The sequence below is a fragment of the Triticum aestivum genome, chromosome 6B, assembly GCF_018294505.1.
Source record: "Triticum aestivum cultivar Chinese Spring chromosome 6B, IWGSC CS RefSeq v2.1, whole genome shotgun sequence".
Classification (NCBI taxonomy): Eukaryota; Viridiplantae; Streptophyta; class Magnoliopsida; order Poales; family Poaceae; genus Triticum; species Triticum aestivum.
The window spans coordinates 230,829,350-230,901,438 of NC_057810.1; positions in this window are offsets into that span (position 1 = coordinate 230,829,350).

Genomic DNA, 72,089 nt, shown 5'->3' on the forward strand with positions numbered 1-72,089 from the left:
AGACCCCTCTGGCATACTCCTCCATGGCCACCGGTGGTGATGGCCCCCTCCGGCAGGGTGCCGGAGAGGGCCCCGATTGGTTTTTTGTGGCTACAGAGGCTTGCGGCGGCGGAACTCCCGATCTATCTTCTGTTCTGGAAGTTTTAGGGTACGAGAGTATATATGGGTGCAGGGGGTACGTCGGAGGAGCTACGGGGGCCCCACGAGGCAGGGGGGCGCACCCTAGGGGGTTGAGCGTGCCCCCCACCCTCGTGAGCACCTCCTGTATCTCCAGACGTGCACTCCAAGTCCATCGGGTGGCTTTCCTTCCAAAAATAACTTCTCCAGTTGATTTCGTTCCGTTTTGACTTCGTCTGATATTCCTTTTCCTCAAAACACTGAAATAGGCATAAAACAGCAAATCTGGGCTGGGCCTCCGGTTAATAGGTTAGTCCCAAAAAATAATATAAAAGTGGATAATAAAGCCCAATATTGCCCAAAACAATAGATAAAGTAGCATGGAGCAATCAAAAATTATAGATACGTTGGAGATGTATCACTATGATGCACGCCTTGCTAAACATTTTGAGATACCTATTAGACATGATGAGAAAGAGGAGACACTGATGCCTCTTACCTTTTTAGATTACGGGAGCATGGTAGCGCATAAGTTTATTTTTGACAACGACGATAAGATCCTTATGTATAACCTGAGATTTAATAAGAAACACAATGAGATTATTACCCTGCCTGCACCTTCTTTGTTTGATTTAACTGCAGGTCATTACCTCGTTTTGCCGAAGGCCGTGTACACGCATCGAGGCCAGACATCCGCTCTAGAGCCTGAGCCGGAACCGCCACTGGACCTTTATCCTCCATCCTATTATCAATGGGATCCGGAGGAGATCGCCAGCCAATGGTATCCAGATGACACTCCTCAGTACGACCCCGGTTATAACTTCGGATATCAGCCAAGCTATCATTGGCATTAAACCAACTTAGGCCAAAAGCCTAAGCTTGGGGGAGCGTGTATTTCTCACCGGCTTTACATTCATGTTCACGCACTATTCTAGTTGTCGGTGCTCATACTCTTTCATTGTATTATCCATGCTAGTTTAAATTTCTTTTTCTAGCTTTCTTCTTGTGTGTTTGATAAACCAAAAAATAGTTAGTTTAATTTCCATGCTTGTAGTAGTAATTAAAATGAAAACCCAAAAAGTTTTCTCGTTCTTCTTTTGCTTGTTGGGAGCTTTCCCATGTAAATAGTTTTATTTCTTTTCTTTCTTTTGGAGGTCAAGAGTAGAAGACCATAATGAAAATGATTAGTGGCTCTCATATGCATGATTGTTGATTTAACTTAGAGCCCATATTACATTGTCTTCTCTCTTGAATTGAATGCTTGCAGATTCCAGCTTAGTCCAATGCATGTGCACTATTATTATTATTATACACACCGTTCGGTCGTGCAAATGAAAGGCAATAATGACGATATATGATGGACTGATTGAGATGAGAGAAGCTGGTATGAACTCGGCCTCTCTTGTTTTTGTAAATATGATGAGTTCATCGTTCCTGATTCAGCTTATTATGAATAAACATGTTTGCAATGACAATTAGAGATCATATTTACTTATGCCATGCTTAATTAGCTAGGAGCTTATAATGGTTTACCTTGCGTGCCAACATGCTATTAAAATGGTTATGATTGGTATGATGGGATGGTATCCTCCTTTGAATGATTCGAGTGACTTAACTTGGCACATGGTCACGCATGTAGTTGAAACAAATCAACATAGACTTCATGATATTTATGTTCACGGTGGATTATATCCTACTCATGCTTGCACCCAGTGTTGATTAATTTTAATGCATGTTCATGACTGTTGTCACTCTCTCAGTTGGTCGCTTTCCAGTCTTTTGCTAGCCTTCACCTGTACTAAGCGGGAATACTGCTGGTGCATCCAAACTCCATAAACCCCCAAGTTATTCCATATGAGTCCACTATACCCTCCTATATGCGGTATTTACCTACCGTTCCAAGTAAATTTGTATGTGCCAAACTCCAAACCTTCAAATGAAATTCTGTTTTGTATGCTCGAGCAGCTCATGTTTCAACTAGGGTTGTCTGTATCTTCCATGCTAGGTGGGTTATTCTCAAGGGGAGTGGACTCCGCTCCTCATTCACGAGAAAATGGCTGGTAACCGGGATGCCCAGTCCCATGATCAAAAAGATCAAAGAAAAACAATATAATTAAAACAAAACTCCCCCAGGACTGTTGTTGGTATGGACGGTACCCCATTGTTTTGGATGGCCGTGGAGTGTGCTTGTTGGTGGTGGGGGAGTATAAAATTACCATTCTGTTTGGGAACCTCCTATAATGTGTGTAGCATGGAATATATCGCCATCTCATAGTTATTGCATTGATAGTGAAAGTATACCGCTCAAAATGTTATTCATCTCTATTTTAAAATTGAGCTCTGGCACCTCTACAAATCCCTGCTTCCCTCTGCGAAGGGCCTATCTATTTACTTTTATGTTGAGTCATCACCCTCTTATTAAAAAGCACCCGCTGGAGAGCACACTGTCATTTGTATTCATTACTATTAATTTATATTGGGTATGACTTGACTGGATCTCTTTTACCATGAATTACAATGTTTAGTCAGTCCTTGATCTTTAAAGGTGCTCAGCATTTATGTTTTGCGGTCTCAGAAAGGGCTAGCAAGATACCATCTTGTTATATCATATTATGATTGTTTTGAGAAAGTGTTGTCATCCAAGATTTATCATTATTGTTCGCTAGTTGATTATGCCATTGATATGAGTAAACATGAGACATAAGTGTTATTGTGAATATGATTAGTTCATAATCTTTGCTGAAAACTTGAATGTTGGCTTTACATATTTACAACAACAAGAGCAAACAGAGTTTGTAAAAGTTTTTCTTTATCACTTTCAGTTTATCAACTGAATTGCTTGAGGACAAGCAAAGGTTTAAGCTTGGGGGAGTTGATACGTCTCCAACGTATCTACTTTTCCAACACTTTTGCCCTTGTTTTGGACTCTAACTTCCATGATTTGAATGAAACTAACCCGGACTGAAGCTGTTTTCAGCAGAACTGCCATGGTGTTGTTTATTCTGCAGAAAACAAAAGTTCTCGGAATGACCTGAAAATCCACGGAGATAACTTTTGGAAAATATAAAAAATACTGGCGAAAGAATCAAGGCCAGGGGGCCAACACCCTATCCACGAGGGTGGGGGCGCGCCCCCTCCCCCTGGACGTGCCCCCTGTCTCGTGGGCCCCCTGATGCTCCATGGACCTCAACTCCAACTCTATATATTCCGTTTCATGGAGAGAAAAAATCAGATAGAAAGTTTCATCGCGGTTTACGATACGGAGCCGCCGCCAAGCCCTAATCTTTCTCGGGAGGGCTTATCTGGAGTCCATTCGGGGCTCCGGAGAGGGGGAATTCGTCGCCGTTGTCATCATCAACCATCCTCCATCACCAATTTCATGATGCTCACCGCCGTGCGTGAGTAATTCCATCGTAGGCTTGCTGGACGATGATGGGTTGGATGATATTTACCATGTAATTAAGTTAGTTTTGTTAGGTTTGATCCCTAGTATCCACTATGTTCTGAGATTGATGTTGCTATGACTTTGCTATGCTTAATGCTTGTCACTAGGGCCCAAGTGCCATGATTTCAGATCTGAACCTATTATGTTTTCATGAATATATGTGAGTTCTTGATCCTATCTTGCAAGTCTATAGTCACCTATTATGTGTTATGATCCGACAACCCCGAAGCGACAATAATCGGGATACTTCTCGGTGATGACCGTAGTTTGAGGAGTTCATGTATTCACTATGTGTTAATGCTTTGGTCCGGTACTCTATTAAAAGGAGGCCTTAATATCCCTTAGTTTCCACTAGGACCCCGCTGCCACGGGAGGGTAGGACAAAAGATGTCATGCAAGTTCTTTTCCATAAGCACGTATGACTATATTAGGAATACATGCCTACATTACATTGATGAACTGGAGCTAGTTCTGTGTCACCCTATGTTATAGCTATTACATGAGGAATCGCATCCGACATAATTATCCATCACCGATCCATTGCCTACGAGCTTTTCACATATTGTGCTTTTCTTATTTACTTTTCCGTTGCTACTGTTACAATCACTACAAAACTGCTACCGTTACTTTTACCACTGTTACCATTACTAACATACTACTTTGCTACTAAATACCTTGTTGCAGATACTAAGTTATCCAGGTGTGGTTGAATTGACAACTCAACTGCTAATACTTGAGAATATTCTTTGGCTCCCATTGTGTCGAATCAATAAATTTGGGTTGCATACTCTACCCTCGAAAACTGTTGCGATCCCCTATACTTGTGGATTATCACGCCTCTACTACGACACGTACGCGCCTCTACATCCACCAGTATGTACGTACACGCTCGCGACCATAATGACAACACTACATATGCTTCGACCAGGTGGGTCCCGACTGTCAGGCACTTCCTTGCGTGCGAAGATGTAGCTGGTGGGTCCCAACAGTCAGGGGGCGAGTTGTTTTTTTTTGTTGCCCGGGCGCACTTCCTTGTGTGCGAAGATGTAGCTGGTGGGTCCCAGCAGTCAGGGGGCGAATCATTTTTTTGCGAAATACGGTGGCCCGTCCGGTGGGTCCCTGCTGTCAGGTGGAGGAATAATTATTTTGCGCGTAATAAGGAGGCACTTCCTTGTGGCCACCGTGGACCCAGCTGTCAGCCTCTCCACGTACAGTACTCCGATGGAAGTCGTTCCTTGACCACGTTGACCACGCCGTGCGGAGAGCACCAGGGCAGTGGACGGCGGTGAGGCCTAGGAAGGGGACGATGCGGAGACCGGGAAGACGCGGTAGTGGAAGCCCGCGAGGAGAGGAGTACGAGGTTCCACTGGTTAGGCTGCGGTGTGAGGCTGCCATCGCTGCAGAATAACATTGGGTGTGGGTGAGTAGAGGGATGGCCTGGCCAGCGGTGGGAGTAGTAGGGGGCGGTGAGGCCTCCGCGGCATCACATCCGGCCATGGGAGGCAGGAGCACGCGGCACGACCGGCGCTGGTTTGGGCGACTGGAGCAAGAAGACCAGAGGTTGAAGAAGCACTAGCGGCCGTTGGATGAACATCGTACGGTAACAGGAGCTAGAATCGTTCATATTGACTAAGCTGACAAAGCCCTCCGTCCCCGTCAACTTGGTAGGCCCACAAGTCAGCCTCCCACTATGCTGGGTTCCAGCTGGTAGGGGGAGTATTCATTTTTTGTGCATAATAAGGAGGCACTTCCTTGCGTGCGAAGATAGCTGGTGGGTCCGACCTATCAGCGGGAGGCACGTTTTTTCACGAAATACAGAGGCCTTCCGGTGGGTCCCAGATGTCAAGTGGAGGAATCATTATTTTGCGCGCAATAAGGAGGCATTTCCTTGTGTCCGGCCGTGGACCCAACCGTCGGCCTCTCCATGCACAGTCTACTTCCGATGGTGTCGTTCGTTGACCACGCCGCGCCGAGGGCATCCAAGGTGGTGGATGACGGCGAGGCCCCAGACAGCAACGAGCCGGAGATGGGAAGACGCGGGAGTAGAATCGCAGATGGAGAGGTGTACGAGGGTTAACTGGTTCTAGTGCGGTGTGGTTCGGCAGTCGGTGGAGAAGAACAGGAGGTGTGGATGGGTGGAGGGATGGCCTGGCCAATGGTGTAGTAGCGCTCCATAGCGAAGCGTGCTAAGCAGAGCTGCTAGCAACAGGAGGCGGGAGGTGGTCCCGGTGGCGCTGGAGGAAGAAGACGAGAGATTGAAGATGGATGTCGGTCGTTGGATGTAAATCCAACGGGTAACATGTCACAATCATTTGTTGACTAAATTGACAATGACTTGCGTTGGCTTCGACCTATTGGCCCACATTTCAGCCTCCAAAAATGTGGCACGTATTCAACCCATTTTTTCAGAATTTACAGTCTTTTTTTGCGTGGTAGAATTTACAGTCAATTTGATCTTTTTTTTGAATTACAGTCCATTAGCTGGGCTAGGTGAACAAATAATGTCGCGTCCATGTGGCGCATTTATTTTATTTCCTAAAAAATTACAGGCCATTTGCACTTTCTCGAAATACACAATTTTGCTGGGCTGATTCTAATTATAATGTTGGGTTGGGCCAGCAATGTTATCAAAAAATAAAAAGGCTGAGCATTTTGTTATAAATATATTTAAATAATAAGTGATATTATTACATTCGTCCTTAAATCTTAATAAGCTTTTGTACACAATCACTAGGATTTTCGTGCCAAAACAATCCAGGATTTTATTGTTAAAAAATTATTTTTATAAGTTAATAAGATGTGGGATATTGTTTTCTTACATATGTAAGTATCTGTTAAATATATGATGACAATAAAAATAATATATAATAACATATAAAATAATTTAAATATATATAATATAGTTAGAAGGGAAACATAAGTTGGACCTGGCGTTCCTATTCTTATATAGAAAAATAGAACAGACCTCTGCGTTTTCTTCAAAAAAATACATAAATTGGGCTGCCGATCAGGAAAAATAAAACCTCGGATGGGAGGTCCATAGGCCGGTCGATACATGACGGCCCTAGAGAAAATACAAACAGGCCTATGGACCTCCCATCCGAGGTCCTGGGCTGCGCATGTTAAAAATGAAAGCCTAGATGGGGCAGCCCAAAACCCAGCTGATACTTGCTGCCCCAGTGATAATAAATGATACCTGCCAGCTCCCCGGCTTCGTTGTGAATTTATCTCCTATAGTAACTATGTTGAAGCACCTAAAAAAATGTAACTATGTTGACAAACCCGTGGGCCCCAATGTCAGTATAGCATTAGGAGGAAGTATTTTTCGATGAGGCACTTGCTTGGGTACGGCCATAGACCTGGTGGGTCCTGACTGTCCGCCTCTCCACGTGCAGTCCTCTCCAGATTCCTCTCGTCTGTTCAGCATGTTCACAACGGCAGACAGCGGCGTCGCGGCGAGCGCACAAAGGCGCAGGAGGGGATCCGACCACCTGAGGAAGTGCCTTATTATTAACGAAACTACTGAACTAGCCTAGTGGCCAAGTGACACTACACGACAGCTGTTCCGCCCGGGTTCGATTCCACCTGTGTAGGGAAAATATCTCCAATTTTTTTGCCTCTGCCTTTATTGACATGTGGGTCCCCATTGTCATCTACGCACACCACATCCAACACTTGCCAAAACTTCATCCCTCCTTTTCTCTATGTTTCGCACACTCGACATTGTGTGGGCATTTTGACTGTGCATCATATGAAGATGTGCTATGCATGAATGTTGATCAGCATGATGTTAACTGGCTGGCAGTTCCATTTTCGACCATGAATAAAACTTCCAACATGATGTTAACCCTGTTTGAAAAGGCCGTGTTAATATAAATGCTCTGCCTCTGAAAGTTGCAGTTTCTTATCTGAAACTAAACTTGCAGTTTCTTATCTGAAACTGAAACTTGCAGTTTCTTCTCTGAGAATCACATTGTCTGCACTTTTATACTCCTTTCAAACTACGTTTTTTAAGTGCTAAAAATACTGCAAATCTGAAATTCATAAAATACTTCATATGCAATACTGCAAATCTGAAATTCAAAAGACATTCATATCTGAAAGTACTCTCAAAATACACAACACAAAACACAATTCACAACCTGCAAATACTGACAACCCTAAGCTCCTCCTGACAATTCACAACCTGCCCGACTATTGGGCTGGGGGGAAGTCCCCTCCTATTCCTCGGCGGCAGACAGTCGCCCCTTGAGACGATGTGAACGGCGAGGGAGAGGATGGTGGGGAAGCGTCGTCGGGCCAACTGCTTTTCTCCTCTTGCAGTTGGGTTCAGTCGACGAAGACTCCACCGGCTCGCTCTGGCAGGACACCCTCATAAACGACACCCTGTAGATGCTCGATCCTTCAATCTCTGGTGGATGCTCCATCTGGGATCGATACTCCCACCACCGCTCCCTCACGATCGGATTCGCTTAATCTGTTTGCTCCATGGCCCATAGGAGCAGCTCTATGTACTCCCACGCAACTCCCTCCAGGAGTATCGCCGCCTTTTCGCTCTGTTGAAGATATTTGGCCATGGATGTCACCGTCGCCGCTAGTTGGTCCTTGTTGACGAACTAAGACTGTATCTCCAACATCCTAGCTAGCTTCACAGGGTCTTCGTCTGCGATCCTCAAGTATCAGTTGTACTCCTCCATCGACATACTTTTCTACAGCACCTTCACTCGCCGGCGGTGGTTTTTGAATGGAAGAGGAGATGAGCAGCGTTGGTTTTGGATTAGAACGGGAGAGGAGAGACGTTGGTTTTGGACTAGAACAGGAGAGGAGGGGCGGTGGTTTTGAAATGGAAGAGGAGAGGAGCGGCGCTGGATTTAGATTGGAACAGGAGAGGAGTAGCGGTGGTTTAAGAGGAGAAGAGCGGAAGAGCGGCGCTGGTCTTGGAAGTATTTTTTTTGTTTTGCATATTTTGGGTCAAAGTTTGACCACGTACTGTATTTGACAAGCAAAATGTGAATGCATGTCACCAAAAATTGTATCGTTTGGTTCATATCTGAATGTACTTTCAAATTATATTATTTTTGCAACATATAACAAATATTTTATGTGAGAAAATCATGGTCAATTATGACCCAGAATAAAAGGGAGACTAGTTAATGTGGGGTTGCTTTCTTAATTGAAGGGTAAATTGATTTTGATTTTGATCCAGTCACAGTGCGTCGGCCCTCTCGTCCAATCCTAAATCACTGTTGCACGCTCCTCTCCCTCTTATCCATTGTAAAACCACCTCCTCTCCTCTCCATCTCCATTCCAAAACCACCGTCTCGCCTCTCCCTCTTCTTATCTTCTCCATTGCAAAACCACCTCCTCTCCTCTCCATCATCTCCATTCCAAAACCACCATCTCGCCTCTCCCTCTTCTCTATTGCAAGACCACCGTCTCTCCTCCCATCTTCCAAAGCTAGCACTGGACCACTCAGAAGGACATCTATGGAGAGGATGTAGCAGTGAATTAGGCAGATCGCCCGCGGCGACCAGGCAAAGTTAGCCAGGTTGAAGGAGATCCTTACTTGGTTTGACAATGAGTGGGAGATTTTTAGGATGGTGCGGGCCATGTGGCAATGTATGCGAAAGAGCGAGACGGCGGTGATGGGGGCAGTGATGTACATGTACTCCTCGGTGGCAGTCACGCCGCAGTCCTCCGAGTTCATCGAGTATCTCCTCTGGGCGATGGAGCAGACAAATTCGCCCGAGGCGACAGTCAGATGGAGGTGGTGGGCGTACAGGTCAAAGGTCGAGCACCCAGAGGATAACGAATCGATCGAGTATGGTGTGCCGTTCATGAGGGTGCAGAGCCAGCCGGAGCCATAGGAGTATTCGTTCTCCCACCACAAGAGGAGGCCGGATGGCACGACGTCGCTTCCCCGCCGTTCTCCATGGTTCCCTCGATGCTCGCCTCGTTTCAACTGCGGTGGTAGGGTTTAAGGTAAGCTTCACGCTAACCTAATCTTCCACCTACTCATGCTTACAATCAGTGCGACAGCTAATGAAAATCATGCTTACAATCAGTCTCCGAGTACTACGCCAATCACCCTAAAATAGCTCTGGACCTTTGGGTCAAAGTTGTGACACAACATACAAATAAACAAAAATAGATTGGTGCTTCTTTCCGAAAAGAGTACTCCCTAGAAAACTGCCAATATAAGCTACTAGTATTTGGTTAGAGGATTTGCTTTCGAGAAAGATCCGTCCACAGAGGGTGCCACACATCCCACTGGTGGTGGTGGATGCCAATGCATGCATGCGGCATGGTTGGTGTCGGTAATTTTTACTTGGCACACCTCGCACTGTGCATATATGCCGGTTCCATACGTAAATTTGTGCAGTTCCACCAAAATGCATCTGAATAACCCTATTTGCACAAATAATGAAAAATCGTGATTACATTATAGTGGCACTAGTTGATGAAACACACAAAATAAATAGAAGAAAATATTGCGATTGTATCATAGTATGCCATGCTGCGAGGGCGAGATGGGCCCTGCAACGCCTCATACGGTACGCCTCATACTAGAAATCGTCCCAAGTCTCCCAAATACACCTTCTGCCAGTGATGAACATCAGTGTACATCGGTAGTACAAGGAGGCGCCTTGAGACATTCAAATCTCTATTTTTGTACAGATCAACTAAAATTAAGCACCTCAGTTTGCAGAAACGCTTAAACATTAACAATGGTTCTAGTTGATGAAACATACATTAACAAAGAGAAGCACTTTATTTATCTACATTGGAAATGAAATGATAGAGAGGACACTCGCTCTATTTTAACTGTATTAGTACTTCATTTTATCAGTAACACTAGGGTCGAGCAGGTGGCAAATGAGGTGTGACGTGCGTCGCAAGGATGGAGGCCGGGGGTTCTTAGACTGGGATGCTGAAGCTGGCTCTTTCAGTCACCAACATGGATGATTCAATTCATGGGACCTTTTGGTGCAGTTCACCTAAAATGAAGCAATGTCCCGTGAGCTAGCAGCTTCTTCTTCAATTTTTTTAGGAAAAGGGCTCCAGCCCCGGTTCCATTTTTAGGAATAGAGCTTCTTATTCATTAGTTGCAATAAAATTGAGCAACATCAAGGTTGGTTGTGAAGCTCCTGGAATGTTCAACTATAATTTGGATATCATTTGTGCAGTTCAACTAAGATCGAGCGTGAAATGTATATCTCTGTTTGCACAAAAAAGGTGGAAAGGAGGGTGACTAACAAGTGATGAAACATGCATCAAATGAAAAGAAGCATGTTCCTTATCTGAATGGCAACCTACAGGGACAATAGCAATTTCTAAAGCAGTGGCATTGCTAGATATTAGTGTGGGCATTAGGATTAACTATGACAACCGTTAAATATGACATTACTTTGGGCACGGGAGAGTAGGCGGACCAGGACAGTTGCATTTCTAACGAAAAGAACCAACTTATCTTAATGGGAAATTTAGCAGGACATGTAAAAAAGTGCCATTGATTCATATTACTGGAGGCATTACATTGAAAACAACATTGGTTTAACGTGTCCTTACTTTTAACAATGCGACTACTACATTTTACCAGTGGCATTACATAAGAGTGGCTCGGGGCAACAAACATCAGAACAGGATATCTGGGTTGGTCCCATTTTACCAGTGGCATTACATAAGAGTGGCTCGGGGCAACCAACATCAGAACATGATATCAGGATATTGTGTGAGGCTAGCAAATCTAGTGCTAGACTTACTCTGTTGACTTGTCCCCCAGTCCCCACTTTCTTTCCTTTTTCAACCAATAGATCGGGTTTATATTGAGTTTGTACTGTGTTTCCCTTTATTTCCCTATTAGACCTAGAGACCAGTTGGATAGCTAGTCTCTGCTACTTTTCGCCCCCATTATTTCCTCTTTCGACCAAGTCCTAGATTCAGGTAACAAATCCTCCCCCGCCCCACCCCTTTCTTCCTTGTTTGAACCAAGTAGTACTAGATTCGAGTGCATGAAGTAGTTTTACCTCTTAAACGTAAAAAATTAGGTGGTTTTCAAACAGTCGATCGATCCTATCTACGAGGGGGCCTGAGAAATAGTAAAAGATATAAATGCAGCAACGTCAGGAGCTCGGGAAGTAGAGCAAGGCCGGTTTCGAAGGAAGTTATACCTGATGGTCGCCGGGATGTCGTTAGGTGGGCGGCGGGAGGCCGGATCTACCCACACTACGGCAGCGAGGAAGAATGGGTCGGAGGCCCTCCCTCGCCAGCGGTGCTTGGGAGAGAACGACAAGGCAGGCTGATTGGGACGCGCCAGCAGTGGGTAAGAGCCATTGTCGAGGACAACCACGTGAACGTTGCACCTTCTCACCTTCCCCGGAGAGAGAGTGTGGCCACCACTGTCGTGTTTAGATCTGGAGAGGACGAGACAGTGTGAAGAGAGCAACACTAGCAAGCAAGCGCAGAGGCTCCTGCCTATATAGTGGAGTACTAGTTTTCTTTTGTCTACCAGAGACGGCTTGACCTCATCAATGACTGTCGAGAAGTCTTCATGCACGTGGCCCGGAGGCGCAGTTGTCATCATTTTGATCTGAAGCGCCGGATTATAACATATAGCACGAAAAAATGCCACATGACAAGAAATCATAACCTCACTGCCCAAAGGAGACAACATGAATCCCGACGGACAAACTAGACGAGGAACAAAGCTCAAATTAAAAATAAACTCGTAGAAAAGGGGTCCGTCGATAGATGTCCTAATTAACATAGCTAGCTTGACCTAGATGGCAGCCGAGTAGTCTTCGTGCATGTGCCCCAAATGACTAGCCCAACTCAGTTGTCGCTGTTTAACCCTCATAGTGATCCGAAGCACATGATACCTAATTTTGCAAGATGACAAGAAACCTTTTTTTAGATTTCTCACCACAACTACAGCCATGTACAACACAGCCTACACGATATGTAGACGATAGCCAATCCAGGCGTGTCTGCTGGAGTCTGGTCACATGCATGGACGAACTGATCTTTCGTGTCTTGCAGGGATCGTCCAAGCACCAACGTAGCACAACACTTCTCTAGTACTATCGCTCGTCTCCCTCTTCTATTAAGTCACCCGACTTGCGAGGCCAGGGAGTGTGCCTATGGTCGGTTCTCAATTGTGGTCCCACATGTGTGTGCAAACGCAATATGACGCGCGTTCCATTCGGAGAGCAGCGTGCCAGACCGACCGACCGTCTGGGGTGCGACGCAAATGCGACGGGCGTGCTGTATACTCCGTACATGTGTACCACCGTTTTCTAGAGGCTTTGCTCCATGGCGCAATCCATGGATACAAAATTAATAGTATACTATACTACTATTTAAAGTCGAGGGGCGGGGCTTTTCCTGTGCGGTAGGCGGGGCAGTTCCACCTAGTCGGTTCGACAGAGACGCGAGAAGATGAGGGAGTAGGCTGCTGCAAACGTAGGGCTGTGTGATTTGACAGCGAGTTACTGCTGGACAGGTGGGGGCCCGTGATTTGACTTGCCATTATCATTTTAACTGCGGCGCTACGACCGGCGTGAGTCTCCTGATTCCTGACCACCTCCATACAGGTGCCTCTCCCAATGCTCCACCATGTAGTAGAGGCTGGCTCTTGCATGAGAGCCCACTTCTCCACTTTTTCCTTGCCTCTCTTTCCTCCACATATGCAAAAATGCCATGTAAAGCGCACTATTGTACTTACTTGCTCCTACAGGTGCTAAGCTTGCCACATAGGCATAAAGTCTGATGTGGCAAGTTAATCAAGAAGAGAGAGACTAGTTTGGTGACCCAAGGAAGAAACGGTGCTAAGCACGTGTACCTAGGTGAAAAGACAATTTTGAGTCTATAGCTAATTAAATGAAGCAAACTTAGCAACAAAAAACTAATAAGCACACCATTTCATTGGAAGAGGTCACTCCTTGGCAAATGCAATAAATACTACTCCCTCTGTCCCATAATATAAGAACGTTTTTGGCACTACACTAGTGTCAAAAACGTTCTTATATTATGGGACGGAGGGAGTACGAAGAAAGAGATAGAGAGAAGTAAAAAAATACACTTATAGCCAACCTTATAGCTAACCTTGTTGTAGTATGAGTGACTAAGTGATGACTATGTATGACATGCCAACATTAGATAGCCTAACGCACCGTGTTAAATCTCCAAGGGCGCGACCGCGCGAGCGACGCGACGGTCGTGGTAGGCGCGACCATGATACGGGCTGCTGGCAGCCCTTGGATCTGAGATCAAACGGTCGCATGCTAAGTTGCTGAAAATTTGCAGAATAACCCTCCAGGATAGGATATTCACCCATAGGTCTAGAATCACGCCATGCAACCGTTCGATCTCAGATCCAAGGGCTCTCGGAAGCCCGTATCATGGGAGAATGGAAAGCCACTACCCTGCCGTTCGCACGCTGGCAGTTCGCTCCTACTCGTCCCCACACGTCCTTTAATATTACGGCGGTTCGCTCCTAGTCGTCCCGTCCTTTCACATTACGGCAGTTCCACTAATCCTAACCCTCCTCCCAAATCCATGGCGTCCCAAATCTCCATGATCGGCGGTGAGTACAAGGTTAGAACCATCACCGGCGATGAGTTCGACGTCATCTACACCCGTTCTTCCGCGACGGTGAAAGGATGCCTTTCTCGCTTCAGACGCATGTTCGAAAACTCAGATGATGAGTGGGTCGCTGGGCTAGATGTTGAGTACACCACAGTCCTGGGACGAGAGAAGGATCTAAAGGACGAAGAGAGGAAGAAGCCCGCCGTGATCCAGGTTTGCGTGCATGACTTATGCTTGGTCTACCACATATGCCATGCCGACGTTGAATGCCTGGATTTTAAGAACTTCCTCGAGAGCAACCTAGTCAAATTCGTTACTGTAGACTTTACGAACGACAAAGAAGTCCTGGGTCGGATAGGCCTCGTTGTAGGCAACCCCTTCGACCTCCAGAAGAATCGGCTGCTGCCCTCCGGTGGCCAGCCTTCAATGCTGACCCTGGCAGGAGCCATGGTTCATCCTTCGTACGGTAAACTGGAGAAACCTCAATACACGTTTCATCGTTATGCATGGCAGCGGAATGTACTAGATATAGACCACATCCACTACGCTGCAATGGATGGCTACCTTTGTTTCAATATCTACAAGGGTTGGATGAAGAGCAAGAGCCAAGTGTGCGGTTCAAGCAAAGAAGTATCGGCCAAGAGGAAGAGGGACAAGGACGAAGTCGAGGACGTGGACGAGGACTCCGAGTAAGGTGGCAGTGTCGTTGCTCATGGTGGTTCTAATGCAGTGTCTACCGGAATAGTTGCAAAGTTTAATTTCAGGTGTGCTTAGTTTAATTTGAGGGGTGTGTTGTGCTGAGCCCCCAGCAGAACTATGTTATGTTTCTTCTCGTTACTTTAACTCTTCAGTACGTACATACTAGTATTTCTTACATTTCATCTTTTAGTTGGTATAGTACTACCACTCGTTTCTTCACATTATATACGTACAATATATATGGCCAACATCATATAGCCAGCAGTTTAGTTGTCAAAGAATTTCAGGGTGCTTAGTTTTGTCAAAGAATTCTAGGATGCTTAGTTTTATTTGAGGGGTGGGTTGTGCTGGACACCATTATTGTGACTAGCCTTTTTAATAGTACTATATGCATAATTTGGCGACGAGCGCTCTCTATATGTACCACCTTTTTTTAATTTCAAGTTTTGCTCCATGGCGCAATCCATCGATACTACTACTGTACAAAAGTATACATTTTTTAAAAGGCTAGAGGGCGGGGCAGTCTAGCTTGGTCGGTTTCACGAGAGGCGAGGGCCTTTGTGATTTGACGGCTCATTACTGCTGGAAGGCGGGGCCTTGTGATTTGACTGCTCGTATAAATGCGCCGACGACCTGAGGAGGAGCAAAGAACCGTGCGGTATACTCAAGTTTTCCACTGGAGTAGTACTACGACGGAGGAGCACGAAACATGGCAGCCCAGTGCCATATGGCGATAAAAAATGATCTAATTTGCTAGTCATCTCATTGTTAGCATTGTTCTTTTCATTCCCTAAGAAAAGCATTGTTCTATTCATGCCTCGCAGATAACGTGACACGTTCGGTGAAACACTCGAAGCAAAAGATGAAACACAGGAGCAAAAGAAGAAGGAAGATTATCACCCCAAATGATCTAATTCGCCGCGGAGTCATAATTGCTTCTTCATCGCCTCCACGACCTCCATCTCCTTGCGCGTCTCCTCCGCCATCTTCTTCATTCTATCCATGACGCGGGATTTCTCGACGTGAGCCTTCATCATCTGTTCCACAGCCGCATTACTTACCTTGATAGCAGCCGGGTGCTCGATGCGGAGCTTCGCCAACTCCTTCTGTTCCATGACGAGGGCCTGCAGCATCTTCATCGAGGAACTACTATTCTCATGCAGCTTCTTCCAGCCGGCGATCTTCTCCTTCAACAGGTCGAGATCGTGGCAGAGCTTCGCCTTGTCCTCCTGAAGTTGCAGGATTTCGTCGGTCGCCTTCTTCTTCGAGGCAATGCTCTTCTTTAGCAGCATCACCAAGACGGCGGTCAACTCCACCTGCTTATTGAGCTCAGCGGGCATGTCGTCGAGGCTCTCCTTCAGCAGCTCCACCAAGCCTTGGATGAACTCCTTCTACTTATTGAGGTGCTTAGAGCTGATCGGGCATGCCGTCGAGGGATAATGACTCCAGCGCTACAGGCTCGGCATGTTCGCCACCGCGGCTAGGGTGCTCCTGGGAGCCATCGCATGCCCGTGAGAGATCTTTCGAGGTCTCTGCGTGGCGGCGAGCCCTCTCTTTTTTTCTGTAGCCTTGGCTGACGCTCCCTTGTTACGAGTAGTTCTCGACCTAGAGCTCTGCTCACCGGCCATGGCAAGGATGGACGAAGAAGAAGCACTTATGAGGAGGAAAGGTAGAGTAATTTTCGGTTAGGTAGTTCCCCTTTTTATAACCTAAGTACTAGCAATAGTACTAATACCTGCATAGTGGGAACATGTTCAGGTTTGGTACGTACTAGTAGGTGTGAGCAGGCTTTCGAATGGGATGGGAACAAGGTAAAGATTAATTGATGGTTTTGGTTTCGAGGCCCGAAATGGCGCCCGATGAGTTTAGTGGAACATAAATTTCAAGTAGACTACACTGCTCAAATGCGTAAATATTATGTTACTGTCAAAAATTGGCACAAAATACGAAGGAGACCAATGGAAGTACTACTAGCAACCCATGATTTAACTACTCGCATGCGCGCAGTGGAGTAGTAATGTCTTTCTTCCGCCCTCACGTCCACTCAATTTGCATGCGCTGTATTAATTGACCATCAATGAAGTGAACGACTTTACACGCGTCAAATTATCACATGGGGTGGATCTTGGTACAAAATTGCGTCCGCCCGTGTACCCGCGTGTGCGTGCGAGGGAATGAGTGCGTGCGTGGCGTGCGTGCACATCTTTGCTTCGTGCATGTACCGACAGTATGGCTCAGGGAGGACGAGTACATTCTTCTGGAACCAGCAGCACGTCACTGTGATCAATCCACACAAGGAGGTCGCGACAACGCCTCCACATGTGCCACGTGGCTTCATGAATGTAGCGTGCCATTGGAATTCTAATTTACGTGTTTTGCACATACTCGAAGTACTAGTAAGGTACACGTGCATTGCACGCATCAGATTTTGCAACCAAATTATGAATAAATACCACACTATAGCATGTAAGCTCTGAGTCATATATGCCTGATGTAGACCTTCGTTTAATTCTTATAGTTCATCTCATTCAAAATCAATTAGTTTTTATAAAAAAGCTAGGGCCTCTTGGATTCGTAGGATTTCCAAAAGGCGGGAATAGGAAAAACATGGGATTATAGTGGAATGTCGTCTTGAATCCTACAGGATTGTACGAGTGTTTGATTGTGCATAGAAAAAATGCAGAATTCTTTCAAAGAGGTTTGAGTGGATGGGATGTTTCCTATGAAATCTAGTGCAAATGAATCATATGGAAAAATTCCTATGGTTTACAATCCTACGAATCAAACAACCAAGATAGGAAAAATTCCTAAGGATTAGAATCCTCCAAAATTCCTTTGAGAATCCTTTGAATCAAAGAAGCCCTTAATCTATTTTATGATTCATGGAATTGTGCGTTGTAAAGCATGAAGTAAAAACAAATAATGGCAATTCAACTAGAAAAAAAGTTTGGGCAGTTATGATACGGAAGATTCTAGAACAAAAGAGAACCACTGTTGTTTTGAGGTTTGTGCATTATGCTTAAGTTCAACCATGGAGTCTGCTAGATTGTACATGTGGCAAAATCCGGTGGGGGGCTAGAAGATGGTGCGAGGGGCCGAGTGGAGGGAGACTATGAAGGAGTGCACAAGTGCGAGATCGATATTTAGAGAGAGGGGGCGAGAACGTGCGCTGTTGCGCGCAGTGGCGGAGCCATGAAAAATAAATGAGCTAGGGGGCCAAGCATTGCTAATCCTTTACGAGGAGGGTCAATTCATGAACTTAAACCATTTTTAGCAGCAATTGTCTAATGATCACATTCATATTAGCCTCGATATATAGTGATGTTAGGGGGGGCAGGGCCCTTGCTGCCCCCTGTCTTCGCCATTGTGCGCGCGTCTGAGAGATGAAGCGGAAGGCATGGATGATGAGAGGGGGACGTTGGATATATAATTAATGTGGGTGTATTAGCTATATATGTTAATCCTATATAGAGAGGTATAGATTGATCGATGTGGACGTGGGAAAGAGGGTGAGACCTCACTGGATATATCGATTGATCGGTTTGTGTGGAAAACTATGAAAGACCTAGCTATATACACACATACATAGAGGAACATCGATCGTTGCGCATGCACGCGTGAGAGATAAAGAATGCCCGATATGATGGAGAGGGGGATGTGTGTGGGTGTGTGCCTTCATGGGAGACCGACCTGAAGAAAAAGATTGCATGTGTGCGATGGATAATGCCGACTGGTAGTGTGTGTGCATGCATGCACGAGAGAAAGTTAGTGGTACAATTATAAAGAGAAGACGACTGTGTGGGTGTAAAAGACTAGGTGAGGTCATAATCAATGTAAAGTTGAATTCAAATATTTGAATAAGAGATCCTGATGTTTGAAACCCATGCATGCATGAATATAACGGAGATCTGCGCGGTGTGGTTTGGAAACGAGCATGTTGTAATGTATACACATTGAACAAGGTCAGACTGATTTGAATTTGAGATACCGATGGCAGACATCATTTGGCCACGTCGCATCCGTGCATGGACACACTATTCTAATTGGAGATGATGGGTGGCTTTCGCATCACATATCTATATCTATACCCCTATATATATATATTATATTTTATATTTTTTATATTGTGTGCGGGTAACTTTAACTTTGAAAGATGGTCGTTGGATGAGGCGAATCCGATGGTCCAAAGATGGCAAATTTGAGCACTACTGGCCGTTGGATATCATCTAGATTCCACCAGATTTCGCCACATGTATAATCTAGAAGACTCCATGGTTGAACTTAAGCATAATGCACAAACATCAAAACACAAGCACTTCTTCTTTGTTCTAGAATCTTCCGTATCAGAATTGCCCAAATGTTTTTCTACATGATTTTCCATTATTTGTTTTTACTTTATGTCTTACAACGCACAATTCAATGAATCTTAAAATAGATTAGCTTTCTTATAAAAACTAGATGATTTTGAATGAAATGAACTATAAGAATTAAACGAACATCTACATCATGCATATATGACTCAAAGCTTACATGCTATAATGTGGTATTTATTCATAATTTGGTTGCCAAATCTCATGCGTGCAATGCATGTGTACCTTACTCTAGTCTATATGGTGTTTGTGTGTGTGTGTTGTGCGTGTTGAGGTGCAAATTGTCTTTTTTTGGGTACACGTTAAACTTGTTCTCCCAAAATTTCAAGCCGCGCCTTATTATGACGAAAATTCAAGCTAGCGTCTCTATCTATCATGCTGCGAAACTCCCGTCTCTTCAACCCGCGCCTTGTTAGCCCAAAATATTTAAGATATATCTTTGTCTTGTTGTGCTCCGACAACTCCCTCCATCTCAACCCGCGCCTTGCTATTCCAAAATTACAACACGCGTGAAAAATCTCACCTCCTATGAAATCCCGACACGCAAAATGCCCGTGGTACCCCTGAACCGAAAGAACCGCCTCAAATCGGTGGGGGGTACTTTCGTAACTTACCCCACATTTCGGACAAGCGCGTCCCTAAGCCATGGTTCCCCACTGCCATCCCATCCGCCCACCCATTCATACAACGAGGCCGCGAAAACCCGTGGCGAAGCCCCACACCCTGCTCCGTCCGCCACCCAGCCGGAGCCTCTTCCCCGACGACGACGTCCACAGCAACACCTCGACGTCCCTCATCCACCGTACCGGATGTGGATCTGTCGTCGATCTCGTCGTCCCACCAGTTTATCCACCCCATCCTCCACCCCCCAAGGAGTTGCCCCGATGTTCCCCTCGTCTTTCGCGCCACCTCCTTTCCCACACCGCCGTCTTCACCTGCACCACCGGAAGAGCATCATCGCTGCAGTTTCCTCGGATGAAGCTGCGGCCTAATCGGCGCCACCAAAGAGGTTGTACACTAATCGCCGCATTTTCTTCTTGATTGGATCTCACGGTGCTGCCGGCTCTCGGTCCCGAGCTGACACGGCGTGGCTCCATCCACGGCGGTGTCGCTGGCCACTTCCTCCACGACGTCGCTCCCTCGGCGACGACGTCCACATCACTAGGAGCTACTTCTGCTTTAGCCCTCGCTCGCGCTGCTGCTCTGCTCTTGCTCTCGGTCCCCTGCCTGGTCTGCTCTTGCTATTGCTCTTGCTCGCGCTGCTGCTCATGCTCTTGCTCTTGCTTGCGATGCTGCTACACTTCAGTCGACTGAATCGACTTTTGGGTCAGTCGATTTTCAGGGGGTGGGAGGGCTCGCCGGGGTGAAGGAAGAACCAGCCATAGCAGGGAGGGGGGCTCGCCCAAGAGGTACCCCACTATCTATCTTAGGGTTCAGGGTGGGGGCAGTGGTCGTCGGCGGTGGCGGGGGGATCGCCGGATAAAAAGCTCGGCACGGGGGGGGGGGCTAGAGGGATGGCTGGGGCAGCGACGGACCAGTGGTGGGGAGTGTTTTCGGGGCGGGCGGGGCGGCGCACCGCCGGCCGCGGGCGGCGGGGGGCTGCTATTTGGCCAGTGGTGGCTGGCGGCTCAGGGGGGTGGAGGTTGAAGATGAACTGCAGGCCCTTGATTTCGTATCCAACAGCTGCAAAATCGACTGACCAAAGATGAAAAAGTCAGTCGGCTGACGTGTAGCCTCACCTCGCTAGTGCGTTCAGTTTCGACAGCAAAATTCAGTTTCGACAGCAGAATCCAGTTTCGACAGTTAAGTTCAGTTTCGACAGTTAAATTCAGTTTTGAAAGTTAATTTCAAAGATGAGCAGCTGATGTACTTTACATCTAGCACTTTGGGGTTATGTATTTTACGTCATTTATTGGAGATGCTATTAGAATTCCACTCAGGTTAACGTTGTCTCTCTTCTCCTGCTTCAGCCTCGGTGTCGTACAACTCATCGGAGCTGCTCCAACGACGAAACCCTCCATCACAGCGCAGCAGTACCTCGGTCTCCATCTCCAGATGCCTAAGATCTTCTTCCCCTCCTCCTATAGCCAAGTCAGCCGGAGCATCCTCACCGGCCAACCCAATCACGCTGAGATCAACATGGCTTCGCCAAAGAGGTTGTACACTTGTTGCATCTATTTTTTACTCTACATGTTATATATATTGTCCACTGAGCACACGTAGTAACGGGAAATACGATTATTTTATCCTACTATATGACAAGCAGTAAGGTACCAGGCAACTTAGCTATCCGTGATGGACTCTCTTGAACGCCATCATTATTTATCTCTGCGCGTTTGAGTTGTGCATTTGTCGATGGGCTTGGGAGTTGAGCTAGTATGGCAGTGGCCTGGGTCCAAAGTAGTAGAAGTAGAACAAAAACATTTTTTTAGTGTAGGATTTTCCTTGTTCAAGCTTGCCTACTAGAATCGCCAGTGCTTGAAAGGAAAAGTGAACAAAAAACATAGGAATTGGAAAGTTTCCTATGGTACTACTTTTCATGAATTTGGTGCAAAGGAATGGAGCAAAGGAAAACTGTAGGATTTGTTCCTTTAGTGTCTCCTTGAAAGAAAAACCATAGGAATTCTAATTTCCACTTGTCCTCCTTTTCATATTCCTATTCATCAAGAACAAGACTAAGAGATAGTAGCATAATAGCATTATAACCGTACATTTTCTTATGGTTTGACTTAATCTCGCCATGGTTTTTTGCATCCTGTGATCTTCCAATTGTTGTGAATCAAACACCCAGATTGGCAGAAATCCTATGTTTTTAAATTCTCTGTTTTGCACGTGCATTCCTATCCTATTCCTGTCTATTTCCTATCCCTGCATTGTTAGAATCCTCAAATTCAAACAAGCCCTTACTCAATTACTTCTGTTACAGATATGTGTCAAAGAAAACCTTGTGTGGTTTGTCCTGCTCCTGCGGCACTGTGTTCCACCCCAGCTCAGCTGCTCCAACGACGGAAGGGTTCACCACAGCAGGGATCCACTCTCCAGACTGTCTTTCGCCGCCTCAGATCTTCTTCCCCGCCGCCGGCAGCCACGACAACTGCATTACCGTCATCAACTGAGCAGATGACCTTGAGGACTACACGGGTCCGCAAGAGAGGTCGCACTCTTCCGTGTCTGCTCACGTTATGCATCGCTTAATATGATGACATGCTACATTATCGTCGTGTTCACCTATTAGACTCTGAGTCAGGTCCAAACTAATGCTGAAACTTGAGTTTTTAAATGGTTGTGGGGTACATATTGGGGCAGTAATCAGTACTATCTGTCTACTATCTGGTTAATCTCGGGTGTCTACTATGAGTTTCATGTTGGGTGCAAACAAACATTAAAGGAGCCATTATCTGTATTTTTTAACTAAAGCTATTATCTGCCTGCTATCATTGGTTTTGGGTCTATCCACAGTTTGCTACCATCACTCTGGATTTGTGCATGCACTCCTTACATAATCTCACTATGTTTTATTCCTATGCATGCCAGTTATTGTACACAATGGAACTGATCATGTAGATCAAAAGAGATGAGCCTTGCGTGGCAATAAAATTTCATGCAAACGTCGCTCCATGGTGGGCGCAAAGGCAGCCCCCCCCTCCTCCACCCATTTTGGATCGTAATCAAGAGGAAGATAACTGTTTTGAGGGGGATTCAGAAGGAGAAGGCCACTCCTATTTACCCCATGAGGTCTTCGCTCTAACTTGGCATGTTGATGTTGGTAATATCATGCATATGGTGCCTTGCATTGCTTATTGTATACATTAAAGATGTCATCTGCTTAGTTTAGACATGCTTTGTGTCAATGCCATCTGTTTAGTTTCTTTATCGTATATGTAAATCATGCAATTCCATCTTGTTTACCCAGGCATCATATATGTGAATTTTGCAATGCCACCCTGGTTAGCCAGTCATCTTATATGTGAATTATATCATGCCATCATTTTTTTATTATGTGTTAAATTTGTCAACAATTTTAGTACATTCAATTACTCTTCCTGTGCATCAACCATTCGGCATGGTCATGGAAAAATATGGAGTGGAAACAAGGTCTTTAGAGCAGACAATGCTATCTGACGAAGCGCATGTCTTGCTGGTTACTGATAGCTCCTCAGAGGAGGATTCAGAGACAGATGACCAGTCATATTCCCCCCGCCCCCCGAGGTGCATGCTCTAACTTGGCAGGGTTATGTTGCTCATATCGTGCGTATGGTATCTTACATTGCTATGTCATTTGCTTAGTTTAGACATGCTTTGTGTGAATGCCACCTGTTTAGTGTCTAATTACCATACATGTGAATTATGCAATGCCATCTTGTTGCAAGACATTATATATGTGAATTATGCAATGTTATCTTGTTGTAAGGCATTATGTATGTGAATTATGCAATGCCATGTTGTTTAGGCAAGCGTCATATATGTGAATTATATCATGCCATCCTCTTTTTTGTATTTCTCATTGCTTTTGTCGACAATGTTTGTATATTCAACTGCTCTTCCTGTGCATCAGCCATTTGAATTGGTGATGGAGAAATCTGGAGTGAAAACAAGGTCTTCAGAGCAGACAATGCTACCTGCTGAAGCAGATATCTTGCTGGCTACAGATAGCTCTTCAGAGGAGGATTCAGAGGCAGATGACCAGTCCTATTATCCCCCTGGGATGTATGCTCAAACTTGGCAGGGTTATATTACTCAAATCATGCATATGTTGTATTGCAATGCTTAGTTTTTATATCATATACACAATATTGAATGTCATCTCCTTAGTTGACACATCATATATGCGATTGCCCTCTGCTCACTTCCTTAGTATATAAATCATATATTTGAATTATGTCATGCCATGATGTTTACATAGACAGCATGTATCTGAATTATGGCATGCCAACCCATTTTCTAAAGACATAATATAGTTATATCATCTCATCCTGTTTACATAGTCATCATATTTTAAATTATGTCATTATCCGTGAATTATATCATGCCATCGTGTTTCCATCGACGGCATGTTTGTGATTTATGGCATGCCAACCACTTTAATAGACACATCGTATAGTTATATCATGTCATCCTGTTTACATAGTCATCATATTTTGAAGTATGTCATTCTATCCTATTTAGTTAGCCATCATACATGTGAAATTGTGTCATGCTATCCTGTTTAATTAGCCATCATATATGTGAAATTATGTCCTGCTATTCTGTTTGGTTAGACAACATAAATGTGAATTATTTCATGCCCTGTTTTCTTCCCTACTATCCATTGCACTTGTCTATCTTACAATGTCTGTACATTCAATTACTTTTCTTGTTTATCAGCCATTTCAATTGGAGGGAGTAATGGCAGTATCTGTGGGAGTAAAAACACGGTCTTCAGAAAAGATATGCAGATAGAACCACGGTTGTACTTTACCAAGAACCAGCCCCACCACACATAACCCACACTCATGCAGATTGTACCCCTACCCAATTGGACAGAGAACCAGCTACACCACTTCTAACCCCAACCCAGCAGATAGTAACCCAGTTCCCGTTGACACAGCACCGTCTCCACCACAAAGCACCCAAACATGAGCAGTTAGTAAGGCAACTGCAGTGCCCAAAGCACGAGGACCACCACTCCGAACCCCAAGTCAACGCTTAAAGCAGAAGAAGAATTGTTCTCAGGTCAGGTTCCGTAGCTATGGTTCATACTACTTTGCTCTTGCACCATTATATTTACTCATACCAACTAATTTCAAATTTGAAGGATGCAATTGAAACCCCAATGGCACAACAGGTATGTTTTAAACCTGTTTCTTTAACGTGTTTGGCTGTTTGCTGTTGTAACTTGCTCTATGTTGATTTCAGTTTCAATTGAATAAACAGTTATGTTCTCATGTCATGCACATTACAAGTGTTGTTATTGCTGTGTAGTTTCCCACACTTATATTCTATCCATGCTGCTTTGTCTTAAATAGATATGATTCGAACTGTATCTATCTTGATTTGGCAACATAAACTAGAATGATATAGACCATACAGTGACCATACTACGTAGATATATGTTTGTTTCATGTTGTTATCCTGTCCACCTTACTACTGAACTGGTTTAACAAAATGAGTTTCATATACTACATTGTAAACCTGTGATGTGTTTGTTTGTTTATCTTTTAAAACATGGATAAAATATTGGAGAAGAGTACCCCCATTATGCAATGGTAAAGGAAGTAATGCAGATAAGGTTCAAGATAGTGAGACATCCCTGTTGGTCTCCAAGAAAGCTGATAAAGACTATATTGAAGACACTAAGACAACCCCAAAGTCCTGTCTTGATATAGAGTTCGAGTTACTGGCTACTACTGCCGGCACCAGCTCTTCGAACTCGTTGCCTGAATCAGTTCGGCTTCTTGAGTCTCAACTTCAAGTTGAAAGACATCGATCAGATGTTATGCGACAGGAAGCCGAAGGACTGACGAAGTCCCTGCAGAATTCAGATGCATACTTTCTGGTGCAACAGCAAGTGCTGGAGGACTTAAGCGCCAAACAAGAGAAAGTTAATAAGCTTGCTAAGCATCTTGCCAGCATTATGGGTACCCAGGATATTGTTTCTTGAGCTCTTCTGAAGTGGTTTCAGTTCTGGACTTGTTTTGCTGTGACGTTTATATGCTGCTGTATTCCCTATATTTGCACTGGTGGTGAACTTTGATGCCCAGTGGATGTAATATGTGTAATAGCCGTGATAGCCTAGCGTAAGTTGCTTGCTTATTTATTTCCTTATTATCTTGTTTATTTCTTTGCTTGTAGATAGTGCAGTTCTTTTTCCACGGTTTGCTAGTGGCCACAATAACCTATTTTTTAAAACTAGGCCACAATAACCATGGGCTACATATTTACTGTAGTTACCATTTCCCTCCTACGGGCCGTAGAAACAATGGGCATTCTACGTGTCATAGAAACAATGGGCCTTATACGGGTCGTAGACACAATGGGCCTTCTACGGGCCGTATCATCAATGGGCCTTGTACGGGCCGTGTCGTGGAATTGCCACGGCAGATGTCCTAGTGAAAGGACTTAGTCGTGCAGCCATCGCAACTAGGAAGCTTGAAGGGGTTAATCGGGGCAATGGACACGAGGTTTATACTAGTTCGGCCCCTTACGGTGAAGGTAAAAGCCTATGGTCCAGTTTTGAGTGGGATTGCTTATGTCTCGATAACCAGGGAGCAAATCGCTTGACCTAGCTCTCGAGTTGATGTTACTTGCCCTGAACCGCCACTGGGTCGTCCCTTTATATACAAAGACCGACGCCCAGCGGCTCTACAGAGTCCCGGCCGGCTTATAAACAGTGTCTGGATCGGCCTCTTAATATTTCTTGTCTTACAACACAAGTCACGTATACATGGCGGTTTATCACTACGGGCCTTAAGTCGCCTCTGGGCTTTGGGCCCTTACTGAACCACCATCTTCAACCTTGGTCTTGGGCTTTAAAATACTCATAGGTAACCCGGACCCTCCTGGGCAGGTCATACCTAATAGTTATATTCCCAACATTAGGCCCCAGATTGATTTGAACTGGTTCATGTCAATCTTCGATACTTAAGAAAAATCTTCTGCTCCTTGCTTATGAAGCTTTTTGTAAACCGCCATGACGTCATCCCTTGAATTTGTGTTAACCCGCCATGACGTCACCTGCCATAAATACGCTGTTCTTCCAATGTATCTCAACGGATCTTTGTCTTAATGACCGTCCGAAAATCAAGGCGTCCTTATAGTTGGATAACTATGTTTTTTCGGCCTCCTCATTTTTCGCGCCCACTTAACAGTCTTTTCCTTATAAATAGACCCGACTAGGTCTCTTGTCATTCTCCCCGTTTCACATCTTCTTCCTCTCGCCCCCATCTGTTACTGGAGCTCCGCCGCCGTCGCCACCAACACCTCGTCTCCATCGAGCTTGGCTGCTGCATCGACCTGACGTTGACCAGAGAACAGCAGCACTCCTCCTCCGCAGATCCTCTGCAGTAAGTACTTCCCCTTTCCGCGCCATAGATCTACACTAGGGCTAGCGTGTTCCTCTGTACCGGGCACAGTTCATCCAAGTTCTTGTGTTCTTCTTGCCATGGCTTCGTTCGATCCAAAAAACCCCATAGATCTGATGCGGTTTGTGTTCCGCATCCATTTTGGTTATCAGTAGATCTCCTTTCCATGTAAGAAACCCCATTATAGCACATGGACTCCTCTGCGCCCTGTTTTTAGGTCTAGTAAGTTTTCTTTTCTGAACCTTTGTTTGATCCAAAATAATAGCTGCAAATTGTGAAACCTGTTTGTACAACACTTAGGCAAATCCATGCTTTGTTAGATTTATCTAGTCATGGCGACTCTTATCGCCGGCTTTAAGGAAGTAATGCTCAATTAATAATCTGAACCACCCCTGTCGGTTTAAATAGTGCTGACGGCTTATAGAGCCTATGGCGGCTTAACTAACCAGGACATAGTTATCCTTATACCATTAGGCCCCTTCATAAGCCGCCATTTTGAATATGTACAGCAATACTTTTGTCCTGCATGGCATAGATTTGAACTGGTACTTTTACTTTGTCTTAGGCTTTCAATCAGAATGGCACCCAAGGCACCTATCTCTTGCAACTGGGTTAAATCCATTATCACTGACAACACTTTGGATGACTTTGTGAAGATCGGCTATCTGCCGAAAAAAGAAGTCATGCCTTATCATGCTCCTAACCTAGATGGAAAATTTCCTCAACCCAAAGACGGAGAGGTCATTGTTTTCACAGATCATATGAACCGGGGATTTACTCCTCCCGGCTCAAAATTCTTCAGAGATGTGCTAAACTTCTTTGACCTTCACCCACAAGACATCAGACCCAATTCCGTGTCTAATATCTGCAACTTCCAAGTGTTCAGCGAAGTTTACCTTGGTGAAGAACCCAGTTTGCTGCTTTTCAGAGAACTATTCTACTTGAACCGCCAGACGGAATGCGCCAGCGGCCAGAGCTTGGAACTTGGTGGAGTTTCGATCCAGCACCGCAGGGATGTGATCTTTCCCTATGCTAACCCGCCAAGTTGTCCCAAAGACTGGAATATGACATGGTTCTACTACAAGGATACCTCTCCGACTGATGAGAATCCTCTGCCCGACTTTCGTGCCCTTCGTCTGGAAACCAATCATCCTCTGCCTGACAAGATTACCACCATGGAGCGTAAATCACTTGCTCCTACTTTGGCCAAGATCAAGGCTCTGCTGGGGAACGGGTTGACTGGTTTTGACCTGGTCCGGGTTTGGCTCGCCTGGCGAGTTATTCCATTGAGCCGCCGCACCGGCTTGATGTGCGAATACACTGGCGCCAAGAAGGATCCTCTGCATCACAGCCCTGACGACTTACCCGCCCATGTTATTGACGAAATGACCAAGTCTCTTCTTAATGAGTGTCTGGCGGACTTCGGCAAGGTGGGCCTAGCCCCCTTCTGCAAAGATAACCTGGCTCCAAAGGTAAACCGCCCACCTGAAACGATTATCTTAATTTCTTAATGTTTCACCCATACTCATGAATATGCTTAATCTTTGCAGGCGGGTGATAAATTTTGGAAAGTTAAATATGATCATGAAGCTGCCAAGAGAGCCGGAAAAGAAAAGAAAGCCGCCAGGAAAGAAGATGTCAAAAGGAAGGGCAAGAAGGCTATCGCTTCTAACCTGCTTCGACTAGCGGACTCTTCTGAGTCGGAGGTAGCCCTTGACTCCCTTGGCTTATTTTTTAACCATCTTATTGACACAGATCATGAGCAGGAGGACACGGGAGCAAGCCGTAACAAGGCTGATGAGGTAACTATCCTTTTCTCCGACTCTGTGCCGTTGCCAAGACGGAAAATCCGCAGGATGACCCAGAAAGTAAGATTTTCTCATCCTTTAGCTCATCACGATCCTCAGTTTCTTTTGAAGCGGCAAACTCATGAGAGCCGGAGGCAGACCCGGACCAGCAAGGACGCGGAGCTCTCCTCCGGCTTACCAAACACTCCAAGGAAACGCCAGAATGAGGTCACTTCTGTTTTAAATAAATTCTACCCCTTGGCGGGTCTCTTTCGTCAACCACTCAATCCCTTTGACTCGGATTATCAGGATACTTCCCCTTCCTCCGGCGAGTCACTAAAGTCCAATCTGCCAACTTTCAACACTGCACCAGGGTATGATAACCCGCTCATTTTGCACTTATTTTAATCCCTTGCATCTGTATTAATCTTTTATTTTGACACAGTGGTCAAGCCAGGCCCAGCAAAAGGGTTAGGAAAAATAAACCAGCTGAAGACAGAGTTGCTACTGAGGCGGTTCTTGAGACAGTCATGCCGGACTCAACCACTCGTGAGCCGCCATCTGAGCCAGCTCAAGACTTACCACCTCCTGCCACTGATTTGCCCACTAATCAAGCTGCTGATGAGTCAGAGAATCCAGAGGCTCCTAGCCCGGTCCGGACAGATGATCCTTCCAATGCTGATGTAGAGATCACCAGAACCGGCTATGTTGAGCCGGGAAGGCCGACTGTGCTGGCCAAATGCTCCACCAAGGAAGAACTTCTGGACCAGCGCCGAGTCAAGATGGATGTTGCCAACTATGCTCATATGAGCATTGGAGACATCTTTTCTGGCTACATGAGCCAAGTGCACAGCAGCCGGAACCTCGAGATTGACATGGTGAAGCAGATGCACCAAAAATTCGAGGTATAACCCGTTCTCTTTTGTTCATTCACCTTTAGTATGCCAGCCCCCAAGTCTACTGATTATGACGCTTATGTTGTAGACTTTGAAACAAACTTTAGCAACATAAAGAAAAGAGAAAAATTACGGCTTACCATGTAGTCCCCAAGGGGCGGCTTAACCAATATGGTTGAGCCGGTTTTTATATAAAATTCTTATGGGTCCTTGAAGAGCAATACGCATTAGCCCCCAAGTGCCAAGTATTATTGCTTGCAAAGTGCTTGGGACTTACTCTTGTAAATCGCCATCTTATGAACCGCCATGGAAAAGAAAACTCTTTGGGATGTTAGCCCCCAAGTGCCAAGTGTTATTGCTGGCAAAATGCTTGGGACTTTAACATTATATAAACAATTGACTTGACTCTTATTCTGTACTTGTATAGGCCACCACGAGCCAACTTGAATCCGAGGTTACTATTCTGAAGAGCCGCCTTGAAACCCAAGAGTCGGAAATTGAGAAAGCCAACACCAAGTTCAAATTCAGCGTTTCTGAACAAGAAATACTGAAGAAAGAATTTGAGGTTGAAAAGAAAGCCTGGGTTGATGAAAAGACAGCGCTGATTAACCGAGCTGAAAAAGCGGAGGCGGCTCTGGAAGAAGTCACCGGTGAGCTAGCTTGTTTAAAATGCCACGTCTCGCAAATGGTCTCCGCAATCTTTGGTAAGTCGCCTTCCAAGTGTATTTTCATACCTCAGCCTTTCAATTGATCATAAGATTGGGATTAACTCACCTGATCATGTTCATACAGGCCCTAGAAGTTCAAATTTGAACCAAAACATGCTGACCAAACTGAAGGCAGTATACACTTTGGTGGAACAGTTGTACACCGGGTCTCAACATGCATTAGCCACGGTGGCTCTGTCAAATGAAGTGCCAACCCTCCTGGTGGAAGTCTTGAAGAAGCTGTCCGTTCTCCCTCAGCGGTTCAATGAACTGAGGCGATCAGCTGCAAGAGCCGGAGCGGTAAACACTTTAAGCCAGGCCAAGGCTTGGCTACCAGAACTAGAACCGGCTGACAATGCCACCGGCTATCCAAGCCTGAAGGAAGATGGCACTCCTTTCGAAGACCCAGAATTTCTCGCGTGTGTCAAAGAGATACGCCCCGTGGCTACTCTGATAGCAGATGAAGTGGATCTTACCAAGTACCAAGCGGGTTACGATGGAGAAAACCGGATAATTCCAACGCCTCATTATGAAGTGACTAGTCTGATTCCCCCACTCCGTAAGCACACCTTCGCTCCTGAAGTTGACCCGGCCGGCCTTGTTGATGCTGAAGCTGAATTTGAAGCCTTAAACAACATTTACTGGTCATCATCAACCTTCCAGGAAAGGGAGCAGGGTGAAAGAGTGGAGAGGGCTAACCCGAATGCTTCAGGCCAATCGTGAAGGTGAATCTGCCGTGGCGGCTCATACCTGAGATGTACTTAAAACAATGTGGATTATTTGGACTCAAGGAGTCCTGTAATAGGATAGAAATAACTTTATTTTGGCAGTGCTATCGCGCACGTTTTAATGCTTAACGCCATTAACCCGCAATGTTGAATCCATCCGTGTTACTTGTCATCTGCTTACCGTACACTTAATCCGACATGATGAACTGTCCTGTATGTGAAAACAGACTGCAAAATCCATTGACAGTTTAACACGCGGCGGGTCAAAAGGATGTAAAAATAATCATAGATTAGCTTGTTGTAAAAACACAACTATGATCCTATGCTTTATAACTTCTGAAATTTACACCACCGGCTTATATGACCCGGTCGATAAGGGTGATAACCCAGTCATTGGATACCCAAAAAAACAATGATGCTTATGGATCGGCGACACATCAGTCGATATTGAGCCGGGTGAAAGCAATCATACTTAAACTTGTAAACATCAGAAAAAGTCACAAGTCGAAAGGGTGTTTCCAAAGACAACTTAAATCAAAAAGAACAAAACATTGCAAGGCCACTGATTCGAATACGATCAGTAAACCGTTCCAGAGGGGTTTAAGCTAGGATTCGAATACGATCATGTAGCCCCCAATGGCTTTGGCGTTGCGCCGATCAAGAGGGTACCGACAGCTTTGTTCTCTTTGGTTCGAATGCGACCTATGTTTGAACAGGAAGCCCCCTAATGACCTTGAGAGTTTTTTAACAACTCTGATTCGAATACGATCAAAGTCGGTTCCCAAAAGGGGTTAAGCTATGATTCGAATACGATCAAGAAGCCCCCTAATGAGCTCGGCAGTGTGCCAATCAAAAGGGTACCGACAACTGTGTTCTCTTTGGTTCGAATACGACCTATGTTTGAATAGGAAGCCCCCTAGTGATCATGATTTTTAATGGCTAGACTCAAATACGATCATAAGCCGGATCAAATATGATCAGCCCCCAAGTGATCATGTGAGAAAATAATGACAATAACAATGACAAATTTACCTTGAAGGAAGGAAAAAAGGACAGAGGTCCTGCTTTATTATTTATCATAATATATACACTGGCAAAATATGTACATCAGGAGAGCCTATGGCTCAAGTGTAGTAGGGCCGAAAATGAGCTATATTCCACGACCGGCGGGTCTCTTCCTCCGACTTACGTGAGTCTTTGCGCTCTCGAATATCGATAAGGTAATATGACCCGTTGTTCACGTTCTTGCTGACCACAAAGGGCCCTTCCCAAGGTGGGGATAGCTTGTGCGCATCAGTTTCATCCTGGATGAGCCGCAGCACCAAGTCACCTTCCTGAAAGGCTTTGGACTTAACCCGGCGGCTGTGATATCAGCGCAAGTCTTGCTGGTAAATCGCCGAGAGGGCTGCTGCCAAGTCCCGTTGTTCATCTAACAGGTCAAGAGCATCCTGACGTGCTTGCTCATTGTCCGCCTCAACATAAGCCGCTACAAGAGGCGAGTCATGACGGATGTCGCTAGGGAGAACTGCCTCAGATCCATAGACCATGAAGAAAGGTGTATAACCCGTAGATCTGTTAGGAGTAGTATTAATGCTCCATAACACAGAGGGTAACTCCTCAACCCAGCAACCCGGCGTCCTCTACAAGGGGACCAAGAGCCGGGGCATGATACCTTTCAAGATTTCCTAATTGGCTCTCTCAGCTTGACCATTGGATTGGGGTGAGCCACTGATGAAACATCAAGCCAAATATGCTCACGTTGGCAAAACTCCTCCATGGCGCCTTTAGACAGATTAGTGCCATTGTCAGTTATAATGTTGTGTGGAAAGCCAAAGCGAAATATCACCTTTTTCATGAATTGAACCGCCATGGTTGCATCACACTTACTGACTGGCTCTGCCTCAACCCACTTTGTAAATTTATCAACCACCACTAAGAGGTGGGTCTTTTTATCTTTGGACCTTTTAAAAGGCCCGACCATGTCAAGCCCCCAGACTGCAAATGGCCATGTAATTGGGATCATCCTCAATTCTTGAGCCGGCACATGAGCTCGTCTTGAGAACTTTTGACAACCATCACATTTACTGACCAAATCCTCTGCATCAGCATGAGCCGTCAGCCAATAGAATCCATGACTGAAAGCCTTAGCCACAAGGGATTTTGACCCGGCATGATGACCACAATCTCCTTCATGAATTTCATAAAGAATTTCTTGGCCTTCTTCAGGAGAGACGCAACGCTGAAACGCCCCTGTAACAATGCAATGATGCAACTCGCCACTGACAATAGTCATAGACTTAGACCGCCGAGTTATCTACCTGGCCAAGGTTTCATCCTCAGGCAATTCGCCCCGGGTCATATAAGCCAGGTATGGCACCGTCCAATCTGGAATGATAGGAAGAGCCGCCACCAATTGTGCTTCTGGGTCAGGAACAGCTAAGTCTTCCTCTGTGGGTAGCTTGACAGAAGGGTTATGCAGAATATCCAAAAAAGTATTGGGCGGCACCGGCTTACGCTGAGATCCCAGCCGGCTTAAAGCATCAGCCGCCTCATTCTTTCTGCGGTCAATGTGCTCCACCTGATAACCATTGAAGTGTCTCGCAATTGCATCGACTTCCCGGTGATAAGCCACCATGAGAGGATCCTTAGAATCCCACTTTCCTGATACCTGCTGAGCCACCAGATCTGAGTTACTAAAGCACCTTACCCGGCTTAAGCTCATCTCCTTAGCCATCCGGAGACCATGGAGTAAGGCTTCATACTCAGCTGTGTTGTTAGTACAGGGAAACATCAACCGGAGCACATAACAAAAAATTTCACCTCGAGGGGAAGCCAAAACAACTCCAGCCCCCGAGCCCTCCAATTGCCTGGACCCGTCAAAATGAATTGTCCAATACGTGTTGTCCGGCTTTTCTTCAGGCATCTGTAGCTCTGTCCAATCGTTGATGAAATCCACCAGCGCTTGAGACTTGATAGTTGTGCATGGCACATACTTTAAGCCATGAGGCCCAAGCTCAATGGCCCATTTGGTGAATCGTCCTGTGGCATCTCTATTCTGAATGATATCTCCCGCCTTCCGCCTCTCCTCATTAAACCACCGAAGAAACTGCTTGACCGGTTTAAATTTTGGATCAATATTGAGAGTGTGCTTAGCGAGTTCTCTTGGTACACCCGGCATGTCAGAAGGTTTCCATGCGAAGATGTCCCGGTTCTCACGGATGAACTCAATGAGCGCGCTTTCCTATTTGGGATCCAAGTTAGCACTGATACTGAACTGTTTTGATGAGTCGCTCGGAATAAAATCAACGAGCTTAGTATAATCGTCCGACTTAAGCTTCATCTCCGGCTCATGTTCGGTGGTTGGCTTCTTTAAGGATGTCATATCTGCCGGGTCAACATTGTCCTTGTAGAATTTTAACTCCTCTGTTGCACAGACCGACTCAGCATAAGCCGCGTCACCTTCTTCACATTCCAAGGCCACCTTCTGGCTCCCATGCACCGTAATGGTTCCCTTATGACCCGGCATCTTGAGCTGCAAGTACACATAACATGGTCGTGCCATGAATTTGGCATAAGCCGGCCGGCCGAACAGAGCATGATACGGGCTCTTGATCTTGACCACTCCAAACATCAAATTCTCGGCTCTGGAGTCATATTCATCCCCAAAAGCTACCTCTAATTCGATCTTACCGACTGGATACGCCGATTTACCGGGTAAGACTCCATGGAAGACAGTGTTGGACTGCCTAAGGCTCTTATCAGTTAGCCCCATGCGACGGAAGGTCTCATAATAGAGGATGTTGATGTTGCTGCCTCCATCCATGAGTACCTTGGTAAATTTATATCCGACCACCTGAGGGGCCACCACCAGGGCTAAGTGACCCGGATTATTCACCCAAGGAGGGTGATCCTCCCTACTCCATATGATAGGCTGCTCAGACCATCTCAAGTAACGAGATATTGTCACATGATATTGTCCACTATTCAGCTGCTTTGGATTGCTCTGGTATCGGTCAGGGTGTGCATTCGGTTTTTTCGGTTTGATTCGGTTCGGTTTATACGGTTTTTGGTTTATACGATTTTTATACTTCGGTTTATACGGTTTTATACATATATACGGTTCGGTTTCGGTAATAACCATTTTTTTTCGGTTTGGTTTCGGTAATAACCAAAATAACCAAAGTTTACGCGAATTTTTGAATGACACATGATATTTTGGTCAGATGATTCGGTCTATGTATGTATGTTAGATGTTTCTGTGATGTATGAGAACTAAGAACTGTGTATGTAGATTAGATTATTAGAATTTAGATGGCAGAAGACATGATTTGGTCCATGGCATATGTATGTACGTACAGCCGGTGGTGCACTTGCGTAGTTTTTTTTCTTTGAGGGCAAGTACTAAGTACTACTAAGTAGCATTGATTTTAGTTCAAAAAAAAAGTAGCGTTAGTTTGGTTTTTTTTTATTTTAGACAAAAGTAGTGTTGGTTTGGTGGTACAGAAGCAGTACGAACAGCCTTTTTTAGTAGAGCAAAAGGAGCGACCAACCGCACTAAGTGCCCTGGTCAAACAATAGGCCCAACAGAATTGAACAAGCACCAGCGTGGGCTGGAATATTTGAGGCCCAAACACTAAAACAAGCACTGATGCAGTCGGTAGGAGAGAAGGAAGTGTGGTTTAGTCCCACATCGGCGAGCGGAGACAGGAAGTGGTGGGCGGAGAGCTATAAAGGGAAGGGCGGGTGGAGGGTTTCACTCATAGCTTTGGGTATTTTCCGCACACTGAAGCTACTTTCGGTTTTTTTCGGTTTAACCGAAAACCGTTCGGTTTAAACCGAAAAAACCGAAGTTCAAATGGTTTTCAAATTTGGAAACTGAAACTGAAACCAAAACCTGAAAAAACCGAAGTTTCAGTTCGGTTTGGTTTTTTTCGGTTCGGTTTATGGTTTTAGTTCGGTTTTGCACAGGCTGAGGTATCCGCCTTGCTGCTGCTGCTGACCGCCCTGGCCGGATTGCTGATTATACCCACCTTGGTTGCCCTGGGAATTTTGGAAATCGGGATTTGGCCCGCCGCTCGGGCCATGAAAACCGCCGCCACCTGAGCCGCCGCCCTGCCCATTGTTACCATCAAACAAGTTGGAATTTTTGAAGGCCTTCATGATCGTACAGTCCTTCCATAAATGGGTAGTCGGCTTCTGCTGAGTGTCGTGTCTCGGATAGGGCTCGTTCAATAATTGCTCAAGTGTGGGGCCTGACCCGCCGGACCGGGGAGGTGGTCTCCCTTTGCGCCATTGGTTGTTACCCTGCGTACTGGTGCTAGCCACAAAATCCAAACTACCGTCAACCTTATGTTTATTACCTCCTTGATTTGTTGGGTTGTGCTGAGGGCCCTTGCCATTGCCATTCTTCTTTCCCTTCCCTGCCTTGTCATCATCAGACTCGAAATCCTTGGTACTATCAGAGTCGGCGTACTTGACCAGAGCCTCCATCAGCGTGCCCATATCATTACAATCACGCTTGAGCCGCCCCAATTTTTGTTTCAGACGCAAAAAACAACATTTTTTCTCCAACATTAAGACTGCAGAGCCGGCATCCATCTTATCAGATGAATGTATTATGGCTTTAACCCATTGCACCCAGTGGGTTGTAGACTCTCCCTCCTCTTGCTTGCAATTCATCAGATCCACGATCAACATGGGCTGCTTGCACGTGTCTTTGAAATTCTGGATGAACCGGGCCTTTAGCTCCGCCCATGAACTGATTGAATTAGGTGGCAGGCCTTTCAACCAGGTGCGGGCGGTCCCATCCAATCATGGTAAAGTACTTAGCCATTGCAGCATCACTAACCTCCAACAACTCCATAGCCATCTTGTAACTCTCAATCCATGCCCCGGGTTGTAAGTTGGCCGTGTAATACGGCACCTTCCTAGGTCCCTTAAAGTCTTTGGGCAAACGCTCATTACGTAGAGCCGGCACCAGACAGGGGACTCCTCCGGTCCTGGTGGCCACACCTACCTCGATAGAAGTTGTTGGATAAGCCGGATATGGCTGGTAAGACGTCAATTGAGCCGCCTGCTTAGCCGCCGGTTGAACCGCTTGCTCAGCCTCTTGACGTATTCTGTCTTGATCTATCAAGTTAACGGCCTCATGGCACGCCAGGTTAAGCCCACCTGGCTGGTCACGGCGCATGATGTTGCTTGAAACGGCTGCTGAATCCATGTGCCTGCTATAACTCGGGCTTCGGCTGGGATGAGGGATCGAGTGGATCCTGTACCGGCTGTATGAGTACGCCTCCTGCTGTGCCAAGGCCGTCTGAAGAAGTTCTCTGACCCGATGGGTTTCAACCGCCGCCGGAGAGTCACCATCAATTGGGAGAGCTGCCAATCGTGCCGCTGCCGCTATCATGTTCTCCAACAGGTTAGAGTAGTGACCCGGGGGTGTTGGTACATACTAAGGTGGCGCCATGTTTACGCGGGGAGGTCCCATCACCTGCGGTTGAACCGGTGCGCCATCCCCGGGTGTTGCAACATGGTCCGCTCCTGCGCATGGAGAGAGCCATGGCGGGTTGCCTGTATGCGGGGAAAGCCAGGGCAGGTTACTGGGCCCTGCCCCTAGCGTGTGAAAGAGGTTTCGAGCATCATAAACCGAGGGGAGTCGAGATTGAGTCTTATGATGCCTTCTCCTCATGACCTCATTAGACGCGTTCTGGTCTTGCGTGAGCCGGAAAGTTTGTGCCTGGATCTGCTAGGCCCGAACATCCAGAGTTGCCCGCTCTGCAGTTATCCTGACATCTTCCACTGCTAGATCTTCCTTGGCCTGTGCCATATCCAATTTTAACTGTGCCACCTCCTCATCATGACAAGCCTGATCCGCCGGGTTGATCACGGCTGTTAACATAGTGGTCAGTTTATCTGTAAGATCCATCAGCACCTGAGCCGGCGAGCGCACAGGGCCTCCTGCCTCGGCTGCTGCTGCCCCAGAGGTCATGGCTGCCGTAGTTGTGGAGTCTTGGATAGGTTGTGTACCGGCCATAAAGATCCCAACCCGGCTCGGCAGCTCCAAGCAATCCGGAAAACTGCTGCCATTGGAACAGCCCCCGAGCCCGCCGTCTTGCAGTTGATACAACGAATCTGTCTCTCCTGTGGATGCCCACCATCAGAATAGATGGCCGTGTCACCACTAGATGCCAATCCTTCGGAGATCCCTTCAATGATGCATCCCACGAAGTCATGCTTCATAGCAGGCGGAGCCCCGGCGGGTTCCGCGCATTGAGCCGTTTCGACGAGGTCGGTGCAGATGTCCGACTCAGGGCCCAGCTCACCGATCTTGCCGATGAAGACGTGAATTCCGCCGAAGGGGACCCGGTACCCGTACTCAATTGAGCCGGCCTCGGGACCCCAGCCTGCGTCGTCGATGTAGAGCTTGCCGCGACGACTCTTGGTCATCCGGCCCACAGCGTATCCCTTGAGCCCTTCGAAGCTGCCCTTCAAGAACTCGAATCCACCATGCGCTGGCCCTACGGTGGGCGCCAACTGTCGTGGAATTGTCACGGCAGATGTCCTAGTGAAAGGACTTAGTCGTGGAGCCATCGCAACTAGGAAACTGAAACTTGAAGGGGTTAATCGGGACAAAGGACATGAGGTTTATACTGGTTCGGCCCCTTAAGGTGAAGGTAAAAGCCTATGGTCCAGTTTTGAGTGGGATTGCTTATGTCTCGATAAACAAGGAGCAAATTGCTTGACCTAGCTCTCAAGTTGATTTTACTTGCCCTGAACCGCCGCCGGGTTGTCCCTTTATATACAGAGACCGATGCCCAGCGGCTCTACAGAGTCCCGGCCGGCTTATAAACAGTGTCCGGCTCAGTCTCTTAATATTTCTTGTCATACAACACAAGTCACGTATACATGGCGGTTTATCACTATGGGCCTTAAGTCGCCTCTGGGCTTTGGACCCTTACTGAACCGCCATCTTCAACCTTGGTCTTGGGCTTCAAAATACTCATAGGTATAACCCGGCCCCTCCTGGGCGGGTCATACCTAATAGTTATATTCCCAATAGGCCGTATGATCGGTTGGCCAAACATGGGCCAATAACAGACCGCATTATGGTCGTAAACGGGCTAGAGTTGGAATCGTCTGTTCATGGGCCGGCCATAATGGGTCGTCGTTAATCGGCCGTATTTGATGACGCTATGAAAATGGCCCAACGTATTAATGGGCCACAAAACGGGCCGACTGTAACCTCGGGGTGAATTTAGCCCACAAGCAGAAAATGACAGTAATGGGCCGTAAGTAAACGAATGCTGGAAATGAGCCCAAGAATAAATGGGCTCTTAGAAAGCCGAAAGATAACATGGGCTGGAAACGGCCCAACGGAATAACGAGCCGTTAATGGGTATAAAGTGATACACTGTTCATTACGGGCCAGTTTCACCACGGGCCGTTAATGGGTATAAAGTGATACAGTGTTCACTGCGGGCCAGTTTCACCACGGGTCGTTAATGGCCCAAGAGTTACAAAGGGCCTCATATGAGCCGAATGACGTCATGGGCCATACATGGGCCAGAAGTGAAAACGGGCTGGAATCATATTGGATGGCCCAGATGACGCTACTGGGCCTAATTCGGATAGGGCGTAACGGGCCTTGGGTTAGCAGGCTGTAAATGGGCTATATGCGAACAAGCCGTTAACAGGCTTTCCATGGGCCGGCCCGCCATGTTTTGACCAAGTCAAATGGGCCGGCCTTTTCACAAGAATGGGCCTCTATTGGGCCGTGCCATGTGTCGACGTATCATAGGCGCCTTCTGTCCAATGAGTGGATGACATCTGTCCCAACGATGAGCCGACACGTGTTTCCTCCAGCCAATGATGATTTTACACGTAGAAAATCCCCATTGGTCCGGGCTGCTAACGGGTTATGAGATCCAAAACCCGACCCGATAGCTTAATGGCGTTCCATTATGATGGATGCCACATGTCGGACACCCTTGACGAAAGCACTTCTGTGACGCGTGATTTATCGTCATGGAAGTGGACACTTCCGTGATGATAATTTTGGTAATGTCATGGAACACTTCTACGACAGCACAGGTATGACTATCTTGATTCTGTCATAAAATTTTCATGGATGTACATGCATGACAGAAAACACGACCTACTATGACAAACATGTATCATCATGGAAGTGTATTTTTTTGTAGTGCAGAGTATGAACAAACTCGGCATCACCACTTTATGCCTCCTTGTAGGTACATTGTGCTGATGCGTCCACTGTCGCATGTCCTTATACCAACTTTTTGCTATTGTTAATGTAAGGGTGCATGTAAAATGAAGCGACCACACTATTACCTTAAGGACATGTCTAACCAGTGTAATTGTTAATCTAATGCCTCCAGTGATATGATGCAATTAAACTATGTTACAAATGGTACTCCTGTTATTTTCCCTAGTATGATACGTAAGTTGCTTCTTTACACTGCTGAGTGTCCTGGTGTCCCCACGGTCCCATGCCCTTAAACCAACTCTTTAGCTGCTGTTGATCTACTGTATCTGGTAAACAAGCAATGCCACCATTAAAGTAATCCCATATTTGACGAATGTCATTGTTGATCGTAATGCTTCCAGTAACATGAAGCATTGCTGACGTTTTAAATTTTCTATTATCCTTGCGTGATTTCCATGAACATAATCAAGATGCTTCTTTTCATTTTGTGTACCTTTCGTACCTTGTTATTGACCAGCAATTGTTTTTTCTATCTTTTTGTGCAGATAGGGATATCCATTTCACCTTGTTGCTATTGTGACCTTTTGGTGAACTGCACAAAACACTTTTTTTGGAATGACTGTCTTGTGCAGTTCAACTAAAATGTCACGTGGGCAACATCTCTCAATTTGGGTGGAACTGCACAAAATGGTGATCGGAGTTTCCAAAATCTCCGTCAAATTATGCTGGTAATCTCATGCAACATTTTATTAGCCTTTGCAAGATGAGCCGTCACTGTCACCACAATGGCACTTTATTTTAGTGGAACTGCATAAAAAGATGAGCAAATTATAGTTGCACCTTACATGAGCAGGACAGTCAACCGTAATGTTGCTCAATTTTAGTGCAACTACTAAAGAAGAACCTGCCAGCTCACGAGAGCAAGTACTTCTTGCTGGTTGAATGACGCAATCTTTGCTTCATTTCAGGTGAACTATAGAAAAAGTCGCATGAATTGAATCATCGAGTGAAGCTGCATGTTGACTTCAACTAGTGCCACTATTATAGTAATCATGCTCTTTGTTATCAGTGCAAACAGGAATGCTCAACTACAGATGTTGTGATGGTCAAGAGTATTCGCCAAGTTCTTGGGTTGTATGACACGGCTAGCCAAGATGGATTTAATCTCGATATTCACTTTATCAAAAGGCTCTAATGGGATGGTTCTGAATCTTGCAAGCTGGGAATCAATGAGATGTGTAGGCATGTTTGTTGTACTTATTATTTGAATCTTATTTGTTGGTTCGGAATCTTGCAAGGTGGGAATTAATGAGATGTGTAGGCATCTTTGTTGTACTTATTATTTGAATCTTATTTATTGGTTCTGAATATTGCAAGCTGGGAAACACGACATGATGATGCAGAGGACAGCAACCATAACAAATTGTTCAAACTTTGTAGTATTGTCTTTGTGAAAGTGCAGCAAATGTGTTGCTCGTGTGCATCTTGAGAATAATAATTCTAATTGTTCTGCATGTTGATCATGTGGCACTAATAGAACGAGCCAATGCATTGCTTGTTTTAAGAATAAATTTCTTAAAGCTAATTAAATTTAAGTAGAGTGACCACTAACACTTGTTATCATAGTACCAATACAGACCCGCTCGTGAACCGACGTGTGGCCGGAATAGGTTTCTTAGTGGAGGCGTTTAAATGCGCTGAAGGTGCATGTTCTGTCGGGCATGCAACGGGCAAGGGAGGGGTAGTAACTATTTTTGCCTATACACACTCAGTTTACTGTGGAATCCAGTTCCCCAAGAGCTGAAAACGAACTGCTGCCACCGCCTACCCACTCGTTCACTTCAAGAGACTCGAATGGCGATTCGAGGGGTGAGCCTGCTAGATATGGACTTCAGCAAGGAGTCCACCTTTGAATTCGTCATTCAGTCCCTTGGCCACACCAAGTTGAATGTGATGTACACCAATGATCCGGACTCGGTGAAGCTCTGCCTCGCCGAGTTCAAGCAGTACCTACAGGACGAGAAAGCACAAGGTCGTAGGACTAGACCTTGTGCCCATCCATTCGTCTCATGATAGGGACTAGCGGATCGCCGCCGCCAAGGTATGCGTGTGGGATGAGGTTCTCATCTACCACTATTGTAGGGCCATCAGAGGTTCTGGAGCATTCGCTCGTCTCATCAGCAGTGCCGGCTGCACCTTCGCTACGCTTGAGAGAAGGAAGAACACGATGATTCAGCCATCTGGTGCAACAAGCCTGTCGACATCCAGAAGCAATACAAGATCATCGGCAACAGGCAGGAGGACTTCATGGTTGACCTCGCCAAGACCATCATCCCCTTGCTACGCCTACATGAAAGAAGACAATGATACCAAGGACCTGAACATGTGGGAGGTACCTCTGAATCTAGCCTACATAACCTACGTGTCCAAGGACGCATATGCATGCACGACATGTACAGTCGGATCTTGGACATGAGGGTGTGTCTGCTTCCCGTAACCGACGAGTACATGGACAGCCGCAGCATCATAATCACGCGTGCCAGGAAGGTCTAGATGATGTACTTTATCTTTTTAAGCACCTTTATCATCTGAGTGTTTCATGCATTAGCCTAGGTGTCGTAATTATCTATTTTGTCCGAAATATTTCGTCTAAGAACCCATTGACCTGTTTGCTTTTTTTAGTGGCTATTTGCTTATGTATGTAACTAGTTCACTGGGTTGTCGTGCTTTGAATCTCCTTCCTCCCAACATATTCCCCTTCTCAGGTGGACCCAGTAGGTCTTGTACACAGACATCTGGGACCAACCACCTATCTATCTGTATTTCTTTATTTTGTTCAATCTTTTGTCCTCTTCATATACAGCGGCTGGCGGCGCTGACGCACACGCCTCGGTGACCCATCATAGCCTATGTCGTTGGCCAGGCACCTGAACAAGTCAGCCCTTGTACTCAACTCTGCTTGCATCTTCCCCCGATCCAGTTCATTTGGTCTGAGGTCTTGACGTCGTCCCTCGCCTTGGCGCTCTCGCCGCCGTCTATCGTTCCCAACATGGTCAGCAAAACAAGAGGAATCGGGAGACGACTGTTCATTGAGAGGCTGACAGTCTTGGGCCCACCAGGTCCATGGCCTAGGTTTTGTTGTTTAACATGCATAGCCCACGACATGTTTCAACTTTTTTTTGTATCTAGCAGGTATCAAGCGGATTCTGGGCCTCCCAGCCAAGCTTGTCTATGACATCAGCAGCCCAAGTTATGTTTCTTTTTTCTAGACAACGCATAGCTCAGTTCAATTTTTCTATAAGAATGCAAAACTGAATCTATGTTTCCCTTGTATAATAGAAACAACATAAGGTTCTGTTAAACCTGTCGTTCCTCCAACCATTTTATAGACCTTCCCAATTCCTTTATTTTTTTTTGTTTTCATTAATTCTATATCTGAATTTTCTCCCACTTTCTTTTCAATGTAATCTGAGTTTTCTCCTAGTACTTTTCCATAGAACCAATGCAGTTGTCCCACGTCTAGCCTAAAATATAATACCACGTCCTATTAACTCATCAAATTAAAATGATATTTAATCAAAAGTTCTTACAAAATAATAATAATAATAATAATAATAATTGCTTATATATAACTTGGCAAGTTAACTCCTGGTGATTGCGTACATAAGCTTGCAAAGATTTTACTGACCAATGCAGTAATAGACGTGCAATTATCTGTTTATGTCTTTATAACATTTCTCTGTCTAGCCCGACATGATATTTTCACCCAGCCCAGCAAGTCCGTGGATTTCGAGAAAAAAGCAAATGGGCTTTAAATTCTACCATAATATATAAATGGGCTGCATTGGCGCTAGATCATTGTTTCACCCAACCCACCAAATGGACTAAAAAACAAATGGACTGGCTGACATGTGGGCCAATAGGTCTAAGCCTAAGCACTTCCGAAAAAATAAAAATACAAAGGTCGAAGCTAAGCAAGGCCTTGGATTTACATCCAATGGCCGGCATTCTTCTTCAACCTCTCGTCTTCTTCCCCTAGTGCTGCCAGGACCGCCTGCTCCGGCCTCCAGCGTCCAGCGGTGCTGTTTTGCGTGCCTCATAGCAAAACGCTAACCCATCGACGCCCAGGCCATCCCTCCACTCCTCCGCACCTCCTATTATTCTCTGCCAAGTGTAGGCCCACCCCGCACCCGAACCAGTCAAGTTTTCCACTCCTCTACGTCCGCGACTCCACTGTCGCATCTTCCCCATCTCCGGGGAGTTCCAGTCTGGGGCTTCACCGTCGTCCACCGGCTTGGTGCGCTCTGCACGGTGTGGTAAACGTGGTCAACAAATGAGAGTCATCGGAAGATGACTGTACGTAGAGAGGCTGATAGTGGGGACGCACCATGCCCATGGACGCATGCATGCAACTACATCCTTTTTACCCTAAAAATAATGTTTTCTCCCCCTGACAGCTGGAACTCACTAGCTACATCTTCGCACGCAAGGAAGTGTGTCCTTATTACAGGCAAAAAATTGATTCTTCCCCCTAACAGCTGGGACCACCAACTATATCTTTGCACGGAAGGAACTGCGTCCTTATCCTCCCTGACAGCTAGAACCCACCCAGTCGAAGCGTATGTAGAATTGTCTGTGTACATGCCGGTCGATCGATCTGTCTGCCATGATGAACCGTGGCCGAGTAAGGAGCGGTAGCAGTTTAGGCAGTCCAGTCCAAACGTGTACACGTACATACAGCCAGATGCCAAAAAACATGGCCGTGTACGTACGTATGAGCGGGGTCTCGAACACGTACTCACGCATATGTACCGCCAGGGCTCGTGTACATGGAGAGGCCACAGATGGAAGCAACGGCGTCCTGTTCATTGGAAGCCAACCGGCTGGGTTGGAATGGAGAAACTGCGTCGTGTCCATGGGGTGGCAACGAAATGCGTCTTGTTCATCGAGAGGCAATGGAATACGTCATGTTCATCGGGAGCCAACCGGCTTGGACAGAACAGCCGAAACGAGGTCTAGCGTACTGTAGAACGGAGGAAACGGGCCTTCTATTCGACCACGTACGGTCGAAATGGGGTCTTGTTAATCAGGAAGGGTCTGGCGTACTGCAAAACGGAGGAAACGGACTTGTGTTCGACCGCGTTCGGTCGAAACGGGGTGTTGTTGATTGGGAGGGGTGTGGCATACTGCAAAACGGAGGAAACGGACTTGTGTTGGAGCGCCTATGGTCGAAACGGGGTCCTGTTCATCGGGAGGGGTGTGGCGTACCGCAAAACGGGACTCCACAGGCTACTGTTCATCCACCGTCGACTTCCTCCAGCTGCCACCTACTACTGTTCATCTACCGTCGACTTCCTCCAGCCTCCACCAGCTAATGTTCATCCACGGGGTCTTGTTCATCCAGCCTCCATCGGCTACTGTTCATCCAGCCCTAAGCGCGTAGGGGTCTGGGCCCATTGCACACATGCATGCTGCGAGGGCGGTCGGAAGCAGACCTAGCCTCCCTAATACAAGAGCAGGCGTTCCAGTCCAATCCGGCGCGCGCCGCTCAGTCGCTGAAATCAAGAAGGCTTCGGCTGATACCACGATGTCGAGTGCCCATAATTGTTCCCACGTAGTTGGTTAGTGCGTATAGCCCAGCGGCCGGACTCAGATAAAATATCCAGATCTCGTTAAGCATGTTATTTTGAAGTAACCGCATACGCTGAACAGGGATCGGGCCCACCTGTCTCCTAGGTGGTCGCAACCTGCCCTGTCTCTCCGCCACAAAGTCATCATCAGGGGGCTGCCGGGAACCCAGGCCCACCACTACCTGGGTGGAACCACCTGCCCCTTCAGCCCCCATCTCCGAACAGTAACATAATTATGTAAAAGTGTATAGTATATTTACCCATGATCACCTCTCGAAGTGATCACGGCCCATTAGTATAGCATGGCAGACGGACAAGAGTGTAGGTCCACTGATGTAATACTACCAACCTATACTAAGCATTGGGATAGCAGGTAAAGGTAACAACAGAAGTAACAAGGACAGGCTATGAAGCAGAATATGTTCATCTGAAAGCGGTATCAGCTACACTACTCTAATGCAAGCAGTAGAGGGAAAGAGTACGCGATATCGGGATGAAGAAGGGGGGCTTGGCTAGAAGCTTTGTTGCACAGGAAGAGGGGTCGTTGGTGATGTAGTCATACTCGGTGGCATCAGTGCCAGTCTCGGGGTCTACCGAAGAAGAAGATGGGGAAGAAACAGTAAATATGGAGCAAACAAAGCATCATAAAACATAACAAGGCAATACGCGGTGCTAGGTATGCTCTAACGCGGTACTAGGCGATGCCGGTGAAGGGGGGAAACATCCGAGAAATTATTCCCGGTGTTTGACGTTTTTGGACAGACGAACCTGAGGGGGATTGTTGCATGTTCGTTGTGTTAGGGACGTGTGGCAGACGAACAGACTGCATATTCGGGTTTGTCTCATTGTTCTGAGCAACTTTCATGTACAAAGTATTTTCATCTGAGTTACGGACTATTTTATATTACTTTTTAAAGTTTTAATCAATTTTTACAGTTATTATTAATTTGGAAATTAAATAGCTAAAAGCTATGGGTACACATAAGTGTACCCAGAAGTGTACACATGAGGCTGACTGGTGGGGACAGGGGGCTGACCAACAGCCCAGTCAGCAGTCAAGTTTGACTGTTGACTGGTCAACTTGACCAGTGGGTCCCCCCTGTCATAGTCACACTAACCTAATCAACATATTAACTAGTTTAGTTAGATGATTAGGTCAATTAAGTTTAGTTAGTTTAATTAAGAAAAATTAATTAATTATATTTAGTTCCTAATTAATTTTATTTATTTATTTATTTAATTTACATTTCTTCTTTTTTAGGGGGGTGGGCCCCACGTGTCATTTGCGTAGGGGGGCTAGCGGGCACTAACGGGCACTGGGTGCAGGGCGTAGCCTGGGCGAGTGTAGCGGGCTCTCGACCGCTGGCCTCGGGCGTGGTCAGCGGGAAGGCATGGCGAGGCTACCGGCGACCGATGGCGGGGACGGCGACCAGCGGCGAAGCGGGACGGGAGCGCAGGCGACTCGGCGGGGCGCTGTGTGCAGAGGAGGCGAGGCGCGCGTGAGCGATGCACCGATGCGAGTGAGGGAGCAGCGGGATGGCGCGGGGCGTTGCAGAGGTGCGGCCAATCGCGGGCGATGGCGGCTGTGATCGGACATGGCCGACAGCGGCGGGCGCTGGCCGGCAGGGCGGAGTGTGAAGGCCGAGGCGGAGCAGACTAGTGGGAGCGCGCAAGGCTGCCGGTGTAGAGCAGCAGCAGAGAGCGGGAGGAGAGGCCAGGGCGCGAGGCGGTGGCGTGGGCGGTTGCAGCAGTGAGGTGCGGCACGGGAAGGAGCAGCACGGCGGGGCGCGGTCGGCCCGCGACGAGCACGGCACGGATTACGTGTGACAGAGAGAGGGAGGAGGAGATTGGGGTCTTACCCCTGTTGTAGGGGATCGGGGCGGCGAGGCGTGATGTAGTCCCACGGGAAGGCGGTCGGGGAGGTTCGGCGAGGTGCGGAGTTCCGAGCGGCGGCGGCGTGGTGGTGGCGACGAACGTCGGGGGTGATGGGGTCTGGCAACCGGCGAGGGGCGTCGTTGCCCCCTGATCCAGATCGGGGGAGCGAGAGGAGCGAGGGGATGGGTGTCGTGGGGGGAGTGGGTGGTTGGGTTCTAGCGTTTGGTCAGGATGGGGGATAAGGGAGGGCAGCCTGGGCCAGGTGGACTAGCCTGGCTGGGAGTGGCCCGGAGGGGAGGGGAAGGTTTTCTCCTTTTCTTATTTTTTTTTGTTTTGTTTTTACTTTTTATTTATTTTTCTTTTCTGTTTCCTTTTAGTTTTGTTTTAGCAAAATACCAAAATGGCACCTAATTTGATGTTAACAAATATGCCACTACCACATTAACTTGCTACCCAAGCTAAAATAGTATTGTAATTAACTAATATTTAAAAGTGTTTAGATAATAGTTTTTGCTACTGTTTTATTCATCTTATAGTATTTAAATATTTTATAAAGGTGTGGTTCCTCCACCATAATTACCTATGCAATATTTTGTTCACTCCGAACATTTTATCTTTACTATTTGAAAACTCTTATTGTCTTGTAGCAACCACGATCCGAATGGACCGAAGTCTCTGTGCTTAAGTGCCATCCCTGGATCGATATGCTGACACACACAGTACCTGATGAATTATAACAGGGTTCAATCACACACTTATTACATCGAGGTCCTTATAAAGAGTATTTATTACAAAAATAATATGGCTGAAGGCCATCTAACTAGAGTAACTACGGAAGCTTCGAAGATAAATGAGTCCATTAACTTCAACAGCATAGCTGAGTGCATGACAACAACCTAGCGCACCTGATTCTTCGTCGGTAAAGTTTGCAACATGAGACGTTGCAGCCGTGTAGGTCAGCACATGTAATATGTTGGCAGAGTTACACTATAGAGCAAATGAATGAAAGAAACTATATCTACATGCATATTTGGCTGGTGGAGGCTCTAAGTTTAACTTTTGCATAAAGCTAATTTTTTCCTACAACAAAGGAATAAATTTTTATTTACTACAAAGTTTATACCAATATTCGGAAGGTTCCTCCAACTCAATCCCACCATTAAAATCAAGTATCATCATTAAACCCAATACATTAATTAAAGAGTGATGAGATCATCATAAATATCCACTTCTAGATACTCAAAATTGTCCATAACTGGGGACATGGCTAACCACGACTAGTTTATACACTCTGCAGAGGTTGCGCACTTTTCCCCACAAGACTCGACCGCATCCATGATCAGAAGATCGAGACATAGTCTTTCTGAAGCTTAACTCTCTACTCTGGGTAGACTGGTACACCTACTTTCCCCTACATCTGCTAGTCCACCTCTTCAAGAGCTCATGCAACTTACTCAACTATGCCAGAGCCCATAATGGCTTGTGGCTGCACACAGAAGTTTCTAGGCACGAAATATCATATGATCCCTTTGAGCCTGGGTGGCAAGCCAAGGGAAGATCACACAGGTACTCCGGGGTTCCCATGGGCAAGCATTGGTTTCTCCAGGTGCCCCAGATGTGTATTAAAGTTGCCACCTTAAAGTTGTCCAAAATTATTATCTCTCACAACTTTCATGAACCACGAACCAATCCCCGTCTACGAGCATGGCTAAGCAATATATGAACATAACGTATATTCTCGGGGTGATCAAAGGTAATGGGTTCCTACCTCAAGTACTACAACAAAACCACATGTTCCCAATCCTACTGATGCAAATCTTTGAGGGGCAAAACTAACGCATAGTAAAAACTGGGTATTGAAAAGTATGATCAGAGTGTAACTTGCCTTGCTGACGGTCCGAAAACTATAGAGATTCGTAGTAACAAGCTTCACACTCTGAAAATCTATTGTAGACAAACAATAGCATACATAAGCACTCAAGCAAACGATGCAAAGAGAAAACGAAAAAAATCCAAAGAACTCAAAAACAAGCAAAAAACCAATATAAACAGAAAACAAATTTTTAACAGCATTATATTTATGTGGATTAGATCTTAAAATAAGGTACATGAGATTAGCTACGATTTGCAAAAAGAATCAACTCAAATGGAGCTACGAAACTCAAGATACGAACAAAACAAGATCAAATTCAAATCTGAACTACACTCAAATTTTAAGTTGACAAAACATGTTCAAGATTTTTTACTGGATAGATGAGATCGCTCTGAAGATTTTGGCATTGGTTTCGTCGAATTTGGACAAACGAGCAAGAAGTTGTGCTAGTTTGAAACAGAGGGACTAAACTGTAAAAATAAAACTACGGATAGGACCTTGGCAGAAAACTAAAATAAAAATAAAGATCCTATCGAACGAACGTTCGCTACTGAAACTAATCTAATGAATTATGTTCGCTGCAGAACCTAAACGAACAAACGTTCGCTAAAAAGCAAACTAAACAATAAACCAGATTCTAAAAGGAAAACCTAAAAACTAAAAAAACAGATCGGACCGGGTGCGGTTTTACCGGTCCACGGCGGTTCGACGGCGGCGGTGGCAAACTCGTCGGCGGCGGCGGCGGCTAGCGGGTGAGGGTCGCGGTGGGCTCCGGTGTCGGTGGCTGACAACAGGGACGGCTTCGGCAGCGGCGATGTGCGGCTGCGGCGGCGGTGGTCGAGGTGGGGAAGCAACGGGTCGGGGCCTTAGTATTTAAAGGGGGCCGGGGGTGCAGGCGGCTTGGAGGAGGGGGCAAGGGAGGTGGTGGCGAGGTGGAGTCCGGGTCGGACTCCGGCGGGCGGCGGCGGCGCTCGGGACTCCGTCCCTGCGGCGGTCGGGCGAGCGAAGGCAGCTAGGCCGCGGCCTGGTGCTGCCTGGGCCAGGCAGTTCGGCCGCGAACATTTTTTTAAAACAATTTTTTCAGAGAGACAAAACACGCAAAAACAAATAAATAAAATCCTAAAAATACCAGAAAAATTCATGTAGTAATATGGCCTTATTAGTGACCTAGTGAACATTTTTCTGGGCCTAAATGCCTAAACTAAAAACAAACATCATAGTACTAATTACTCCACTAACAAATAAATAAACTAGCAAATAAAATCAAATAAACTCTCCTAAAAAATCAAACATTCCAATATTTCTTTGCTGATTTTGAAGAAGTCCTTTTATCTTCTCTCTTTATTTTAAAATAATTGGAAAACAATTTTGAAAAACAATTTGATCCAATTATCAAATTTTGATAAATCAAAATTGGATTTTTGTGAAACCTTCAACTCTCTCAAATTGGTCCTTGAGTTGCTTAAGGTCTCTTGGATCAAAATGCAACTAAAACAAAACAACAAAATGCATAAATCATGGAAGCATATGAATGATCTTTGAATAACATCCAAATTGAAAATTGGGATGTTACAAACCTACCCCCCTTAAGATGAATCTCGCCCTCGAGATTCAGGTTGGTCAGCAAAAAGGTGTGGGTGGTCCTTGCGGAGGTACTCTTCGCGCTCCCAGGTAGCTTCCTCCTCGGTATGGTGGCTCCACTGAACTTTGCAAAACTTGATGACTCTATTGCGAGTAACTCGGCTGGAAAACTCGAGAATCTTAACGGGTTTCTCTTCATAGGTCAGATCACTATCCAACTGAATCGCTTCCAGTGGCACTGTATCTCTCAGAGGAATATCGGCCATCTCTGCATGGCACTTCTTTAACTGGAAACGTGAAACACATCATGAACTCCTGACAAACCTTTGGGTAATTCCAACTTGTAGGCAACTTCTCCCATACGTTCCAAAACTCTGTAGGGTCCCACAAATCATGGTGCCATCTTTCCTTTGACTCCAAATCGCTTTACTCCTCGAAGTGGGGATACACAAGGATATGCTCTATCTCCGACTTCATAGGCTACCTCCTTGCGTTTAGTATTTGCATAACTCTTCTGCCTGGGCTGAGCTATCTTGAGTCTACCACGAATCAACTTAACCTTCTCCTCAGAATCTCTGATTAAATCTAATCCGAACAACTGTCGATCTCCAACTTCATCCCACGACAATGGTGTCCTGCACCCCCTTCCGTAAAAAGCTTCGAAAGGGGCCATCTTCAAACTGGCTTGATAACTATTGTTATAGGAGAACTCTGCATAGGGTAAATTATCATCTCAACTAGATACATAATCTAGCGCACAAGATCTCAACATGTCCTCCAGAATCTGATTGACTCTCTTGGTCTGTCCATCTGTCTGCGGATGAAAGGCTATACTGAACTCTAGCCTGGTACCCAAATTTTTGTGTAACTGATTCCAAAACTTTGAAGTAGACAGCGTTCCTCTATCTTATACGATAGTCCTCGGAACTCCATGTAGACATATGATCTAGAACATGTATATCTTTGCCAACTTAGCACTCGTATAAGTTGTCTTCACAGGGATGAAATGGGCTACCTTGGTCAAGCGATCATCTACAACCCAGATAGAATCATAGCCTGAACGAGCCCTGGGTAATCCGGTGATGAAATTGATACGTCTCCAACGTATATATAATTTTTGATTGTTCCATGCTATTATATTACCTGTTTTGGATGTTTAATGGGCTTTACTATACACTTTTATATTATTTTTGGGACTAACCTATTAACCGGAGGTCCAGTTCAAATTGTTGTTATTTTGCCTATTTCAATGTTTCGCAGAAAAGGAATATCAAACGGATTCCAAACAGAATGAAACCTTCAGGGGAGTTATTTTTGGAACGAAAGCAATCCAGGAGACTTGGAGTAGACGTCAGGGAAGCAACAAGGTGACCACGAGGGTCCAGGGCATGCCCCCCACCCACGTGGGCCCCTCGTGGCTCCCCTGACCGACTTCTTTCGCCTATATATATCCATATACCACAAAAACATCCGAGAGCACAATAGATCGGGAGTTCCGCCGCCCCAAGCCTCGGTAGCCACAAAAAACCTCTCGGGAGCCCGTTCCGGCACCCTGCCAGAGAGGGAATCCATCACCGGTGGCCATCTTCATCATCCCGGCGCGCTCCATGACGAGGAGGGAGTAGTTCACCCTCGGGGCTGACGGTATGTACCAGTAGCTATGTGTTTGATCTCTCTCTCTCTCTCTCGTGTTCTTGATTTGGCACGATCTTGATGTATCGCGAGCTTTACTATTATAGTTGGATCTTATGATGTTTCTCCCCCTCTACTCTCTTGTAATGGATTGAGTTTTCCCTTTGAAGTTATCTTATCGGATTGAGTCTTTAAGGATTTGAGAACACTTGATGTATGCCTTGCATGTGCTTATCTGTAGTGACAATGGGATATTCATGTGATCTACTTGATGTACGTTTTGGTGATCAACTTGCAGGTTCGGTGACCTTGTGAACTTATGCATAGGGGTTGGCACACGTTTCGTCTTGACTCTCCGGTAGAAACTTTGGGGCACTCTTTGAAGTACTTTGTGTTGGTTGAATAGATGAATCTGAGATTGTGTGATACATATCATATAATCATGCCCACAGATACTTGAGGTGACATTGGAGTATGTAGGTGACATTAGGGTTTTGGTTGATTTGTGTCTTAAGGTGCTATTATAGTACGAACTCTATGATAGATGAAACGGAAAGAATAGCTTCGTGTTATTTTACTACGGACTCTTGAATAGATCGATCAGAAAGGATAACTTTGAGGTGGTTTCGTACCCTACAATAATCTTTTCGTTTGTTCTCTGCTATTAGTGACTTTGGAGTGACTCTTTGTTGCATGTTGAGGGATAGTTATATGATCCAATTATGTTATTACTATTGTGAGAACTTGCACTAGTGAAAGTATGAACCCTAGGCCTTGTTTCCTAGCATTGCAATACCATTTACACTCACTTTTGCTATTAGTTACCTTGCTGTTTTTATAATTTCAGATTACAAAAACCTATATCTATCATCCATATTGTACTTGTATTACCATATCTTCGCCGAACTAGTGCACCTATACAATTTACCATTGTATTGGGTGTGTTGGGGACACAAGAGACTCTTTGTTATTTGGTTGCAGGGTTGTTTGAGAGAGACCATCTTCATCCTACGCCTCCCACGGATTGATAAACCTTAGGTCATCCACTTGAGGGAAATTTGCTACTGTCCTACAAACCTCTGCACTTGTAGGCCCAATAACGTCTACAAGAAGAAGGTTGTGTAGTAGACATCAAGCTCTTTTCTGGCGCCGTTGCCGGGGAGGTGAGTGCTTGAAGGTATATCTTTAGATCTTGCAATCGAATCTTTTAGTTTCTTGTTCTATCACTAGTTTAGTCTATAAAAGAAAACTACTAGCAAAATGGAATGGAGGATGCCTCATATGCTTCATCTTTTTAACATCTTTCGTGAAAATGAAGGGAAGGAAAATTGTGCTCAAGTCCTAGAAGAAGAATTACATAGAATGCTTGGCATAAAATATGTGAATGATGAGCATGATTGCAATGTTGTTAGTATGAATTCTTGATGCTAATGATATGCAAAGCCACAAGCTTGGGGATGCTATGTTTGATGAAGATGATATGTTTAGTCCCCCAAGTTTTGATGAGCAAATTTATTATGATAAAAGCATGCCTCCTATTTATGATGGTTATTGTGATGACACGTATGCTATAAAGAATAAAGATAACCATGAAACTTGTCATCTTGATTTTAATTTTCAATTAAATTATGCTTCACATATTAGTTATTTTGTTGAGTTTGCTCCACTACTATTGATGAGAATAAATTTGCTTATGTGGAGAGTAGTAAAATTTCTATGCAAGTAGATCATGAAAAGAATGCTTTATATGCTGGTTATATTGTTGGATCCATTCATGATGCTACTAAAAATTATTATGAGGGAGGAATATATGCTTGTAGGAGTTGCAATGATATCAAGTTTCCTCTCTACGTGCTTAAAGTTTTAAAGTTATGCTTGTTTTGCCTTCCTATGCTAGTTGATTATTGTTCCCATAAGTTGTTTGCTCACAAAATCCCTATGCATGGGAAGTGGGTTAGACTTAAATGTGTTAGTAATATGCTTCATGATGCTCTATTTATGTTTCAATTCATATCTTTTATGCGAGCATCATTGAAATCATCATGCCTAGCTAAAAGGCATTAAAGAAAAGCGCTTGTTGGGAGACAACCCAATATTTACCTTTACTGTTTTTGTATGTTCACATGATTATGCTACTGTAGTAATCACATTTTATAGCTATTGTTTCAATTAAGTGCCAAGTAAGACCTTTAGGATAGCTTACGGTGATAGTTGTGTTGATCCTGCTGAAAATCAGAAACTTTTGCACCCAGTAAATTAGTTTTTATAATTCACAGAAACGAGATTTTGATCCGATTCTTACTGATATTGATTGGTAAAAAAATTTATCAGGTTTTCCTAATTTGGTAGAATTTTTGGAGTTACATAAGTATTCGAGAGTTACAGATTACTACAGACTGTTCTGTTTTTGACAGATTCTGTTTTCTATGTGTTGTTTGCTTATTTCGATGAATCTATGAGTAGTTTCGGAGGGTATGAACCATATAGAAGTTGGAATACAGTACATATTACACCAATATGAATTTAGAATGAGTTCACAATAGTACCTAAGTGGTGGTTTTATTTTCTTATACTAACGGAGCTTACGAGTTTTCTGTTGAGTTTTGTGTTGTGAAGTTTACAAGTTTTGGGTAAAGATTCAATGGACTATGGAATAAGGAGTGGCAAGAGCCTAAGCTTGGGGACGCCCAAGGCACCCCAATGTAATATTCAAGGACAACCAAGAGCCTAAGCTTGGGGATGCCCCGGATGGCATCCCCTCTTTCGTCTTCGTTCATCGGTAACTTTACTTGGAGCTATATTTTTATTCACCACATGATATGTGTTTTTCTTGGAGCGTCATTTTATTTTGTTAGTATTTACTTGCTGATATTTATAATAATTTTTTGCATCTATATTTTCAATAAAAATGTCAAAGATAGCCTTTACCATGTTTATTTTGCAAGTATACTTGTTGCTGTTTGAAAACAGAAAGCTTATCGATGTTGCAAAAATTCCCTAGAAAAGTCAGAATATGGTAAATTGTTTAAACTTTTTGCAGAAGAAGCTCTGATAAATTTTCTACAGTGTAGTATTTTTCTCATAATTTTTGGAGTTAGGTAAGTATGATGAATCTTGCATTCTTTACATACTATACTGTTTTGGCAGATTGCTGTTATGTTTGCATATGTTTGCTTGTTTAATGATTCTGTTTGAGGATAGGAGTATTATATATGCAGATGCATTTAGTATGCAATGTTGAATAATAATTTTTGTGACTTTCTACAGTAGAGAATGATAAGGTTTTTGCATTGGTTTATACTAACTTATCTCACTAGTTCTTGTTGAGTTTGGTGTGGATGAAGCTTTCGAGATTTAGGAAACCGAGATATAGAAGGAATTAAGGAGACACAAAAGCTCAAGCTTGGGGATGTCCAAGGCATCCCAAGATAATATTTCAAGAAGTCTCAAGCATCAAAGCTTAGGGATGCCCAGGTAGGTATCCCACCTTTCTTCTTCAACAATTATTCGTTAGTATCGGTTGAACCTAAGTTTTTGCTTCTTCACATGATGTGTGCTATCCTTGAAATGTCATTCTGTTTTGTTTTGCTTGCTATTTGAATAATATACCAAGATCTGAAATTCTTAAATGTTAGAGAGTCTTCACATAGTTGCATGATTATTCGACTACTCATTGATCTTCACTTATATCTTTTGGAGTAGTTTGTCTTTTGCTCTAGTGCTTCACTTATACCTTTTTAGAGCATGGTGGTGGTTTCATTTTGTAAAATTATTGATCTCTCATGCTTCACTTATATTATTTTGAGAGTCTTTTAGAATAGCATGGTAATTTGCTTTGGTTATAAAATGTGTCCTAATATGATGGGCATCCAAGTTGGGTATAATAAAAACTTTCATATAAAGTGCATTGAATACTATGAGAAGTTTGATACTTGATAATTGTTTTGAGATATAAACGTGGTAATGTTAGAGCCATGCTAGTTGGGTAATTATGAAACTGAGAAATACTTTTGTTGAAGTTGGCAAGTCCCGTAGCATGCACGTATGGTGAACGTTGTGTGACAAATTTGAAGCATGGGGTGTTCTTTGATTGCCTTCCTTATGAGTGGAGGTCGGGATCGTGCGACGGTTAACTCCTACCAATCCTTCCCCTAGGAGCATGCGTAGTAGTACTTTGCTTCAAGGGCTAATAAACTTTTGCAACAAGTATATGAGTTCTTTATGGCTAATGTGAGTCCATGGATTATACGCACGCTTACCCTTCCATCATTGTTAGCCTCTACGGTACCGTGCATTGCCCTTTCTCACCTTGAGAGTTGGTGCAAACTTCACCGGTGCATCCAAACCCCGTGATACGGTACGTTCAATCACACATAAACCTCCTTATATCTTCCTCAAAACAGCCACCATACCTACCTATGATGGCATTTCCATATCCATTCCGAGATATATTGCCATGCAACTTTCCACCGTTTCGTTTAATATGACACGCTCCATCATTGTCATATTGCTTTTGCATGATCATGTAGTTGACATCGTATTTGTGGCAAAGCCACCTTTATAATTCTTTCATACATGTCGCTCTTGGTTCATTGCATATCCTGGTACACCGCCGCAGGCATTCACATCGAGTCATATTTTGTTCTAAGTATTGAGTTGTAATTCTTGAGTTGTAAATAAATAGAAGTGTCATGATTTCCATTATTAGAGCATTGTCCCATGTGAGGAAAGGATGATGGAGACTATGATTCCCCCACAAGTCTGGATGAGACTCCGGACTTTATGAAAAATAAAAGAGGCCAAAGAAGCCCAAATAAAAAAAGAGGCCAAAAGAATCCCAAATAAATAAATAAAAAGAGAAAAAATGAGAGAAAAAGAGAGAAGGGACAATGTTACTATCCTTTTACCTCTTCAAAGTAGCACCATGATCTTCATGATAGAGAGTCTCCTATGTTGTCACTTTCATATACTAGTGGGAATTTTTCATTATAGAACTTGGCTTGTATGTTCCAATTATGGGATTCCTCAAAATGCCCTAGGTCTTCTTGGGAAAGCAAGTTGGATGCATACCCACATAGTTTCTTTTTGATGAGCTTTCATACATTTATAGCTCTAGTGCATCCGTTGCATGGCAATCCCTACTCCTCGTATTGACATCAATTGATGGGCATCTCCATAGCCCGTTGATTAGTCGCGTCAATATGAGACCTTCTCTTTTTTTGTCTTCTCCACACAACCTCCACCATCATACTCTATTCCACCCATAGTGCTATATCCATGGCTTACGCTCATGTATTGCGTGAGAGTTGAAAAAGCTGAAGCGCGTTAAACAGTATGAACCAATTGCTTGGCTGAAACCGGGGTTGTGCATGATGGGAGTATTTTGTGTGACGAAAATGTAGCATAGCCTAACTATATGATTTTGTAGGGATAAGCTTTCTTTGGCTATGTTATTTTGATAAGACGTGATTACTTTATTGTATGCTTGAAGTATTACTATTTTTATGTCGATATGAACTTTTATCCTGAATCATTTGGATCTGAACATTCATGCCACAATAAAGAAAATTACATTGAGAAATATGCTAGGTAGCATTCCACATCAAAAATTATGTTTTTATCATTTACCTACTCGAGGACAAGCAAGAATTAAGCTTGGGGATGCTTGATACGTCTCCAACGTATCTATAATTTTTGATTGTTCCATGCTATTATATTGCCTGTTTTGGATGTTTAATGGGCTTTACTATACACTTTTATATTATATTTGGGACTAACCTATTAACCGGAGGCCTAGTCCAAATTGTTGTTTTTTTCCTATTTCAGTGTTTCGCAGAAAAGGAATATCAAACGGAGTCCAAACAGAATGAAACCTTCAGGAGAGTTATTTTTGGAACGAAAGCAATCCAGGAGACTTGGAGTGGACGTCAAGGAAGCAACGAGGTGGCCACGAGGGTCCAGGGCGCGCCCTACCCACCTGGGCGCTCCCCCACCCTGGTGGGCCCCTCGTGGCTCCCCTGACCGACTTCTTTCACCTATATATATCCATATACCCCGAAAACATCCAGGATCAAAATAGATCGGGAGTTCCGCCGCCGCAAGCCTCTCTAGCCACCAAAAACCTCTCGGGAGCCCATTCTGGCATCCTGCCGGAGGGGGAATCCATCACCGGTGGCCATCTTCATCATCCCGACGCTCTCCATGACAAGGAGGGAGTAGTTCACCCTCGGGGCTGAGGGTATGTACCAGTAGCTATGTGTTTGATCTCTCTCTCTCTCTCTCTCGTGTTCTTGATTTAGCACGATCTTGATGTATCGCGAGCTTTGCTATTATAGTTGGATCTTATGATGTTTCTCCCCCTCTACTCTCTTGTAATGGATTGAGTTTTCCCTTTGAAGTTATCTTATCGGATTGAGTCTTTAATGAAAACTTGATGTATGTCTTGCATGTGCTTATCTGTGGTGACAATGGGATATTCACATGATCTACTTGATGTACGTTTTGGTGATCAACTTGCAGGTTCAGTGACCTTGTGAACTTATGCATAGGGGTTGGCACACGTTTCGTCTTGACTCTCCGGTAGAAACTTTGGGGCACTCTTTGAAGTACTTTGTGTTGGTTGAATAGATGAATCTGAGATTGTATGATAGATATCGTATAATCATGCCCAAGGATACTTGAGGTGACATTGGAGTATCTAGGTGATATTAGGGTTTTGGTTAATTTGTGTCTTAAGGTGTTATTCTAGTACAAACTTTATGATAGATCAAACGGAAAGAATAGCTTAGTGTTATTTTACTACGGACTCTTGAATAGATCGATCAGAAAGGACAACTTTGTGGTGGTTTTGTACCCTACAATAATCTCTTTGTTTGTTCTCCGCTATTAGTGACTTTGGAGTGACTCTTTGTTGCATGTTGAGGGATAGTTATATGATGCAATTATGTTATACTGTTGAGAGAACTTGCACTAGTGAAAGTATGAACCCTGGGCCTTGTTTCCTAGCATTGCAATACCACTTACGCTCACTTTTGCTATTAGTTACCTTGCTGTTTTTATAATTTCAGATTACAAAAACCTATATCTATCATCCATATTGCACCTGTATCACCATCTCTTCGCTGAACTAGTGCACCTATACAATTTACCATTGTATTGGGTGTGTTGGGGACACAAGAGACTCTTTGTTATTTGGTTGCAGAGTTGTTTGAGAGAGACCATCTTCATCCTATGCCTCCCACGGATTGATAAACCTTAGGTCATCCACTTGAGGGAAATTTGCTACTGTTTTACAAACTTCTACACTTGGAGGCCCAACAACGTCTACAAGAAGAAGGTTGTGTAGTAGACATCAGAAATCCATGCCAAGTTTATCCCACTTCCATTCGGGTATCGGCAAAGGCTGAAGTAACCCTGCTGGTTTCTGATGCTCCGCCTTAACTCTTTGACATACGTCGCATACTACTACATACTCTAAAATATCTTTCTTCATTCATGTCCACCAAAAACTCTCCTTCAAGTTCAAATACATCTTGGTGTTGCCTGGGTGAATCGAATAAGGCGAATCATGAGCCTCCTAAAGAAATAACTTACTGATCTCAGGGTCATTAGGCACATAGATACGATTCAAACCATAAAGTTTCGTGCTCATCCTCAAGAAAACCTTTAGCCTTGCCTTTACTCATCCTTTCCTTTATTTCTGCAATCTCCTTATCCGTCTTCTGGGCTTCTTGGATCTTTCCCAACAAAGTGGACTGAATTTCCAGTGCTGCAGTATAACCTCTCGGAACTATCTCCAAGCGAAGTTCTCGAAGGTCGGCGGCTAACTCCTGGGGTAATCCTCCGGTTATGAGCGTGTTAACATAACTCTTGCGGCTCAACGCTTCAGCTACGACATTGGCCTTTCCTGGATGATAATGCAATCTCATGTCATAATCCTTTATGAGCTCCAACCATCTCCTCTACCTGAGATTCAACTCCTTCCGCGTGAAGATGTATTTCAAACTCTTATGATCCGTGTAAACATCACAACGGTTTCTGATGAGAAAATGTCTACATGTCTTGAGTACATGCACTATGGCTGCTAAATCCAAATCATGCGTGGAATAATTCAACTCACGAGGTCGAAGCTGACGTGAGGCATATGAAACAACTATTCCTTCTTGCATAAGAACGCCTCCAAGTCCTTGACGAGAAGCGTCACTATAAACTTGGAAATCCTTGCGTATGTTCGGGAGAATCAGCACTGGGGCTGTAACCAAACGTTTCTTCAACTCCTGAAAATTGGCCTCACAATCCTCGGTCCATTTAAACTTGGTGTCTTTCTTTAATAACTTTGACATGGGCTTCGCGATCAAGGAAAAATTCTCAATAAATCTCCGATAATAACTTGCGAGCCCAAGGAAACTTCTGATCTCTCCAACTGAGGTGGGTGCCAACCACTCAGTGACAGATGCAACCTTAGTAGGGTCTACTGCTATTCCTTCTCCTGATATAACATGTCCGAGAAATCCAACTTCCTTCAACTAAAACTCACATTTGTTGAACTTGGCATACAACTGATGTTCCCTGAGCTTCTCAAGAACCAAGCGCAAATGTTCATTATGCTCTTCTTCATTCTTTGAGTAGACCAATATGTCGTCAATGAACACCACAACGAACTTGTCCAAGAACTCCATGAATACCTTGTTCATCATACTCATAAAATAGGCAGGGGCACAAACCAAATGACATAACCGTATACTCATATAGCCCATACCTCGTGGTAAAAGTTATCTTAGGTATATCCTACTCTCGGATCTTCAGCTGGTGATAACCTGATCGATGATCGATCTGGGAGAAAACCTTAGCTCCCTACAACTGGTCAAACAAATCATTGATCATCGCCAGAGGGTATTTGTTCTTGATCGTCACCTCATTCAGCGCACGATAATCAACAACCATCCTCAAGGATCCGTCCTTATTCTCAACTAGAAGCACTGGGGCTCCCCAAGGTGATGAGCTTGGTCGAATATAACCTTTCTCCAATAACTCCTTAATCTGCTTCTTTATTTGCTCCAGATCATTGGCGGGCATCCGATATGGTCTCTCTGATATTGGTCCGGTGCCTGGAAAACAACTCGATGAGAAACTTAATGTCTCGGTCTGGTGGCATGCCTGGTAATTCCTCTGGAAATACAACGAGATAATCCTTCACAACTGGTAGTTCCTCCTTAAAAACTCCCGAAAGGGAATTCGCCTGAGTTCTCCTCGGCGCATGCCTAGACACATACTTGATCCTTTTTCCCTCTGGGATGGTGAGAAGAATCAATTTACTGGCACAATCGATGTTTCCCTCGAACTTGGATAACCAATCCATGCCTAAGATCACATCCAATCCTTGTGACTCCAGGACAATAAGGTCGGTGGGGGAAACATGTCTACCTATGGTTATTGGCAACAGATAACATCCCCGACTAGCCATATACTCTGCTCCTGGGGAACTCACTAACATAGGTGACTTAAGGGCTACTGTTGGCAACTTAAACTTGTCCACAAATCCCCTTGATATGAACGAATGATATGCACCAGTGTCAAAAAGAACAAGGGCTGTAAATGCATTAATGAAAAACTTACCGACAACTATGTCGGGCTGCTCCTCAATTTCCTCCACACTGACGTGATTCACCTAACCTTTGGTGAAAAGGTTGGGCTTCTTTCCAGAACTTACATTGACATTTCCATTCTTTGCTTCAGAACATTCTATGGTGTAGTGTCCGGTCTTCCCGCACTTGAAACAAGTAATGTGACTCAGATCCTTCTTGGCGGGTGTCGCGGGGTTGGAACGGCTCTGACTGTTGCTTCCTCCATTCCCATTACCATTCTTAGGGCCACTATGGTTGTGTGAACTTCCTCCATTGTGTGAATGTCCTCCATGGTTATGATGAGTGTGTCCTCCCAAGTACGGGGAATAGTGAGGCTTCTGCTGAGCTCCAGAATTATACTTCCCATGTCCATACTTCCTCTTGCGGTTATCTATCTGCTACTGCTTACCTTCTATCATGAGGGCCCTATCTACCAGATCCCGGTAGTTGTTGAAGGTTGCCACCATCAACTGCATACTCAACTCATCATTGAGTCCCTCAAGAAATTTCTCCTGCTTCGCGGCATCTGTGGCCATATCATCTGGGGCATAGCATGCTAGCTTGCTGACCTCATCCACATATTGTCCCACTATATGACTCCCTTAGTGTAAGTTGCAAAACTCACTCTTCTTCAAACTCATGGCTCTAGCTGACACATGTGCGGTGCAGAAGGCCTGCTGAAACTTATCCCATGTAACTTTAGCAATGGGGTAAGTGGTGGTGAAATTCTCCCACCAAGAGGTTGCAGGTCCATCAAGCTGGTGTGCGGCAAAGTGCACTCTCTCCGCATCCGTGCGTCCAGCAGTGGTCAGCTCCCTCCCTATCTTGCGGAGCCAATCATCTGCAACAATCGGCTCGGTTCTACTAGAGAACACCGGCGGATTCAACCTCCGAAAATAGGCTAGGTTGTCAATAGGGGGTGGTGGCGGTTGATGACCCACAAGTGTAGGGGATCTATCGTAGTCCTTTCGATAAGTAAGAGTGTCGAACCCAACGAGGAGCAGAAGGAAATGATAAGCGGTTTTCAGTAAGGTTTTCTCTGCAAGCACTGAAATTGTAGGTAACAGATAGTTTTGTGATAAGATAAATTGTAACGGGTAACTAGCAATGAAAGTAAATAAAGTGCAGCAAGGTGGCCCAATCCTTTTTGTAGCAAAGGAAAAGCCTGGACAATTTATTATAATGAGAAAAGAGCTCCCAAGGAGACATGGGAATTATTGTCAAGCTAGTTTTCATTGCACTCATATGATTCGCGTTCGGTACTTTGATAATTTGATATGTGGGTGACCGGTGTTTGGGTACTGCCCTTACTTGGACAAGCATCCCACTTATGATTAACCCCTATTGCAAGCATCCGCAACTACAAAAGAAGTATTAAGGATCTAAACATATGATCTTCCACCAAGTAAACCGATTAGCATCAACTACAAGGAGTAATCAACACTACTATCAACCCACACGTACCAATTTGTGGTTTTGATACAAGATTGGATACAAGAGATGAACTAGGGTTTTGAGAGGAGATGGTGCTGGTGAAGAAATTGATGGAGATTGACCCCCTCCCGATGAGAGGATCGTTGGTGATGACGATGGTGATGATTTCCCCCTCCTGGAGGGAAGTTTCCCCGACAGAACGGCTCTGCCGGAGCTCTAGATTGGTTCCGCCAAGGTTCCGCCTCGTGGCGGCGGAGTTTCGTCCCATTAGCTTGCCCATGATGTTTTCTAGGGTAAAAGCCTTCATATAGCAGAAGATGGACACCGGAGGGCCACCAGGGGGCCCAGGAGACACGGGGCGCACCCAGTAGGGGTGGGCGCGCCCCCCACCATCCTGTCCTGGGTGTGGGCCCCCTCTGGTGTTTCTTTCGCTCAATAATTTTTATTAATTCCAAAACTGACTTCCGTGGGGTTTCAGGATTTTTGGAGCTCTGCAGAATAGGTTTCCAATATTTGCTCCTTTTCCAGCCAGAATTCCAGCTGCCGGCGTTCCCCCTCTTCATGGTAAACCTTGTAAAATAAGAGAGAATAGCCATAAGTATTGAGATATAATGTGTAATAACAGCCCATAATGCAATAAATATTGATATAAAAGCATGATGCAAAATGGACGTATCAACTCCCCCAAGCTTAGACCTCGCTTGTCCTCAAGCGGAAGCCGAAGTCAAAAAATATGTCCACATGTTGAGAGATAGAGGTGTCGATAAAAATAAAATACGGACATGAGGGCATCATGATCATTCTTATAACAGCAACATATATAGATTTTTGTCATATGATTTCTTATGCTCAAGTAACAAACAATTCACAATGTCAAGTATGGTTCAGAAACTTCATTGGGAACTAACAAACTATAATCTTAGTCATTGAAGCAATTGCAATTTATCATAACATCAGAAAGAGTCAAGAATAGAGCTTTTTAGCAAGTCCATATACTCAACTATCATGTAGACTTCTACAATTTCTAACACTCACGCGGTACTTGTGGTTATAGAGTTTCAACCGGACACTGAGAAAGATAGGGGCTTATTGTATTGCCTCCCAACGTATTCACCTTTAGGTGATGTTAACAATAATAATTCATGTTAACAATAATAATTCATGCTAACTTATATATATATATATATATATATATATATATCATGATCTTACAAACACGAGGAGCTTGCCAAAGGATAAAATGAAAAAGGGAAAGGTGAAGATCACCTTGACTCAAGCATAAAGTAAAAACATAAAGTAAAAGATAGGCCCTTCGCAGAGGGAAGCAGAGATTGTCATGTGCTTTTAGGGTTGGATGCACAAAATCTCAATGCAAAAGAACGTCACTTTATATTGCCACTTGTATGTGGACCTTTATTATGCAGTTCATCGCTTTTATTGCTTCCACAACAAGATCGTATAAAGCTTATTTTCTCTGCACTAATAAGTCATACATATTTACAGAGCAATTTTTATTGCCTGCAGCATGACAACTTACTTGAAGGATCTTACTCAATCCATAGGTAGGTATGGTGGACTCTCATGGCAAAACTGGGTTTAAGGATATTTGGAAGCACAAGTAGTATCTCTACTTGGTGCAAGGAATTTTGGCTAGCATGAGGGGGAAAGGCAAGCTCAACATGTTTGGAAGGTCAATGACAATATACTTTAACTGAGATGTGAGAAATCATAAATCATTACGTTGTCTTCCTTGTCTAACATCAACTCTTTTAGCATGTCATACTTAATGAGTGCTCCCAATCATAAAAGATGTCCAAGATAATATATTTGTATGTGAAACCTCTCTTTCCTTATTACTTCCTATTAATTGCAACGATGACCAAAACTACGTTTGTCAACTCTCAACAAATTTTATGCCTCATACTTTCTGTGTGTGAAGTCATTACTGTCGGATTTCGGGTTCCGGCGGACCCTTGAGGTTCGAACTCTGGGGTGCGCACGAAGATCTTTCCCCTACCAACTCACGTCTCAAAGCCTCGCAAGGAATCTAGGCTAGAAAGAAGAACACACAAGGGACACGAGGTTTATACTGGTTCAAGCCACCATTGTGGTGTAATACCCTACTCCAGTCTGTGGTGTGGTGGATTGCCTCAGGGGCTGATGAACAATACAAAGGAAGAACAGCCTCGCGAGAGGCGTTCTTGAGCTGGTGCGATGAAGTGCTTGGGTGAGTTCAGTCGCCACTCTCCCTCTCTAGTCTGTCCAAAATCTGGATCCGATCCCCCCTGCTGTGGTAGCTAGTCCTATTTATAGAGGGAGGCCCTGGGCCTCTTCCCAAATAATGAGCAGGAAGGGCGCCAACAATTGGCCATTTTGAAGGGGAACATCTAGTACACTTATCCTGACTAAAGTTGGTCTTCGACTGCCAAAGACTCTGATGGTGACACCGTCTTGGGCTCCACGGTGACCTCCATCCTGCCGCTCCGCTAGTCTTGGTCTTGTTGCATCGAAACGGTAACCTTTGCCTGATGCCTTGGCCTGTGCTTGCCCCCTTTGCACCAAAGGGGAAACAAGGACACTGCGCAGGCCGGCGCCCGCCTGGTCTCGATCGTCATGGCTTGCGTCACGGGCACCTCGTGAGGTACCCTGCCTTGATCTCTCCGCCTCCTCGCAAGCCTGCCTGATGAGGCTGCTCCTGAGGAAGCTTCCTATCGTCCGCCCCAAGAGGCTTGGCCCCTCACGAGGGTCTTGAGCTTGAGCTGATGAAGCTGGGCTGCACTGGGCCTCCGCTTGAGCCACGCCGCAGGCCGCAGGCAGGCAAGTCTGGGGACCCCCGTTCCCAGAATGCCGACAATTACTATTCATAAGATCAATATGAACTCTTTTATTTATTATTTCTACTTCCTCAAGATCATAGCAAGATAGCAAAGCCCTTGACTCAACACTAATCTTTATTACAGATAGCTCACGGACTCGATTACATAAAGAGATCACAAAGCAAAACTCAAAACTACTTGATATCAAAACTTCAATCTACTAGATCAAAATACTACTAAAAGGATCAAACTGAATAAAGCGGTAAAGATAGGGGTGTGATGGTGATACAATACCGAGGCACCTCCCCCAAGCTTGGCAGTTGCCAAGGGGAGTGCCCATACCCATGAAATTATGTCTCCTTCTTTATAGTTAGTGTTGTGATCTTCTTGGCAATGATGCCCCTCAGGATATGATTCTCCTCCTCGAGCTTATTGACTTGTTGTTTGAGGTCTATAATTTTGTTTGTGGAGATTGCCTGTAATGGCTAAAGCTCCCTTCACCCAAGGATGTTGCATAGCTTCTAGAGAACAAGTAACACTCTTTTTCATATTTTCATAAGAAAGAAATTTAACATTGGAAGGGATGACCGAATTTGGAATAGCTGAGCTATGTAGTTCCCCCATCATGAATCCTGCTTGGAAGCGAGAGGTAACTTCTTGATCTTCCTCCATGGCATATATCCTTTTCAGGTCGGCCTCCATCCCATCCTCCGTTGATGGTCCAAAGTAATAGACATCGCTGTTTTCTCCTAGACCTAGTGTAGGGTGAGACACCCGACTCTCTCCGACTGACTCTTGAGAAGACATCTTGCTCTTAATCTGCAACAGGAACAACTCGAAACGAAAAGAGAGGATATTTGCATGATACGGTGGTCAAAGCCTTCGGGAGATTATATAATGAATTTTTACCGACCAAAATATGTAACGTGCAAGGAAATGGAGTCCGGGAGGCACATGCGATGGACACGAGACAGGGGGCGCACCCTCCACCCTCGTGGAGGCCTCGTGTCCTTCCCGGACTACTTCTTTCTTTCCAAAATTCTTAAATATTCCAAAACGGATAAAAATTGCCATTAAAATTGTTTTTGAGTCAGTTTACTTACCGTACCACATACCTATTCCTTTTCGGAGTCTGGAACATTCTGGAAAGTGTCCCTTATGTATTCCTCCAGGGTTACGGTTTCAATAATATTAGTTTCAACATTGATAGGATTACCTGAGATATAATGTTTAATTCTTTGACCGTTCACCACCCTCGGACTTGTGCCTTCGAAGTTGTTGATTTTCATGGCACCGGAATGATAGACCTCCTCGATAACGTAAGGACCTTCCCATTTAGAGAGAAGTTTTCCTACAAAAAATCTTAAACAAGAGTTTAATAATAACACATAGTCACCTACGTTAAACTCACGTTTTTGTATCCTTTTGTCATGCCAGCGTTTGACTTTTTCTTTGAATAGCTTGGCATTCTCATAGGCTTGGGTTCTCCATTCATCAAGTGAGCTAATATCAAATAACCTCTTCTCACCGGCAAGTTTGAAGTCATAGTTGTGCTCTTTAATAGCCCAATAAGCTTTATGTTCCAGTTCAAGAGGTAAGTGACAAGCTTTTCCATAAACCATCTTATACAGAGACATACCCATAGGATTTTTGTATGCAGTTCTATAGGCCCATAATGCATCATCAAGTTTTTTGGACCAATTCTTTCTAGATCTATTGACAGTCTTTTGCAAAATTAATTTGAGCTCTCTATTGCTCAACTCTACTTGACCACTAGACTGCGGGTGATAAGGAGATGCGATTCTGTGATTAACATCATACTTAGCAAGCATCTTACGGAAAGCACCATGAATAAAATGTGAACCACCATCAGTCATATGATATCTAGGGACTCCAAAGCTCAGAAAAATAACTTCTTTAAGCATTTTAATAGAAGTGTTATGATCAGCACTACTAGTTGGAGTAGCTTCTACCCACTTAGTAACGTAATCAATAGCAACTAAAATATGTGTGTAACCATTAGAGGCAGGAAAAGGTCCCATATAATCAAAGCCCCAAACATCAAACGGTTCAATAACAAGAGAATAAATCATAGGCATTTCTTGACGTCTACTAATATTACCAATTCTTTGACATTCATCACAAGATAAGACAAACTTACAAGCATCTTTGAAGAGAGTAGGCCAATAAAAACCGGATTGCAATACCATATGTGCAGTTCTATCTCCCGCGTGGTGTCCTCCATATGATTTAGAGTGACACTTGCATAGGATCTGTTCCTGTTCATGCTCAGGTACACAACGTCTAATAACACCATCTACTCCTTCTTTATAAAGGTGTGGGTCATCCCAGAAGTAATGTCTTAAATCATAAAAGAACTTTTTCTTTTGCTGGTATGTGAAACTAGGTGGTATAAATTTAGCAACAATGTAATTAGCATAATCAGCATACCAAGGAGGAGTACGAGAAGCATTAACGACCGCTAATTGTTCATCAGGAAAGCTATCATTAATAGGCAGTGGGTCATCAAGAACATTCTCTAACCTAGACAAGTTGTCTGCAACGGGGTTCTCAACTCCCTTTCTATCAATAATATGCAAATCAAATTCTTGGAGCAAAAGAACCCATCTAATAAGTCTAGGCTTAGCATCTTTCTTTTCCATAAGATATTTAATAGCAGCATGATTAGTGTGAATAGTAACTTTGGAATCAACAATATAAGGTCTAAACTTATCACATGCAAAAACAACTGCAAAAAACTCTTTTTCAGTAGTAGCATAATTCCTCTGGGCAGTATAAAGAGTCTTACTAGCATACTGGATAACATTCAATTTCTTATCAACTCTTTTCCCTAGAACAGCACCTACAGCATAATCACTAGCATCGCACATAATTTCAACGGGTAAATTCCAATCAAGTGGCTAAACAATAGGTGCAGTGATCAAAGCTTTCTTAAGTATTTCAAATGCTTCTACACAATCATCATCAAAGATAAAAGGAATATCTTTTTGTAATAAATTAGTTAGAGGCCTAGAGATTTTAGAAGAATCCTTAATGAACCTCCTATAAAAACCGGCATGACCAAGGAAACTTCTTATACCTTTTATGTCCTTGGGACATGGCATCTTTTCAATAGCATCAACTTTAGCTTTATCAACTTCAATACCTTTCTCAGAAATCTTATGCCCCAATACAATGCCTTCATTAACCATAAAGTGGCACTTTTCCCAATTCAAGACGAGACTAGTGTCTTCGCATCTCTACAAAACTCGATCAAGGTTGCTCAAGCAATCATCAAAAGAGGATCCATAGACAGAGAAATCATCCATGAATACCTCACAAATCTTTTCACAAAAGTCATAGAATATAGCCATCATGCATCTTTGAAAGGTAGCAGGTGCATTACATAAACCAAAAGGCATACGTCTATAAGCAAAAGTACCGAAAGGGCAAGTAAAAGTAGTTTTTGATTGATCCTTCACTGACACAGGTATTTGAGAGAAACCAGAATAACCATCTAGAAAGCAGAAATGTGTGTGTTTGGATAGTCTTTCTAGCATTTGATCAATAAAAGGTAAAGGGTAATGATCTTTCTTAGTAGCTTTATTTAATTTACAGAAATCAATTACCATCCTATAACCTGTAATAATTCCTAGCGGGATCAATTCATCTTTATCATTGGGAACGACAGTGATACCTCCCTTTTTAGGAACACAATGGATAGGGCTTACCCAATCACTATCAGCAACGGGATAAATTATACCTGCCTCAAGGAGTTTTAGTATCTCCTTTCCTACCACTTCTTTCATCTTAGGATTCAATCGTCGTTGAGGATCTCTAACTGGTTTGGCATCGTCTTCCAAATTAATTTTGTGTTGGCATAACATGGGACTAATGCCCTTGAGATCATCCAGAGTATATCCAATAGCAGCACGGTGCTTCTTCAGAGTTTTCAATAATCTTTCTTCTTCTTGCTCTGAAAGGTTACACTAATAATAACAGGATATATTTTCTTTTCATCAAGATAAGCATACTTAAGATTATCAGGTAATTGTTTGAGTTCAAACAAGGGATCACCCTTGGGTGGAGGGGAATCCCCAAGAATTTCGACGGGAAGGTTGTGTTTCAGAATAAGTTCCTGTTGAAGAAACACTTCATCTATTTCCCTTCTTTCCTTCATAAACATATCATTTTCATGGTCTAGCAAATATTGTTCTAACGGATCAGTAGGAGGCACGGCAATAGAAGCAAGACCAATAATCTCATCCTTACTATGTGATTCTCTATCACGAGGTTGTCTATGAAACTTAGCAAAATTAAACTCATGAGACACATCCTCTAAGCCAACTGTACAATATCCTTTTCACAATCAATCTAGCATTAACAGTGTTCAAGAAGGGTCTACCAAAAATAATGGGACAAAAGTCATCTTGTGGGGAACAGAGAAAAAGAAAATCAGCAGGATATTTAACCTTCCCACACAAGACTTCAACATCTCTAACAATCCCAACTGGCTTAATGGTATCCCTATTGGCAAGCTTAATAGTAACATCAATATCTTCTATTTCAGCGGGTGCAATATCATGCATAATTTCTTTATATAAGCCATAGGGTATTGCACTAGCACTAGCACCCATGTCACATAAGCCATGATAACAATGGTCTCATATTTTAACAGAAATAACAGGCATGCCTACAACAGGTCTATGTATCTTAGCATCTGGTTTAACAATATTAGCAGTCTCACCATAGAAATAAATAACATGCCCATCTAAATCATCATCCAAGAGATCTTTAACCATAGCAATACTAGGTTCAACTTTGATTTGCTTAGGAGGTGTATAAGTCCTAGTATTACTCTTACGAACAACAGTTGAAGTTGTAGCATGATCCTTTATCCTAACAGGAAAAGGTGGTTTCTCAACATAAGTAGTAGGAACAATAGGATCACTATAGGTGATAGTGTTTTCTTCAACTGTAATAGGTGCAACTACTTTTACTTCAAT